General features: G+C 37.4%; 4 protein-coding genes and 1 long non-coding RNA gene across 5 annotated transcripts; all 5 read left to right on the forward strand.

Annotated features, from left to right (window-relative positions):
* Nucleotides 1-15,007: 15,007 nt before the first annotated feature.
* LOC102551947 (keratin-associated protein 20-2-like) lies at nt 15,008-15,392 on the forward strand. Its single transcript, XM_087577425.1, has one exon. It carries the CDS (start codon nt 15,058-15,060, stop codon nt 15,229-15,231), a length of 174 nt encoding a protein of 57 aa, XP_087433551.1. The 5' UTR covers nt 15,008-15,057; the 3' UTR covers nt 15,232-15,392.
* A 4,210-nt stretch (nt 15,393-19,602) lies between these two features.
* LOC102552046 (keratin-associated protein 20-2-like) lies at nt 19,603-20,091 on the forward strand. Its single transcript, XM_087577426.1, has one exon. The coding sequence runs from the start codon at nt 19,666-19,668 to the stop codon at nt 19,822-19,824; it is 159 nt and encodes a 52-aa protein (XP_087433552.1). The 5' UTR covers nt 19,603-19,665; the 3' UTR covers nt 19,825-20,091.
* Nucleotides 20,092-30,025: 9,934 nt separating this feature from the next.
* LOC102552137 (keratin-associated protein 20-2-like) lies at nt 30,026-30,489 on the forward strand. The gene has a single exon (XM_087577427.1). The coding sequence runs from the start codon at nt 30,101-30,103 to the stop codon at nt 30,269-30,271; it is 171 nt and encodes a 56-aa protein (XP_087433553.1). The 5' UTR covers nt 30,026-30,100; the 3' UTR covers nt 30,272-30,489.
* Nucleotides 30,490-32,465: 1,976 nt separating this feature from the next.
* LOC120095562 (keratin-associated protein 20-2-like) lies at nt 32,466-32,848 on the forward strand. Its single transcript, XM_087577428.1, has one exon. It carries the CDS (start codon nt 32,527-32,529, stop codon nt 32,671-32,673), a length of 147 nt encoding a protein of 48 aa, XP_087433554.1. The 5' UTR covers nt 32,466-32,526; the 3' UTR covers nt 32,674-32,848.
* Nucleotides 32,849-38,163: 5,315 nt separating this feature from the next.
* LOC102552244 (keratin-associated protein 20-2-like) lies at nt 38,164-38,482 on the forward strand. Its single transcript, XR_015633727.1, has one exon. It is a non-coding gene; the product is annotated as a keratin-associated protein 20-2-like (long non-coding RNA).
* Nucleotides 38,483-72,089: the final 33,607 nt, after the last annotated feature.

Consider the following 72,089-nt stretch of genomic DNA (forward strand, 5'->3'; position numbering starts at 1 on the left):
GATTGGTGTCTCTGGGTTATTAGCAGAATAGCACCTTATTATATCTTTTTGGCCATTTGTATCTTGTCTTTTGGTAAATATCTGTTCGAATTGTCTGCTCATTTTAGCATCAGTTTATTTCCTTTGGCTGTTTAGCTGTGTGTATCCCATACCAATTTTGTGTGTTAACACCCTGTCTGAAGCACATGTTCTCTCTCCTTGTGTACATGTAATTATTGTATTATAGAGAACACCCTGACTTGTGTACAGATGATTATTCTGTTGTACAGAGCATCCTTAGTTGGATACATAAAAGGTTGTCTATTTCTATGGATTTTCTTTCTCTTGGGTGTATGGCATGCCCTTTAATAACCAAGCCATCTGTCATCCCCTCTGAGGCGATGTTGTAATACAAATATTGGCTAAACCCAAAGACACAGTACTTAGCTGTGTGAAAAGAAAGTATATCCCCTGTAGTTGTATTTTGGCATTACCTAATTAATTTTGTTATTTCCCTGCCTCTGACCACTATTCTTAGTCTCAAGTGTAATAACATTTCGTGTATGAAAGATACTAATCACTGATCTGATGAGTAGATGCCAAAACCTTCTCCCACATTTCATTATTCTGGCACTGGCTGTGCAAGAGGCTTTTTGTTGTTGTTTTGCTTTGCTTTCATGCTGTTCTGTATTATCATGTCATCATGCAGATGCCACTGCAGTTCTGTCAGGAAAATTCATCTCAAAAATCTTACTTTTGTTTTCCACTAAATTTCTCAAATTTTAAGGATTAAAATTAAGATTTTTGGGTCCCTTTTGAGACCATATTTTAATTTCTTTTTTATACACATATGTATTGTGTTTTCCCACCACTATTTGCTCAAGAGACTTTTTGCTATGTAGCTTTTATTGATATTCTTGTCAAAAATTAAGTAACCATGGTGCTATGGATTTTGCCCTTAGGCTTCTTCTTTTCCACTAAACAATTTGTCTGTTTTTATGCCAGTGACATTTAGTGTCATTAACTATGGTTCTGAAGAATACTTTGAGATCAGATATTATGATGCCTTCAACATCATTCTCTCTCCTTGACATTCTTCTCAATATTAGAGAGCTCTTAGATTTCATGATTTTAGGGTTGTGTTGTCTAATTCTGCTAACATTATAATTAAAACTCTAATAAAGACTACATTAAATCTGTGCATTAATTTAGTACATATAGTTCTTCTTGAATCATTAATTCTATAACCCCTGATCATAGGATATCATTCAATTAGTTAGTGTTTTCAGTTTTTCTTCAGTTCTCTAAAGTTTTCATTATAGAGGTAATATACTTTGGTTTAGGACAAGATAATTTATAAACTTTATGAGTACAATTCTTCTGTTTCTTTTTTTAAGATTCATTTTTATTTTTTATTATTTAAAACAAATTTTAAAACTTAAATAGTTTAATATACCCTCCAAGTCCTCTTCCCCTTCCTACCCAACTTTTAGTCCTTTATCAAAAATCAGACAAAAGCACAACCGCCCAGAACAAACAACCCCCAAACAAAAAATAGCACCCAACTCTAACCAAATAAAAACGCATACTCCAAATACTATGGAATATAATTATATGTTTGTCAACAACTACTGAACATAAGGCCTGTCCTGGAGTAATGGACATACCCAGTGTAACTCTACTGGAGAAAAAAAAACAATTGTGCTACTCCTACAGGTATAAGTGACACTTCAGTTTTTAAAGTAACCATAGTGGTTAGAGTTGCATTCATTAAATTCATTCAATTTTAGAACTATAACAAAATAAAATATAATGAAATAAAAAACTATCACATAAAAATAGAACAAGACAAACTAAAAGAATGAAAAGGGACCAAGAGAAGACAGTCTACAAACTGACAACATGACCTCATTACTAATGAGAACGCCTACAGAACTCATTGAAGATATAGATGTCAAGCTGGTGCTCGTTGAACCTTCACTCATTCATTCCAGCATCTTTGATACAGGAACATACTCTGCATGATCTCAAAAGAGAAATGTGAATACCAGGCTAAACTCTTTACGTGCAATGGTATACTGCCTTCAAGGTATGCTTAGGGTGATAGTGGCACAAGGCTTGTGGGATTAACCAACAAAGACTGTTTGATTTAAGGCCCATTCTATAAGATGGAACTCATATTTGTCACTACTTGGGTGACCGAGAACCTGAGACTAGATAGCCCAGGGACTTAGGATAAAATAAAATAATACTGGTCTGAAAATACACATAGTGATAAAAATGACTCCTAAAGATATTTGATGTACTCCTAGACCAGTGTCTTGTTGAGGAATCCTCAGATGTTTCTTCCTGAAGCAGATGGGAACAAATACAAATACCCATGGGCTGACATTTTTCAGAATGAAAAACCTTGAAACACTCATCTCTAAATGGAATGTCTCCATCAAATTCTTCCTTCAAAAATCAGAGAACCCCATGAAAATAAGAGAAGGCAGAAAATGCATAAGATCCAGAGGGGATAGAGGATATTGGGAGAACAAGTCCCTCTAAATCAACTGAGTAAAGCTCACATGAACTCAGGGACTAAAGCAGCAAGCTCACAGCCTGCACAGGTCTTTATAAAGCCCTCTGAGGATATATTATGGCTTCCAGCTTGGTGTTTTTTTAAGGGATTCTTGAGTGTGCCCACAAGTGGGGTTCTGATCTTGCTCCTTCTTTGGTTTCTTGACAAGCTCATTAGTGATATGTGACTTTGCTGCTGATTCTTTGTATGTTGATTTTATAGCCTGATTTTTAAGGCTCAAAATGTTTACCAGTTTTCAGAGTTTCTCATGGAATCTCTGTGGTTCTTTACTTACAGCATTATGGCCTATAAAAGTGTGCTTCTTTGGGCTCTTCCTTCCATACTTAATATGGGGTTATTTATGGAGCCACGCTCTGTAAAGTAAAAGGGGAAGCCACACCTGAAATTCTTTAGTTTCTACATTTGAGCACTGGTATCTTACCTACAGATGTGTCTCTTTGACTATCAAAGAGAGATTTTATTTTTCAATAGTTGTTTTATTTTTTCTTTTACTGTTACTTGCAGTTTGAGATTAATATGATTATACCATTTTCCCTTCATCCCTACAAAACTTTCCATGTACCCATCCTTGGTCACCTTCAAATTTATAGCCTTTATTTCATGAATTGTGGTTATATGCATATATCTATATGTACATACATATGTTTTAATGCATTTAACTGGCTCAGACTATATAATGATACCTGTATGTATCTTAACTAGATTATTGTGTTTTATTTAAATATATGGGAATAAATGGGTATTATATATTTTTCATGATTTGATTTCATTGTTTACACCAAATCTTTGTTCAGCAGCTACAAACTGAAAGACAAAGAAAGAGTGCATAGCTCTCTTTTTTTATTCCCTTTTAAAGAATTCAGGTACATTTTAAGGGGAACAATGCTGTTGGTATCATCACTCATTCTATTCATACTAGACAAAGTCTTTACAATTGAAGTATAATCCCAGAATGTCTCCAAAAGTTATTCAAGAGACAAGTTACTGTTCGAGGTAGCTGTATAGCCATTTTAAAAGCCAATGTAAATATCAATTAAACTAAAGAAACTACACTTAAATGCTGATGCTGGATCACCGGACCCACCTGAGATATCTTTCAGTTACATCTAAAATGCTACCATATGAGACATGGGGCAAAGAGAAGCACACATCAAATTGTCTGACCATTACATGGTCATTGATATATTTCTAAAAATAGTTAAATCAAGATATGTAAAATTGCATCCAAAATAACTGAAAATATGTTTGATAAGATGTACTACAAGTCGCCAATTATATAACCAGTAACCAGATCATGCTTTATTAGCAAGGCCCTGGAAATGTATTCATAGTGATAAGATATATTGTATAATAACAAAACAAGCAAAAAGAAAGAAAACACAAGAAATTTTAAGTATGAAGTTGTGTAAAGGAAATAGATACTAAGAGTAGACAACTTATTTATTTGTATTGTGTAACAGGGTCAGATCACATGAACACAATAAACTAAATTTAGAATGAGATAGTCTTGAAAATAAAATCAAACCCTGATTTTGGCACCCATGTTTTGAATATGATTCTGACACAGAGCATAATTATGTCAGTTACACCTCCTTGTTTGCTCATCTAGTAAAACCTGGCACTTACTGTATTTTAAGAAGTACAGTAAATAGATGTGTGACTCTACAATGCCTGTGGTTTTCCCTGTTAAACAACCAGGTATATAAAAGGCAGTTAGCAGATTGTGACATCCAGATTAAAGAACCTGCTACCTGTCTTCCTCTGAACATCCCACTCCTGACAACATGTGTTACAATGGAGGATACTATGGAGGCCTAGGCTATGGCTATGGCTGTGGCTATGGCTGTGGCTATGGCTGTGGCTATGGCTGTGGCTATGGTAGCTATGGTTATGGCTGTTGCCGCCCACTGTGCTGTAGAAGATACTGGTCCTATGGCTTCTATTGAAGAATTTCTGTATCTACGTATCCTTGCTGACTGGAATTGCTTCCAAGAATTTTCACAAGATGCAATAGAAAGTGTTTTAAAAAACACTAACTTTCTAATAAAATATCTGAAAATATTTGAAACACAACACGACCATCTAATGTTTCACCTTAGGTTGGACAGTCATCAACAAAAGTGTATGCAAAAGCAAATATCTTCATATGGCTTTTAAAAATGTTTTCAACAACAACTCAACATTTGCATAAAATATTTGAATTATCAAATAAATAAATGCATAAATGGAACAAAACAATTTCTGTATGTTTTGTGTATTTGTATCTGCCTGATCACATTTGGGGTTGGAAAAGTGGGAGGGGAGTAAAAAGAAGAGAAATATATTTCGGAAGATGAACATGTAGAATGAACATGGAAAGAAAGAAGAATGGACGAGAGGTGGTTATGGAAAGAGAGAGAATGAAATAAGCATATCCTCATGGCATACATCTGTGGATGGACATTTCATGTTGTTATAGCTTGACTATTAAAAACATAGTGGCAATAAACTTTGTAGTGAACATTTTCCTTTGAAACAGGAAATGTGGTTAATTTAAAACTTTATATTAAGTAAAAATTAATTACAATGAATTTTGAACAAATTCATCTCAACAGTTCCCCTTGCCATACATCTTTGTCAAAATTCTATTTCTGTGAAGATTTTATTATGACCAGTTTAATTCATAAAAGAGAAAGCATTTAATTGGGATTTGTGTGCAGTTCACAGCTTTAGTCCTACTTCATGCACAGGGGAAGTAGGATGGCATGCAGGCAAACATAGTGATGGAGTTTTAGCTGAGAGTTCTAAATCTAGATCTGCAGGCAGCAGAGGAAGGGAGACTCTGGGTTTTGCATGGGCTATTGAAACCTCAAAGCCCATCGCCAGTGATGCACTTCCTTCAACTAGGCCACACCTCCTATTCCTTTCAAATAACGGCAAACACTACTGACCAAATATTCAATTATATGAGCACATATGACTATTGTCATTAAAAGTGTGACATTCCACTTCCTCATCTCCATAAGCTTATAGCCAAATAATAATGTAAAATACATTAGTTCCAAATTCAAAAGTCCCCAACGCCTATGGCAATTGCTGTTTAAAAGTCCAAAGTAATGTCTTTTTTGTGACTCAAGGCAATATCTTAAATGGAATACCTTTCATAGCAAAATAAAAAGCAAATCACATATTTTCAACATAAAATGGCACAAAATAGACATTACCATTCTAAAAGGGAGATAAGTGGGTATGTGGGAAAATTCTGTTCCAAAGGAAGTCAAACAACAGATGGGCAAATTCTAAATTATGCATACCATGTCTAAGATCATAGAACTCTCCAGATCTCCCATCTCCTACCACCTTTTTTTGACTTAAACACAATTCTTTCTCTTGGGCATGATCTATACCCAGTCTGGAGTTCTTTTTGGTAGGAAATACAAAACTCTGGCTTCACCTATACTTTGGGATGTCCCATACAATTCATGTTCACAGCTTCCAACAATGGACTTCCTAGACTTCAATTCAGGGACACCTCTATTACATGTATGGCCTTAGCAGCTTTTCTTAGCTGAGAAGAAAATATCCAAAATAACTTCCATACATCTTTGAACCAAAGAGACATAACTGCCTAGCCAACATTGCCCAACTATATACTGTTGCTGGGTTTGGACCTTGGCCCCCTCATTCAATTATATTACAAGTTTCTGTTTCTGATGATTTTCCCTTCACTGCTTAAGATTTTCTTTAATTGCATTTCACAAGTTAGAACCATGGCTGGTGGCATGTTTCTCGTAGGTTACCACTCATGTATTGCATTTAGCATCAGGTTTGGATTCAAATTTTTTATCACCCTCGGCACTTGCATACCTTTCTGGACATCTGTGTAAAAGTTTAAATAACCTTGTGACAATAATGAATAGACTATCTTGAAATCTCTCTGCCAAAACCAATTACCCAATAACCTTGAAATTAGGCTCAGGTAGATTTTCAGACAGAGGCAAAAGGCAGTCATAATATTTGCCAAAATATCACAAGAATAACCTCTAGGACATTTATGAATATTCTTCTTCTGGGAAATCTCTTGAGGTAGGCGGTCATAATCCATATTGCTCTTACCACAACTATCTTCCATACTTATACTATGAAGGGTTATTAACAGCCTCTTAAAGCAGTTACCTGCTTTGTGAATCCAAAGACTCTATTTTGTGAACAAGCACCATGGTTAGACCTGTCAAATCAATACCACAATGCTGATACCGACATTTTTCAGGGTGGGGGACTATGGATTTGCTAACTATTGGACAACCAGCAAGACCAGTAGAAGCAGTATAGTGAAGCCACCCAAGGATAAAAGACAAGCTGTGAGTGATGCAGAGAGCAGAGTGAGAGAGTTGATCCATAGAGAAGCTATGAAGAGTGAAAGTAGATTGCAAACATGGCACAATGTGTTATTTACACTATCAGTAGATTATTTTACTTTTTTTTTATTAACTTGAGTAATTCTTATATACATTTCGAGTGTTATTCCCTTTCCCGGTATCCAGGCAAACATCCCCCTCCCCCCTCCCCTTCCTTATGGGTGTTCCCCTCCCAACCCTCCCCCCATTGCCGCCCTCCCCCCACCAGTCTAGTTCACTGGGGGTTCAGTCTTAGCAGGACCCAGGACTTCCCCTTCCACTGGTGCTCTTACTAGGATATTCATTGCTACCTATGAGGTCAGAGTCCAGGGTCAGTCCATGTATAGTCTTTAGGTAGTGGCTTAGTCCCTGGAAGCTCTCGTTGTTTGGCATTGTTGTACATATGGGGTCTCGAGCCCCTTCAAGCTCTTCTCTGATTCCTTCAACGGGGGTCCTATTCTCAGTTCAGTGGTTTGCTGCTGGCATTCGCCTCTGTATTTGCTGTATTCTGGCTGTGTCTCTCAGGAGCGATCTACATCCGGCTCCTGTCGGTCTGCACTTCTTTGCTTCATCCATCTTGTCTAATTTGGGTGGCTGTATATGTATGGGCCACATGTGGGGCAGGCTCTGAATGAGTGTTCCATCAGTCTCTGTTTTAATCTTTGCCTCTCTCTTCCCTGCCAAGGGTATTCTTGTTCCCCTTTTAAAGAAGGAGTGAAGCATTCACATTTTGATCATCCGTCTTGAGTTTCATTTGTTCTAGGCATCTAGGGTCATTCAAGCATTTGGGCTAATAGCCACTTATCAATGAGTGCATACCATGTATGTCTTTCTGTGATTGGGTTAGCTCACTCAGGATGATATTTTCCAGTTCCAACCATTTGCCTACAAATTTCATAAAGTCTTTGTTTTTGATAGCTGAGTAATATTCCATTGTGTAGATGTACCACATTTTCTGTATCCATTCCTCTGTTGAAGGGCATCTGGGTTCTTTCCAGCTTCTGGCTATTATAAATAAGGCTGCAATGAACATAGTGGAGCACGTGTCTTTTTTATATGTTGGGGCATCTTTTGGGTATATGCCCAAGAGAGGTGTAGCTGGATCCTCAGGCAGTTCAATGTCCAATTTTCTGAGGATCCTCCAGACTGATTTCCAGAATGGTTGTACCAGTCTGCAATCCCACCAACAATGGAGGAGTGTTCCTCTTTCTCCACATCCTCGCCAGCATCTGCTGTCACCTGAGTTTTTGATCTTAGCCATTCTCACTGGTGTGAGGTGAAATCTCAGGATTGTTTTGATTTGCATTTCTCTTATGACTAAAGATGTTGAAATTTTTTCCAGTGCCCATGTGTTCCAGATGCTTCCCTAGTTTTTCTTCTATTAGTTTGAGTGTGTCTGGTTTGATGTGGAGGTCCTTGATCCACTTGGACTTAAGCTTTGTACAGGGTGATAAGCATGGATCGATCTGCATTCTTCTACATGTTGACCTCCAGTTGAACCAGCACCATTTGCTGAAAAGGCTATCTTTTTTCCATTGGATGGTTTTGGCTCCTTTGTCAAAAATCAAGTGACCATAGGTGTGTGGGTTCATTTCTGGGTCTTCAATTCTATTCCATTGGTCTATCTGTCTGTCTCTGTACCAATACCATGCAGTTTTTATCACTATTGCTCTGTAATACTGCTTGAGTTCAGGGATAGTGATTCCCCCTGAAGTCCTTTTATTGTTGAGGATAGCTTTAGCTATCCTGGGTTTTTTGTTATTCCACATGAATTTGCAAATTGTTCTGTCTAACTCTTTGAAGAACTGGATTGGTATTTTGATGGGGATTGCATTGAATCTGTAGATCGCTTTTTGTAAAATGGCCATTTTTACTATATTAATCCTGCCAATCCATGAGCATGGGAGATCTTTCCATCTTCTGAGGTCTTCTTCAATTTCCTTCTTCAGTGTCTTGAAGTTCTTATTGTACAGATCTTTTACTTGCTTTGTTAAAGTCACACCGAGGTACTTTATATTATTTGGGTCTATTATGAAGGGTGTCATTTCCCTAATTTCTTTCTCAACTTGTTTCTCTTTTGTATAGAGGAAGGCAACTGATTTCTTTGAGTTAATTTTATACCCAGCCACTTTGCTGAAGTTGTTTATCAGCTTTAGTAATTCTCTGGTGGAACTTTTGGGATCACTTAAATATACTATCATATCATCTGCAAATAGTGATATTTTGACTTCTTCTTTTCCGATCTGTATCCCCTTGACATCCTTTTGTTGTCTGATTGCTCTGGCTAGAACTTCAAGAACTATATTGAATAAGTAGGGAGAGAGTGGGCAGCCTGGTCTAGTCCCCGATTGTAGTGGGATTGCTTCAAGTTTCTCTCCATTTAGTTTAATGTTAGCAACTGGTTTGCTGTATATGGCTTTTACTATGTTCAGGTATGGGCCTTGAATTCCTATTCTTTCCAGGACTTTTATCATGAAGGGGTGTTGAATTTTGTCAAATGCTTTCTCAGCATCTAATAAATGATCATGTGGTTTTGTTCTTTAAGTTTGTTTATATAATGGATCACGTTGATTGTTTTCCATATATTAAACCATCCCTGCATGCCTGGGATGAAGCCTACTTGGTCATGGTGGATGACTGTTTTGATGTGCTCTTGGATTCGGTTTGCCAGAATTTTGTTGAGTATTTTTGCGTCGATATTCATAAGGGAAATTGGTCTGAAGTTCTCTTTCTTTGTTGTGTCTTTGTGTGGTTTAGGTATAAGAGTAATTGTGGCTTCGTAGAAGGTATTCGGTAGTGATCCATCTGTTTCAATTTTGTGGAATAGTTTGGACAATATTGGTATGAGGTATTCTATGAAGGTTTTATAGAATTCTGCACTAAACCTGTCTGGACCTGTGCTCTTTTTGGTTGGGAGACCTTTAATGACTGCTTCTATTTCCTTAGGAGTTATGGGGTTGTTTAACTGGTTTATCTGTTCCTGATTTAACTTCGGTACCTGGTATCTGTCTAGGAAATTGTCCATTTCCTGAAGATTTTCAAGTTTTGTTGAATATAGGTTTTTATAGTAAGATCTGATGATTTTTTGAATTTCCTCTGAATCTGTTGTTATGTCTCCCTTTTCATTTCTGATTTTGTTAATTTGGACGCACTCTCTGTGTCCTCTCGTTAGTCTGGCTAAGGGTTTATCTATCTTGTTGATTTTCTCAAAGAACCAACTTTTGGTTCTGCTGATTCTTTCTATGGTCCTTTTTGTTTCTACTTGGTTGATTTCTGCTCTGAGTTTGATTATTTCCTGCCTTCTACTCCTCCTGGGTGTATTTACTTCTTTTTGTTCTAGAGCTTTTAGGTGTGCTGTCAAGCTGCTGACATATGCTCTTTCCTCTTTCTTTCTGCAGGCACTCAGCGCTATGAGTTTTCCTCTTAGCACAGCTTTCATTGTGTCCCATAAGATTGAGTATGTTGTATCTTCATTTTCATTAAATTCTAAAAAGTTTTTAATTTCTTTCTTTATTTCTTCCTTGACCAGGTTATCATTGAGTAGAGCATTGTTCAATTTCCAAGTATATGTGGGCATTCTTCCCTTATTGTTATTGAAGACCAGTTTTAGGCCGTGGTGGTCCGATAGCACGCATGGGATTATTTCTATCTTTCTGTACCTGTTGAGGCCTGTTTTTTGACCAATTATATGGTCAATTTTGGAGAAAGTACCATGAGGAGCTGAGAAGGTATATCCTTTTGCTTTAGGATAGAATGTTCTATAAATATCCGTTAAGTCCATTTGGCTCATGACTTCTCTTAGTCTGTCTACATCTCTGTTTAATTTCTGCTTCCATGATCTGTCCATTGATGAGAGTGGGGTGTTGAAATCTCCCACTATTATTGTGTGAGGTGCAATGTGTGTTTTGAGCTTTAGTAAGGTTTCTTTTACATATGTAGGTGCCCTTGTATTTGGGGCATAGATATTTAGGATTGAGAGTTAATTTTGGTGGATTTTTCCTTTGATGAATATGAAGTGTCCTTCCTTATCTTTTTTGATGACTTTTAGTTGAAAATTGATTTTATTTGATATTAGAATGGCTACTCCAGCTTGCTTCTTCTGACCATTTGCTTGGAAAATTGTTTTCCAGCCTTTCCTCTGAGGTAATGTCTGTCTTTGTCTCTGAGGTGTGTTTCCTGTAGGCAGCAGAATGCAGGGTCCTCGTTGCGTATCCAGTTTGTTAATCTATGTCTTTTTATTGGGGAGTTGAGGCCATTGATGTTGAGAGATATTAAGGAATAGTGATTATTGCTTCCCGTTATATTCATATTTGGATGTGAGGTTATGTTTGTGTGCTTTCATTCTCTTTGTTTTGTTGCCAAGACGATTAGTTTCTTGCTTCTTCTAGGGTATAGCTTGCCTCCTTATGTTGGGCTTTACCATTTATTATCCTTTGTAGTGCTGGATTTGTAGAAAGATATTGTGTAAATTTGGTTTTGTCACAGAATATCTTGGTTTCTCCATCTATGTTAATTGAGAGTTTTGCAGGATACAGTAACCTGGGCTGGCATTTGTGTTCTCTTAGGGTCTGTATGACATCAGTCCAGGATCTTCTGGCCTTCATAGTTTCTGGCGAGAAGTCTGGTGTGATTCTGATTGGTCTGCCTTTATATGTTACTTGACCTTTTTCCCTTACTGCTTTTAATATTCTTTCTTTATTTTGTGCGTTTGGTGTTTTGACTATTATGTGACGGGAGGTGTTTCTTTTCTGGTCCAATCTATTTGGAGTTCTGTAGGCTTCTTGTATGCCTATGGGTATCTCTTTTTTTAGGTTAGGGAAGTTTTCTTCTATGATTTGGTTGAAGATATTTACTGGTCCTTTGAGCTGGGAGTCTTCACTCTCTTCTATACCTATTATCCTTAGGTTTGATCTTCTCATTGAGTCCTGGATTTCCTGTATGTTTTGGACCAGTAGCTTTTTCCGCTTTACATTATCTTTCACAGTTGAGTCAATGATTTCTATGGAATCTTCTGCTCAAGAGATTCCATCTCTTGTATTCTGTTGGTGAGGCTTGTATCTACAACTCCTTGTCTCTTCTTTTGGTTTTCTATATCCAGGTTTGTTTCCATGTGTTCTTTCTTGATTGCTTCTATTTCCATTTTTAATTCCTTCAACTGTTTGATTGTGTTTTCCTGGAATTCTTTCAGGGATTTTTGTGACTCCTCTCTATGGGCTTCTACTTGTTCATTTATGATTTCCTGATATTCTTTCAGGGATTTTTGTGTCTCCTCTCTATGGGCTTCTACTTGTTTATTAATGTTTTCCTGTGTTTCTCTAAGGGAGTTCTTCACGTCTTTCTTGAAGTCCTCCAGCATCATGATCAAATATGATTTTGAAACTAGATCTTGCTTTTCTGGTGTGTTTGGACATTCCATGTTTGTTTTGGTGGGAGAATTGGGCTCCGATGATGGCATGTAGTCTTGGTTTCTGTTGCTTGGGTTCCTGCGCTTGCCTCTCGCCATCAGATTATCTCTAGTGTTACTTTGTTCTGCTATTTCTGACAGTGGCTAGACTGTCCTATAAGCCTGTGTGTCAGGAGTGCTGTAGACCTGTTTTACTGTTTTCTTTCAGCCACTTATCGGGACAGAGTGTTCTGCTTTCGTGCGTGTAGTTTTTCCTCTGTACAGGTCTTCAGCTGTTCCTATGGGCCTGTGTCTTGAGTTCACCAGGCAGTCACTTGCAGCATACAAGTTGGTCTTACCTGTGGTCCCGAGGCTCAAGTTCGCTCGCGGGGTGCTGCCCACGGGCTCTCTGCGGTGGCAGCAACCAGGAAGACCTGTGCTGCCCCTTCTGGGAGCTTCAGTGCACCAGGGTTCCAGATGGCCTTTGGTGTTTTCCTCTGGCGTCCGAGATGTGTGTGCAGAGAGCAGTCTCTTCTGGTTTCCCAGGCTTGTCTGCCTCTCTGAAGGTTTAGCTCTCCCTCCCATGATATTTGGGTGCAGAGAACTGTTTATCCGGTCTGTTTCCTTCAGGTTCCGGTGGTGTCTCAGGCAGGGGTCCTGCCGCTCCTGGGCCCTCCCCCATGGGAGCCCAGAGGCCTTATACAGTTTCCTCTTGGGCCAGGGATGTGGGCAGGGGTGGGCAGTGTTGGTGGTCTCTTCCGCTCTGCAGCCTCAGGAGTGCCCACCTGACCAGGCGGTGAGGTCTCGATTATTTTACTTTTATCTTCCTGTGAGTATACCCTAATTCTCCCATCATCAAACAAGAATTTATTCAATTTTATTTACTTTTACAAAATCTCACAGTGGACAGATTTTCAGCACATCAAATAGATTCTAGAAGAACACAAACATTGTACATTTCAAGAAAATAAATTTTCTCTGTGTTTGAATATGTAAAAAGGTTAAGAGTTTTAAAGTTATCTGTTGGCTTTTGTTGAGATCTTAGGAATAAATAGGTGAGGAGAGTTTGTGGTTTAATAGGCATGTATTTGTTTTACAAGTTAACCTGGGCCCATTATACTGAAGGGTTCATAACAAATTCAGTTGACACAAACTGAATCCATAGGACAGGAGTGAGCCACTTCAGCACAGTTAGGAAAATGAATCCAAAAATAGGAAAGTAAGCAAGCCTTTAGGGCATTTTATTAGTTACTGCTGACGGAGAGTCATGGCCCACTGAGTAGTACCAACACTGAACTTGTAGTCCTGGGTGGTATAAAAAGTCAGGTTGAGTAATCCATGATGAGCAAGCCTGTAAGTATCCCAACCTGGCCTCTGAATAAATTCCTGCCTCTAGAATCCTTCCCTGTTTGAATGCCTATCCTGAATTCCTTCAATGATGAACACTGGTGGGCATGTTTAAACAAATAAACCCTTTCCTCCTCAACTTGCTTTGGGTCATGGTGTTTCCCATACCAATGAGGACTCTACAACACAATCTCTTTTCCAACTAAATATGAGATTAGTATTGTTGTCTAATGCCCTTCCCTCAGTCCAATTTTTATCGCCCATCTTACGTGCTAATTGAAGCCCACGTTACCTGTGCTCAGTCTAACAGAAGGGACATCATTAGGTAAAAATTGCTAAAGGCCTATTAGCTATAGGTGAACTACCTTCTTTAATTTGCCTTGCTTAGCTTAACATAATGATTGCTAGCATCTATTCTCTTTGAAGGAAATAAAGTGAAGAAGAAATTAGAATATAGAACCATATGTCCTGTTCAGGGATTGAAGAATTACTAAAAGGAAAAAATAGTTTATTTGCTAAAGCAAAGTACAGACTTCATGGAATCTCCAGGAAAATTCTAATTGTATTTTGAACATAATTACATAGACAATCCTAATGATCACATGAAGGCACAGGATCACTATAAGAACCTAAATAAACTATGCAGATAGGAAAATACTGGAACTACCATTGAATCTGGCCTCAAACTTTTCTACAGAATCATAGTAATAAAATAAAAATTAAATAATCATGGCAAAAATCAGACATACAAATGAGAAATTGAATAAAATTTAAGAAGGTGTAAAGATCTACTAGGATCATGGATTCGTAGAATTAACATACCATAATAAAAATATATGAAAAAATATGACTGAATAAAATAAATTTAGAATAAACCAAAATATGCTTATGCATATATTGTAATCAAGTCACTAATAACATAACGAATGACCAAATCTTTTTTCATCACATACATTTAGGAAATACAAAGCAAAGCATGAAAAACAAACAAACAAAATTGAAATATGGAGTACTACAAATAAGACATAAAAGGAGAGATTTCTATGATTTATATTGTGGCACAGTATAGATTCATGAGTATTAAATAAACTAAATATATAATGAGGCATTGTCTTAAAACTAGATCCAGGTTTTCACATTAAAGCTACATGATTTGACCTTGAAATATTTATATATGAGCACAATTATATCAGTTATACAACATTGTTTGGTCAGTAAACTTTGGAGCCCTGATGTTTTCTGAAGCACAAACATCATATGTGATGTCATAATGCCTGTGGTTTTTGTCACCAAACATCCAGGTATATAAAAGGCCCTTGGCAAATGGGAACATCCACACTCCAGAAACATACTGCTTATCTTCCTCTGAACACTCTACTCCTGATATCATGTGTTACTATGGAGGATACTATGGAGGCCTGGGCTATGGCTATGGTGGCCTAGGCTGTGGCTATGGTTATGGTGGCTATGGCTGTGGCTATGGCTGTGGCTATGGTGGCTATGGTTATGGCTGTTGCCGCCCACTGTGCTGTAGAAGATACTGGTCCTTTGGCTTCTATTGAAAAATTTCTGTATCTACCCAGCCTTGATGACTGGAAGTACTCCCAAGAATTATCACAGGATGCAATAGAGAATGTCTTCAAAAATACTAACTTTATACCAAATATCTGAAAATACTTGAAACACAACATGACCATTTATTGTTTCACCTTAGGTTGGATAGTCATCAGCAACAAAATTGTTTATAAAAACATTTATCTTCATAATGTTTAAAAATGTTTTCAACAATAACTCAGCATCTACATAACATATTTGAATTATCAAGTAAATAAATGCATAAGTGGAACAAAACAATTTCTCTATGTTTTGTGTATTTGTATCTGCCTGATAACATGGGAGATTGGAAAAGTGGGAGGGGAATAAGAGGAAGAAGATATTACAAAATATGGACATGGAGAATGAACAGGGAAAGAAGAATGATTTGAAGAAAGGTGGTAATGGAGAAATAGAGAAATGAGCACATCCTCTCAGAACACATCTGTGGATGGACATTTCATGTTGTTATAACTTGACTATTGAAAACATTGTGGCAAAAAAACTTTGTAGTGAACATTTTTCTTCGAAACAAGAAATGTGGTTATTTAAAATTTTTGCAATAAGCAAAAATTAATTACAATGAATTTTGTACACAATCATCTCAACAGTTACCTTTACCATACATCATTGTCAAAATTCTATTGCTGTGAAGGCATTATCATGACCACATCAATTCTTAAATAGAATGCATTTAATTGGAACTTATGTGCAGTTTCAAAGCTTTAGTCCTACTTCATCCTGAGGGGAAGTATGGTGGCACACAGGCAGACAAAGTAATGGAGAAGTAGCTGAGAGTTCTAAATCTGGATCTGCAGGCAGCAGGAAATGGGAGACTCTAGGTTTTGTATGGGCTCTTGAAACTTCAAAGCCTATCCCCAGTGATGCACTAACTCCAACTTGGCGATACCTCCTATTCCTTTCAAATAATGCCATGTCTTACAAAGTATTCAACTTTATTAGCACATGTGGGTCATTGAAACTTTCCCATTCCACGCCCTAGACCCCATAAGTTTGTAGCCAATTAATAATGTAAAATGCATTAAGTCAAAAACAAAAGTCCCATATTCTTATCAAAATTGAAACACTGATTAAATGTCCAAAGTTTAAAGTCTCTTTTGAAAATCAAAGCAATCTCTTAAAACTTTGAGAGCAAAGTAAAAAGCAGCCCACATATTTTCAAAATAAAATGGCAGAGAATATATCTTACCATTATAAAAGGTAGGTAAGTGAGTATGTGCATATGTGGCTTTCCCAAAGGAGTCAAATACCAGATAGGAAAATTGTAAGCTCTGCATACCCGTGTCTAAGGTCAAAGTACTCTCCAAGTTTCCATCTCCTTTCAGTTTTTTTTTTACTTAAACATGCTTCTTTCTCTTGGGCATGTTCTGTACCCAGTCTGGAGCTCTCTTTGATAATAATCACAAAACTCTGGCTTCACCTATACTTTAGGATCCCCCATACAATTCATCTTCACAGATTCCCACAATGGACTTCCTAGACTTCAATTCAGGGACACCTCTATTACATATATAGCCTTAGCAGCTTTTTTTGCTGAGAAGAAAATATCCAAAATATCTTTCATATATGTTGACCATAAGAGCCAGAACTACGTAGCCAATATTACCAAGTTATACTATTTGCTGGGTTTGGACCTTGGCCTCCTCATTCAATTATATTACAAGTTTTTGTTTCTGACAATTTTCCTTCACTGCTTAAGATTTTGTTTAATTTCATTTCACAAGTTAGATGCTTGGCCAGTGGCATCTCTCTCTGAGGTTACCACTCATGTATTACATTTAGCATTAGGTTTGGATTCAAACTTTTTATCACCTTCAGCACTCACATTATTTCTTCTACATGTGTATAAAATTAAAAATAATCATTTGATAGTAATAAGTAGATTATCTTGAAATCTCTTTGGCCAACACCAATTACACAAAACATTAAATTTAGCCTCAGGTAGATTTTCAGACAAAGGCAAAAAGCAGCCACAGTCTTTGTAAAAATATCACAAGAATAAATTCTAGTTCATCTATGAATATTCTTCTTCTGGGAAATCTCTTGAGGTAGGCAGTCATAATCCAAATTTCTCTCAGCAAAACTATCTTTTACACTCACACAAAGAAGGCCTATTAAGTGTTTCTTAAAGCATTTTCCTATTTTGTGAATCCAAGTTCTAATCTGTGAACAAGCACCATGGTTAGATCTATCATGTCAATATCCCAATTTTTTTCAGGGGTGGGGATGGGTGGATTCAATTACTATGTGAAAATCAGCAAGAACAGGAGAAGTAATATAGTGGAGTCACCCAAGCATAGAAGACAAACTGTGTGAGAGTTAGTGAGTGAGAGAAGTGATCCTGACGTAAAGGAGCTAAGAAGAATGAAAGTAGATTCTAGACATTCCACAATGTGTTATTTACACTATCAGTAGATTATTTTACTCTTACTTTCCTATGCATATCCACTAGTTCTTCCATTTTCAAACAAATTTATTCAATTTTATTTTATTTTAACACAATCTCACAGTTGACAGATTTTCAACACATCAACGAGATTCTGGAAGAATGCAAACATTGTACATTTTAAGAAACTAAATTTTTACTGTGTTTGAATATATAAAAAGGTTAAGAATTTTTAAAGTTATTTGTTGGTTTTTGGAGAGATCTTGGGGATAAATATGTAAGAGAATTTGTGGTTTAATAGGCATGAGTTTGTTTTGCAAGTTAACATGGGTCAATTATACGGAAGGGTTTGTATCAACTTGACGCAAACTGAACCCATATGATAAGAGTAAGCCACTTCAGCACAGTTAAGAAAATGACTCCATAAAATATGGAAATAGGTGGGCCTGTAGGGCAATTTATTAATTAGTTATTGCTGAGGGAGGGGCATGGTCCATTGAGTACTGCCCACTCTGGACTTGAGGTCCTCAGTGATATAAAAAACAAGGTTGAGTAATGCATGATGAGCAAGCCTGTAAGCAGTACCCCAACATGGCCTCTGAATAAATTCCTGCCTCTAGAATCCTGCCCTGTTTGAATTCCTATCCTGATTCCCTCCAATGATGAACAGGGATAGGGATAGTTAACCAAATAAACCCTTTCCTCCTCAACTTGGTCTGGGTCATGGTGTTTCCCATACCAATGAGGACTCTAAAATACCATATCTTTTTCCAACCAAATTTGAGATCAGTACTGTTGTATAATTCCCCTCCCTCAATCCAAGTTTTATTACCTATTTTCCCTGGTAATTGAATACGACTTTATGTGTGCTCAGCCTAACAAAGGGACATCATTAAGAAATAATGGTTTCCACAGGTAAAAAATGTGAAGGGCCTATTAACTACAAGCAATCCACCTTTAATTTGCCTTGCTTAGCTTAACATAATGGCTAGCATCCATTTTCTGTAAAGAAAATAATGTGAAGAAGAAATTAGGATATAGAATCGTATGTCCTGTTTGTGGATTGAAGAATTAATGAAAGGAAAAGAGTATGTTTTCTAAAGCAATATACAAATTACATGAAATCTCCAGAAAACTTCTAAATGTATTCTGAACAGAATAGGGTAGCACAATCATAATTATCAAATGAAGGCACAGGATCACTCTAAGAGCCCAAACAAACTAAATAGAAAGAAAAATGATGGAACTGTCTTAGAACTTCATCTCAAATTAGGGAACAGAATCATAGTAATAAAATAAAATCTAAATAATTGTGGCACAAAGCAGACATAAAAATGAGAAATTGAACAAAATTTAAGAAGATTAAAGATCTATTAGAATCATGGAACAGTAGAATTAACTTACCATAGTAAAAACATATGACAAAATATGTCTAAGTAGAATAAATTTAGAATAAATCCAAAATATGTTCATGCATATGTTGTTGTCAAGTCACTAGTAAAATAACCAATGACCAAAGCATTTTTCACTGAAAATACTTAGGAAATACATACTTATTTTACAATACAAATCAAACCAGGGGAAAAAAACAGTTTCAATATGTAATACTACAAAACAAACAGATATAACAAGAAGATAGATGGATTTCAATGATTTATACTGTGGCACAGTACAGAATCATGAGAATTAAATACACTAAATATATAATAAAGCATTGCCTTGAAATCAGATTAAGATTTTTCACATTAAAGCCTCATGGTCTGACCTTGGGATCCTAACATATGAGTATAACTATCTCAGTTATGCAGCGTTGTTTGGCCAGTAAACTATGCAATCTGATGTTTCTGAAGCACAGTAGGGACTTGTGTGATGTCATAATGCCTGTGGTTTTTGTCACCAAACATTCAGGTGTATAAAAGGCCCTTGGCAGATGTGTACATCCACACTCCAGAAACATACTGCTTATCTTCCTCTGAACACTCTACTCCTGACACCGATGTGCTACTATAGTGGATATTATGGAGGCCTGGGCTATGGCTATGGTGGCCTAGGCTGTGGCTATGGCTGTGGCTATGGCTATGGCTATGGTGGTTATGGTTATGGCTGCTGTCGCCCTCTGTGCTATAGAAGATACTGGTCTTATGGCTTCTACTGAGGACATTACTTCCAGCCTTTGTGACTGGAAGTGCTTCCAAGAATTTTCACAGGATACAGTAGAGAATGTCTTCAAAAATACTAACTTTATACTAAATATCTGAAATTAATTGAAACACAACTTGTCATCTAAGATTAGGTTGGACACTCATCATCAAAAAAATTATTTATAAAAACATTTATCTACATGATGCTTTTAAGAATGTTTTCAACAATAACTCAACATTTGCATAAAATATTTGAATTATCAATTAAATGCATAAATGGAACAAAACTATTTCTGTATGTTTTATGTATTTGTATCTGTCTGATCATATGGGGGTTGGAAAAGTGAGAGGGGAATAAGAAGAAGGTATTTCAGAATATGGACATGGAGAATGAATGATCAGGGAAAGAAGGAAGAATGGAAAAGAGGTGGTTATGAAGAGAGAGAGAAATAACCATATCCTCTCCTCTTGGGATACATCTATGAATGGGCATTTCATGTAGTTATAACTTGACTATTAAAATGTTGGGGGGAGGGTGGTAATATGGGGATGATGGGAAGGGGAAGCCATATAGAAGGGGGGGAGGGTCTAGGGGGATGTTGACCCGGAAACTGGGATGGGGAATAACAATCGAAATGTAAATAAGAAATACTCAAGTTAATAAAGATTAAAAAAAAAGATTGCAAAAAAAAATGTGACAATAAACTCCACAGTGGACATTTTCTTTTGAACCAAGAAATGTGTTTAATTTAAAATTTTTGTATTATCTGAGAATTAATTACAATGAGTTTTGAACACCTTTATCTCAACACTTCCCCTTACCATACATCTTAGTCAATATTCCATTGTTGTGAAGACATCATCATGACCACATCAATTCCTAAAGATAACGTCTCTAATTAGGACTTGTTTGTGCAGTTTCAGGGCTGTAGCTCTACTTCATCCTGAGGGGAAGCATGGTGGCACACAGACAGACATAATAGTGGAGTAGTAGCTGAGAGTTCTAAATCTCGATCTGCAGGCAGCAAGAGAAGGGATATTCTGGGTTTTGCATGAGCTGTTGATACTGCAAAGCCAATCCCCAGTGATGCAATTTCTCCAACTAGGTCACACCTCCTATTCTTTCAAAATAATGTCAGATACTACTAACCAAGTATTCAACTCTCTGAGGCTATGTGGGCATTGTCATTGAACCTATCAGATTGCACTTCCTCAACCCCATAAGCTTATAGACAAATAATAATGTAAAATACATTATGTCCAACTTCAAAAGTCCCCATTGTCTATCACGATTGCTGTTAAAATGTCCAAAGTTCAAAATATCTTTTGCGACTTAAGGCAATCTATTCATTGCAACAACTTTCACAGCAAAATAAAAGGCAGATCACATATTTTTGACAATGGCACGGAATATACCTTAACATTCTAAAATGGAGATAAGTGGGTATGTGGCTATGTAGCTATGTGGCTATGTGGCTATGTGACTATGTGGCTCTGTGGCTATGTAGCTCTAGCAAAGGAAGTCAAACACCAGATGGGCAAATTCAAAACTCTGCATACCCATGTCTGAAGTTAAAGAACTCTCTAGATCTACTTTCAGCTTTTTTGACTTAAACACACTTCTTTCTCTTGGGCATGATCTATACCCAGTCTGTAGCTCTCCTTGGTAGAAATCCCAAAACATTGACATTAACAACAATTTGGGGTCTCCCATTCAATTCATCTTCACAGATTCCCACAATGGACTTCCTAGACTTCAATTCAAGGACACTTCTATTAAATGTCTGGCCTTAGAAGCTTTTGTTAACTGAGAATAAAATATCCAAAATACCTTTCATATATCCTTGACCCTAAAGCTAGAACTACATAGCCAAAACTGCCAAGCTATATTGCTTCCTAGGTTTGGACCTTGGCCCCCTCATTCAACTATATACAACAAGTTTCTGTTTCTGATGACTTTCCTTCACTGCTTAAGATTTTCTTTAATTTCATTTCACAAGTTAAACCATGGCTGGTGGCATCTTTCTCTGAAGTTATCACTCATGTATTGCATTTAACATTAGGTTTGGATTTTGTTACCTTCAATGCTCGCATCCTTTCTTCTAAATCCCTATAAAAGTTAAAATAATCATGTGACAGTAATGACCTGACTATCTTCAAATCTCTTCTGCCAATACCAATTACCCAAAAATCTTGAATTTTGTCTCAGTTAGATTTTCAGACAAAGACAAAAAGCAGTCACAGTCTTTGCCAAGGAATAAACTCTAGGTCATTAATGAATATTCTTCTTCTGGAAAATCTCTTGATGTCATCTGTCATAATCCATATTGCTCTTAGCACCACTATCGCCTATACTCATACAAAGAAGGCCTATTAAGGGTCTCTTAAAACATTTGCCTCCTTTATGAATTCAAGGACTATATTCTGTGAACAAGCACCAAGGTCACATCAGTACCCCAATTATGAAACCAAAGTTTTTAGGGAAGAGTGGGGGATTTGATTACCATGGGACAAACAGCAAGAATAGCAGAAGTAGTATAGTAGAGCCTACCCAAGCAGAAAAGTCAAGCTCTGTGTGATGAAGAGAGCAGAGTGAAAGAGTTGATCCAGGACAATAGATGAGCCAAGAAGAATGAAAGTAGCTTCCAGATATTCAACAATGTGTTATTTCACTATCAGTAGATTATTTTATTTTTATCTTAATGTAACTATGCCCTAGTTCTTCCATGTTCAAACAATAATTTATTCAATTTTATTTTATTTTTATATATCTCATCATTGACAGATTTTCAACATTTCAAAGAGTTTCTGGAAATATACAAACTTTCTATATTTTATGGGTCTAAACTTTTACTGTGTTTGAATATGTAAAAAGGTCAAGAATTTTAATGTTATTTGTTGGGATTTTGTAATATCTTGAGGACAAATATGTAAGGAGAGTTTGTGGTCTAACTGGCATGTGTTGTTTTACAGGTTAGCATGGCCAATTATGCGGAAGGGTTCATAACAACTTGACACAAATTGAATCTAAAGGACAGGAGCGAGCCACTTCAGCACAGTTAAGAAAATGACACCAAAAATAGGAAAGTAGGCAAGCCTGTAGGGCATTTTATTAGTTATTGGTGAGGGAGGGGCATGCTCCATTGAGTAGTGCCAATTATGCACTTGTAATCCTGGGTGCTAATAAAAAATAAAGTTAAGTAATTCATAATGAACAAACCTATAAGCAGTACTCCAAACTGGTCTCCAAATCAAATCCTGCCTTTAGAATTCTGTCCTGGTTTGCTTCAATTATGAACAGTGATGGGAAAGTTTAACCAAATAAACTCTTTCCTCCTCCATGTGCTTTTGGTCATATTGTTTTCCATACCAATGAAAATTCTAAGACACCATCTATTTTCCCAATGAAATTTGAGATTAGTATTATTGTCTAATTCACCTCCCTCAGTCCAATTTTCATTGCCCAGCTTACCTACTAGTTGAAGCCCACTTTATGCATGTTCAGTCTAACAGAAGGGACATCATTAAGAAAGAATGGTTTACAAAGGTATAAAATACTGAAAGCCTATTAGCTCCAATTTATCCACCTTCTTGGATTTGCTTTGCTTAGCTTGACATAATGATCACTAGCATTTATTTTCTATAAAGAAAATAATGTGAAGAGGACACTGGGATATTGAATCATATGTCTTGTTCATGGATTAAAGAATAGCTAATATTAAAAATAGTATGTTTGCTAAAGCAATGTACAGATTTCATGAAATCTTCAGAAAATTTCTAATTGGATTCTGAACAGCATTAGACAGCAAATTTCTAATGACCAAATGAAGAGATAGGATCACTCTAAGAGCCCAAACTAACTAAGCAGAAAGGAAAATATTGGAACTACAATAAAATTTGGTCTCAAATCATTCCAGAGAATCATAGCAATAAAATAAAAACTAAATAATCCGGTCACAAATCAGAAATGCAAATGAGAAATTGAATAAAATGTAAGAATGCTTGACAGCACACCTAAAAGCTCTAGAAGTAAAAGAAGGCAGGAAATAACCAAATTCAGGGCTGAAATTAACCAAGTAGAAACAAAAAGAATCAACAAAACCAGGAGCGGTTCTTGAGAAAAATCAAAAAGATAAACTCTTAGCCAGACTAACCACACGGCACAAAGACGGTATCCAAATTAACAAAATATGAAATGAAAAGGGAGGCATAACAACAGAATCTGAGAAAATTAAAAAAAATCATTAGATCCTACTACAAAAGCCTATGTTCAATAAAACTGAAAAGTCTGGATTAAATGGACAATTTTCTAGACAAATAACAGATACCAAAGTTAAATCAGGATCAGATAAACCATCTAAACAACCCCTTAACTCCTAAAGAAATATAAAGTTATTAAAAGTCTCCCAACCCAAAACAGCCCTGAACAGACCTCATATAAACTATTCCACAAAATAGAAACAGAAGGAGCACTATCCAATTTCTTCTATGACGTTACAGTTACACTTATACCTAAACCATACAAAGAAAGAGAACTTCAGACTAATTTCCCTTATGAATATTGATATGAAAATATTCAATAAAATTCTCAAAAGCTCAATCCAAGAACACATCAAAAAAATCATCCATCATGATCAAGTAAGCTTCATCCCAGGGATGCAGGGATGATTCAACATAGGGAAATTCATCAATGCAATCCTCTATGTAAATAAACACTAAGAAAAAAAAACCACATGATCATGTCATTAGCTGCTGAAAAATCATTTGACAAAATTCAAAACCCTTCAAGATAAATGTCTTGAAAAATCAGGAATACAAGGCCCATACCTAAACATAGTAAACACAATATAAAGCAAACAAGTAGCCAACATTAAACTAAATGGAGAGAAACTTGAATCAATCCTACTAAAATCAGGGAATAAACAAGGCTGCCAACTCTCTCCCTACTTATCCAATATAGTTCTCAAAGTCCTAGCCAGAACAATCAGACAATGAAAGGGGGTCAAAGGGATACAAATTGGAAAGGAAGAAGTCAAAATAACACTATTTGTAGATGATATGATAGTATATTTAAGTGACCCCAAAAGTTCCACCAGAGAACTGCTAAGCCTGATAAACAACTTCAACAAAGTGGCTAGGTATTAAATTAACTCAAACAAATCAATAGCATTCCTCTACTCAAAGGATAAACAGGCTGAGAAAGAAATTAGGGAAATGACACCCTTCACAATAGTCTCAAATAATATACAATACCTCGGTGTGACTTTAACCAAGCAAGAGAAAGATCTGTATGACAAGAACTTCAAGTTTCTAGAAAAAGAAACTGATGATCTCAGATGAAAAGACCTTCCATGCTCATGGATTGGCAGGATTAAAATAGTATAATGTCCATTTTGTCAAAAGCAATCTACAGATTCAGTGCAATCCCCATCAAAATTCCAACTCAATTCTTCATAGAGATAGAAAGAGCAATTTGCAAATTCATTTGTAATAACAAAAAAAAAAAACCCAGGATAGTGAAAACTATACTCAACAATAAAATAACTTCTGGGGGAATCACCATCCCTGACCTCAAGTAGTATTACAGAGCAATAGTGATAAACACTGTATGGTATGGTACAGAGACAGGCAGGTCTATCAGTGGAATAGAATTAAAGACCCAGACATGAACCCACACACCTATGGTGACCTCTACATCAAACCAGATACACTCAAACTAGTAGAAGAATAAGTGGGGAAGAGCCTCAAACACATGGGCATGGAAGAAAATTTCCTGAACAAAATACCAATGACTTATTCTCTAAGATCAAGAATTGACATATGGGACCTCATAAAACTACAAAGCTTCTGTAAGGCAAGGGACACTCCCATTAGGAAAAAATGGCAATCAACAGATTGGGAAAAGATATTTACCAATCCTATATCCAATAGAGGACTAATATCCTGTCCCGCGCTATCGTCTCGCCAGCAAGAACGCACGTGGACACCAGGATCCTTCTGCAGCAAAGCGCTTATTGCATCTTGAAGAGGAGACACCCGGGGCCCAGAAAGGCGCTGCTTATAAAACCCTAGCATGGCGCGTCCACGCCTGATTAGTTGCTTACTCATGATCTCACTGGCACGCCCCTGGGTGGGCAAAGACTTGGCGCGAACACACCCTTGCGCATGTGCACACAGTTTGTTTGCAGGGAGGAGCCAGGCTGCCACAACGGAAGCCAGCGCCATCTTGTAACGGCAAAAGCTATTACGGCTTTCCACAATATCCAAAATATACAAAGAACTGAAGAAGTTAGACACCAGAGGGTCAAATAACCCTATTAAAAATGGAGTACAGAGCTAAACAAAGAATTCTCAACTGGGGAATATTGAATGGATGAAAAGTACCTAAAGCAATCTTCAACATCCTTAGTCATCAGGGAAATGCAAATCAAAACAGCCCTGAGATTCTACCTCACACCAGTTAGAATGACTAAGTCAAAAACTCAGGTGACAACAGATGATGGCAAGGATGTGGAAAAGAGGAGCACTCTTCCATTGTTGGTGGGATGGAAAACTGGCACAACCGCTGTGGAAATCAGTCTGGAGGTTCCTCAGAAAATTGGACATTGAACTCCCTAAGGACCCAGCTATACCTCTCCTAGTATTCTATAACACACACCAAAGTCACATGCTCTACTATGTTCATAGCAGCCTCATTTATTATTGCCAGAACCTGGAAAGAAGCTAGATGCCCTTCAACAGAGGAATTGATACAGAAAATGTGGTATATCTACAAAATTGAGTATTACTCACCTATTTCAAAGCAATGACTTCTTGAAATTCATAGACAAAATGGATTGAACTAGAAAATATTATCCTGAGTGAGGTAACCCAATCATAGAAAAACACACATGGTATGCACTCACTGATTAGTGGATATTAGCCCAAAAGCTTGAATTACCCATGATAAAACCCATAGACCACATGAAGCTCAAGAAGAAGGAAAACCAAAATGTGGATGTTTTAGTCCTTCTTAAAAACGGGAACAAATATATTCATAGGAGAGTATATGGTGACAGAATTTAGAGCAGAGACTGAATGAATGGCCATTCAGAACCTTCCCCAACTAGGTATACAGCCCATTTATATATAGCAACCAAAACAAGGTAATATTGATGAAGCCAAAAAATGCATACTGACAGTAGCCTCATATAGCTGTCTCCTGAAAGGCTCAGCCAAGCATGTCAAATACAGAGGCGAATGCTAGCAGCAAACTCTTGAAATGAGAACAGGGTTCCCATTGGAGGAATTGGAGAAAGGTTTAAAGGATTTTGGGATTAAAGGAGATCCCAAAATGTTGGCATCACCAACTCTTTGGGGTCTTCCATACAATTCACCTTCACAGCTTCCCACAATGGACTTCCTAGGCTTCAATTCAGTGTCTATTATATGTCTGACCTTAGCAACTTTTCTTAGCTGAGAAAATATCCAAAATACCTTTCACACATCCTTAACTCTAAAGTCATAACTACATAGCCAAAACTGCCAAGCTATACTGCTTACTGGGCTTGGAACTTGGCCCTCTCATACAATTATATTACAACAAGTTTCTGTTTCTGATGCTTTTCCTTCACTGCTTAAGAATTTCTTTAATTTCATTTCATAAGTTAGAACCATGCCTGGTGGCATCTTTCTCTGAGGTTACCACTCATTTATTGCATTTAGCATCAGGTTTGGATTAAAACTTTATATCACCTTCAACACTCATATCATTTGTTTGCAAATCTGCATAAAAGTTAAAATAATAATCATGTGACAGTAATGACTAGACTGTCTTTAAATCTCTTCTGCCAACACCATTTACCCAAAACACTTGAATTTAATCTGAGACAAAGGCAAAAATCAGTCATAGTCTTTGCCAAAATATCACAAGAATAAACTCTAGGCCATTTAAGAATATTCTTCTTCTGGGAAATCTCTTGAGGTAGGTGGTCATAATCCACATTGATTTTAGCAACACTATCTTCTATACTCATGCCTCTTAAAGCATTTGCCTCCTTTGTGAATCCAAGGACTATATTCTGTAAACAAGCACCATGGTTAGGCCTATCACATCAGTACCCATATCCTGATACCTTTTTTAAAGAGGTGAAGGTGTTCCATTACCATGGGACAACCAGCAAGAATGGCAGGAGCAGTGGAGCCTCCCAAAGCATAAAAAAAGACAGGCTGTATGGGGTGCAATGGGCAGAGAAAGAGAAGTAATCCAGGACCTTAGAGAAGCTGAGAAAACTAAAAGTAGATTCTAGACATTGTACAGTTTGTTATTTGCACCCTTGGTAGATTATTTTACTTTATCTTATTGAGACTATGTTCTAGTTCTTTCATCTTCAAATAAGACTTTATTCAATTTATTTTTATTTTTACAAAAGCTCACAGTTGACAGATTTTCAACACATCAAAGAGATTCTGGAAAAATACAAACATTGCATATTTTAAGGGACTGAACTTTTAAAGTGTTTGAATCTGTAAAAACTTAAAGAATTTTAAAGTTATTTGTGTGATTTTTGTGAGATCTTGGGGATAATTATATAAGGAAAGTTTGTGGCTTAGCATGCATGTGTTCGTTTGTCAATGTAACATGGGTCAATTATACTAAAGGTTTTGTATCAACTTGACACAAACTAAAGCCAGATGATAGGAATGAAGAATTCAGCACAGTTAAGAAAATTATTCCATAAAGTTGGGAGGTAGACAAACATGTAGGGCATTTTATTAATTAGTTCTTGATGATGTAGGCGTATGGCCCATTCAGAGTAATGCCAACTCTGGGATTGTGATCCTGGGTGCCAGAGGAAATCAGGTTGAGTAATCAGTGATGATCAAGCCTGTAAACAGTTCACCACCATGGCCTCTGAATCAATTCCTGCCTCCAGTATCCTCCTTTGTTTGAATTCCTTTCCTGATTTTTCTTCAGTGATGAAAAGTGATGGGGAAGTTTAACCAAATATACCCTTTCCTCTTCAACGTACTTTTGATCATGGTATTTCACATAAAAATGAGGACACTAAGACACCATCTATTTTTCCAACATAATTTGAGATTAGTATTGTTGCCTAATTCCCCTCCCTCAGTTCAATTTGTATTGTCCATCTTACCTGCTAATTGAAGCCCATTCTATCTATTGGTAGCCTAACAGAAGTGACATCATTAAAAACAAATGATTTCACAAGTAAAAAATGCTAAAGGCACTTTAGCTACAAGTGAACCACCTTTTCTGGTTTGCCTTGTTTAGCTTAACATAATGATCCATTTTCTATGAAGAAAACTATTTGATGAAGAAGTAAGGATATAGAATCAGACATCCTGTTCATGGATTGAAGAATTACTAAGAGTAAAAACAGTATGTTTGATAAAGCACTGTACAGATTTCATAAAATCTCCAGAAAAGTTCCAATTGTATTATGAACAGAACTACACAGCACAATCCTAATGGTCAAATGAAGGCACAAGATCACTCTAAGAGCCAAAACTAACTAGTCAGAAAGGAAAATCTGGAACTACCATAGAATCTGGTCTCAAAATATTCCATAGAATTGTAGTAATAAAATAAGAACTAAATAATTGTGGCACAAAACAGACATGCAAATGAGAAATTGAATAAGATTTTAAAAGGTGGAAAGATCTACTAGGATCATGGATCAGTAGAGTTAACATACCATAGTAAAAATATGTGACAGAATATGTCTGAATAGAACAAATTTAGAATAAATACAAAATATGCCTATGCATATATTGTCATCAAGTTACTAACAACATAACCAATGACAAATTCATTTTTCATCACAAATACTTAGGAAATACATACTGATTTTACAATACAAAGCAAAGCAAGGAAAACAAAAAGATATTTTCAGTATGGAATACTGCAAAACAAACAGACATAAAACGGAGAAAGATTTCAATGATTGGTATTTTGGCACAATGGAGATTCATGAGTATTAAATAAACTAAATATATAATGAGGTATTGTCTTAAAACAAGATCCATATTTTCACATTAAAGCCTCATGATCTGACCTTGGGATCCTAACATATGAGCACAATTATCTCAGTTATGAAGCGTTGTCTGGCCAGTAAGCTTTGACACTGAGATATTTTCTGAAGCACAATAGAGATATATGTGATGTCATAATGCCTGTGGCTTTTGTCACCAAACATCCAGGTGTATAAAAGGCCCTTGGCAGATGGTGACACCCAGACTCAAGAAACCCATTGCCTGTCTTCCTCTGAACACTCCACTCCTGACATCATGTGTTACTACGGAAGCTACTATGGAGGCCTAGGCTATGGCTATGGTGGCCTAGGATGTGGTTATGGCTGTGGCTATGGCTATGGCTGTGGCTGTGGCTGTGGTGGCTATGGCTATGGCTGCTGCCGTCCACTGTGCTGTAGAAGATACTGGTCCTGTGGCTTCTACTGAGGACATTATGCAGTTACCCAGCCTTTCTATCCAGAAGGTCTTCCAAGGCTTTCCGAACAGGAGCTCAATAATGTCTTCAAAGATTTGAACTTTAGGACAAAACATTCTGTTTTATATTATCTTCATAATACTCTGTAAAATGATTGTAATTTGGCTCTCAACCTATATTTTAATAGGTGTATCATCAAGTAACTAAATGAATAAACTGTACTAAATAATTTCTGTATATTCTCTGCTTTCTTTATCTGCTTGGTCACTTGTGGGGATGTGTTTGAGAAAGTGTGAGGGGAGTAAAAGAGAGGAAGGTATGTAAAAAGATGAAGAAGAGAAAAAAGGAGGGAATGAGGAAAAGGACAGGAAGTTGGAGAAAAAGATACTTCTTTTCAGCTTTCAGATAAAAATAGATATTTTGCTGCATTTATAACTTTTCCATCATAATCAATGTGACAATAAACTTAGTGGTGTACCTATTTCTTTAAAATTCAGTGATTTTCATCTCACTGTATAAGAAGCAGTGTGAATACTAGGTAGTCTGTTACCTCCCTATGTGTGCTTTTGATCATGGTATTTCACATAAAAATGAGGACACTAAGACACCATCTATTTTTCCAACATAATTTGAGATTAGTATTGTTGCCTAATTCCCTTCCCTCAGTTCAATTTGTATTGCCCATCTTACCTGCTAACTGAAGCCCAGTCTATCTATGGGAGTAAACCACTTCATCACAATTAATGAAATGACTACCATGGGGAATTAGGCAAGTCTGTTCAGCATTTTATTAATTTGTTATGGATGAGGTAGAACCTAGTCCTTTTAGGGTAGTGATAACTCTAGACTTGTGGTCCAGATCCTGGATGTTATAAGAAATCAGATTGAGTAATTCACGAAGTATGAGCCTGTAAGCTCCACCACAGATCTGCATCAGGTCCTGCCTCCAGGTTCTTGCTCTATTTGAATTTCTGTCTTGACATCCTTCAATAATGAACAAGGATAGGGAGGTGTTAGCCAAACAAACCCTTTCCTCCTCAACTTGCTTTTGGTCGTGATGTTTTACCATACGAATGAGGTCCCTTAAGATAACATCTCTCCTCCCAAACAAATTTGGGATTATTAATTTTGTCTAATTCACCTCAATCCAATTTGTATTGTCTAGCTTTCCTGATAATTGAAGCATAATCTACTATGTAGTTAGCCTAACAGAGGTAAAATTATTGACAAAGCCTAATATTTAAACATTATAAAATAATAAAGGTCCACCCTCTTTAGTTTGCCACAGGTTGCTTAAAAGAACAGTAACACCCATGTTCTGTGAAAAAAACGATTTGAAGAAAATATAGGATATTGAATATCACATCCTGCTTATAGATTGGTAGAATTACTAACACAAAAATGGGTTTATTTGATAAACCAATCTATAGATATCATGCAATTTCTATAAAAATTCCAATTTTGTTCTGAACAGAAATAGACAACACAATCCTAATGATCATATGAATGTAAAATATGACTTTAAAAGTAAACACAACACTAAACAGAAAGGAAAATAATAGATCTGCCACAGAATTCGATCTCAAAATACACCACAGAACCGAAGTAATAAAAACTAAAAAATAATGGCAAAAAACAGACATACAAATGAAAAAGTAAGGATATTACAAGATGGAAAGATCTACTATGCTCATAGATCAGTAGAATCAACATACCATAGTAAAAATATATGAGAAAATATGCTTATGTATATAATAAGTGTCCTCAACTTATCAATAACATAACCAGTATCCAGATCATTTTCATCACAAATACTTAGAAAATACATACTTATCTTATAATACAAAGCAAAGCAAGAAAAACAAAAAGACAATTTCAGGAGGGAATACTCTAAAACAGACATGAAAAGTAGAGAGATATGTTAATGATTTATGACAGAACAGTAGAGATTCATGAGTTTTAAATAAACTAAATACAGAATGAGGCATTGTCTTACCCTCTAGATCCAGATTTTTATGATAAAGCCTCATGATCTGACCTTGGAATCCTAACATGAGCACAATTATCTCAGTTATTCAGCATTGTTTGGTCAGTAAACTATGGCACCGTGATGTTTTCTGAAGCACAATAGAGACTTGTTTGATGTCATAATGCCTGTGGCTTTTGCCACCAAGCATCCAGGTATATAAAAGGCCCTTGGCAGATGGCTACATCCACACTCCAGAAACACTGCTTATCTTTCTCTGAACACTCTACTCCTGACACCATGTGCTACTATAGTGGATACTATGGAGGTCTGGGCTATGGCTATGGAGGCCTAGGCTGTGGCTATGGCTGTGGTTATGGTGGCTATGGTTATGGCTGCTGCCGCCCACTGTGCTGTACAAGATACTGGTCTTATGGCTTCTACTGAGGACATTATGCAGATACCCAGCCTTTCTAACCAGAAGGGCTTCCAAATATTTCAAAAGAGGAACTCAAAAATGTCTTCAAAACTTCTAACTTTAGGACAAAACATCGTGTTTTATGTTGTCTTCACAATACTCTGTGAGTGACATCAAGTTTGACTTTTGACCTTAAAAAAAAAGAAAGAAAAACAGGAACAAGAAAACCTATATAGTATCAAATAACTAAATGAATAAAGTTTGCAAAATAATTTCTGTATGTTCTGAGACTTTGTATCTGATTTGTCATATGTGTGGAGGTGGTTGTGGTAATGTGTGAGGGGAGTAAAAGAGAAGAAGCTATTTGAGGAAACAGACATGGAGAAGGAAAATAGAGGGAAATAAGGGACGGGAGAGGAAGAGAGAGAAAGAGGCAATTCTCGTCAGTTTCAAATACAGATGGTCATTTTCTTGTATTTATAACGTGACTATCATAAAGGATGTGACAATAGTCTTGGTAGGATAGGTACCTATTTCTTTAAGATTCAGTGATTTACATCTAATTATATAAAAAGCAGTATGATTTCTATAACACCTGTAACTTCCTTGTGTATTTGGAAACATGCTTCATGCAATTTTTTCATAAGTAAACCAAGTTATATTCACATCAACAAGAAGAGGTACCCTTTTCTCTACATGAGCTGTCACATTCATTTTTCTTCTCTCTAATATTAAATATCAAAAAGTTGAGACTAATCTCACCTTGATATTGATTTGCATATTTGAGATAATATTGTATGCGTCTGCCCATCTGTATCTATTTCTTTGAAAAATACCTATTATAAACCTCATTTTAGTGTCCACTAGTATTCTTTTGGCTTTTGCTTAACTGTGTCTATCACCTCACACTCATTTCTATATTACATCTCTTCCTGATATACTTAGGGTTTTTTTTTTATTTGTTGAAACTGTATTTTATGCACTGGTTTTGTGTTCAGAATTTTCTTACCTGAACTCCTTTCTATTCTCTGTCTTTTATTATTTTTTTATATTTGTGACATCCTGTGTGAGTGCTTGGCACATATTGATTTGTATGTGTATGTATACAGGGTCATGTGTATTAGTGTGTCCTTGTGACAGAGATTCAATTTGGGGACTTCTATCTTTTTCATTTGCTTTCCACCTTTCATATTGAGATAGAGCCATGCAAACTGATGTCCGTGATTCTTGTTAGTCTAGGCATGCATCTGATTCTACTTAATCTGCCAGGCTCAAAGGTGGTCTGACACACTCAAATAGTCTTTAAGAAGTCTGCTTTGGGCATTATGATATTATTTCATAGACACTGGTCATTATATTTAATACTTTCATCTCCATACTACCTTCCCTTACTCCTCCTCTACTTTCATTTCTCATACATGACATTGTTTTCTTGTTCATCTATTCCATTTATATCTTCTCCTTTCCTGGTGCCTGTTAGTTTTATGACCTATTATGCACACAAACACACACACACACACACACACACACACACACACACACCACAACATACACATGTATATTCAAAGATACACACACACAGTTCAAATGTTGATTCTACATATGACATAAGCCTTGAAACACTTGCTTTTCTTTAAATTATTTCTAAAACTGTTTTTAAATATAAGCATTCTGTAGTCAATGGAAATTAATTATAATGAATGTTAAATATATTCATCTCAATTCCTTCCTTTACCATATATCTTAGTCAATATTCTATTACTGTGAAAGCATTATCATGATCACATCAATTCCCAAAGAAGAAAGCATTTAACTGAGACTTATGTGCAGTTTCAGAGATGTAGTCCTATTTTATCATAAGAGGGAGGGAGCATGATGACATACAGGCAGACAAAGTGATGAATAAGTAGGTGAAAATTCTATATCTGAATCTGCAGGCAGAAGGAAATGGGAGACTCTGAGTTTTACATGGACTATTGAAACTTTAAAGCCCATCCTAACTGATATATTTCCTCCAAGTAGGCCATACCTCCTATTCCTTTCAAATAATGCCAGAACCTACTGTCCAAATAATCAACTTCACAACTTATGTGGCCATTATCATTAGAACCATAACATTTCACTTTCTTGCCCGCATAGGCTTATAACAAATTCTTAATGTAAATTATAATTAGTCAACTTCAAATGTCCCCATAGTCTATCACAGTCTCAACACTGTTTAAAAGTCTAAACTTCAAAGTCTCTTTTGAGACTCAAGAGAATCTCTTAACTGTAAATTCTTCAAAAGCAAAATAAAAAAGCAACTCACATATAGAAAAGCAACACACAACAGAGCAAAGACAATTCGAATAGGGAGAAAAGAAGATATAGTGAGGAAATACAGGACCAAAGGAAATAAAAAAAACCTTATATGCAAATTCTGAACTCTGCTTCCCCGTATCTGAGGTCAAAGGTCTCTCCAAATACCCATCTCCTTTCAGGTTTCTTGACTTAAACTCATTTCTTTCTCTTGGGCAGGTTCTATACCCAGTCTTGAGCTCTCCTTGGTATGAATCCCACAATTCTACCTTTACCAACATTATGCAGTCTCCAACACAAACCATCTTCACAGCTACTCACAATGGACTGTCTATGGCTCCATGGAGTGACACCTTTGATACATGCCAGGCCTCAGAGCTTTTGTTGGCTAAGAAGAAAACTTCCAAAACTCCTTTCTTGTATCCTTGACTCTAAGGCAGAAATACATAGTCAAAACTGCCATGCTCTGCAGCTCGTTGGGTTTGAAACATGGCCCCCTCATTCAATTCTATTTCATCAGCTTTCTGTTCTGATTATTTTTCTTCACTGTTCAAGAATCTTTCTAATTTCTTCTCATAAATTGGAAGCTTATCTCAGGGACCTCTTTCCCCAAGGTTACCACTTCCTAGTCTCTTTAGCATTAGACTTTTCTTTAGACATGTTATCACCTTAAACATTGGACTTGGATCCACTATACTTCCTGGTGTTCATTTCCTTCTCAAACTATATGTTTTGTATTTTTCTTGGTTAGTTTGCTCCTTTTGTGAATATATCTGCACAAAAGTTAACAATAATAACCATGTGACAGTAAAGACTAGGTTATCTTGAAATCTCTTCTGCCAATACCATTAATCCAAGAGACTGAAATTTAGCCTCAGGCAAATTTTCAGACTAAGGCACCAAGCAGCCACTTTCTTTTCCAAAATATTGCCAAAAATGTTTTCTAGGCCACTATATTCTTCTCTGAAATCTCTTGAGATAGGTGGTCATAAACTACATTGCTCATAGCTACATTATCTTTCATCTTCCTACTAAGAAGGTCTATGAAGCCATTCTTAAAGCATCCTCCTGCTTTGCTTATCCAAAGTCCACACTCTGTGAACAAGTACCATGTTTAGCCCTGTCACTTCAATACCCCAATACTTATATACAACATTTTGTTGGGAATCGGGATGACCACCAAGATAAGCAGTGTGTGCTGCATAGACTGAGTGATAGAAGTGGTCCAGGCACTTAATGGAGTTGAGAAGTAGGAATGTAGATTCCAGACATTGTGTGCTATTTACTATTGATAGATTAGTTTTGCTTTTATATTATTGTGACTGTGCCCTGATTCTTCCCTCATTAAGTAAGAATGTATAAAATGTAATTGAAATTTTTCAAAAGCCCCCAGTTGATATAATTTTAACTTTCCAAGGTATTCTAGATTTTTAAAAAGAATTGCTTATTTTAGAGAGACTGAATGTTTAATGTGTTTGGACCTGCAAAATTTTTGAGACTTTTAAAGTTATTTGTGCTTTTATTGTGAGACCCTGGGAATGAATGATAAAGAACAGTTGGTGACTTTACAGAGGGGTGCTTATGTGTCAAATTATCAAAGGATCAATTTTAATGAAGTTTGCATAAACTTGACATAAACTAAAGCCATACCATAGGAGTAAACCATGTCAGCACAGTTATGAAAATGACTCCATAAAATGGGGATGTAGACAAGCTATAATGCATTTTATTAATTAGATATTGATGAGGGAGGTATAGGCCCATCCCAAGTACTGCCAAATCTGGACTGTTGGTCATGGGTGCTATAAGAAATCAGGTTGACCATCCATGAAGAACAAGCATGTAAGCAGCACCCCACCATGGCCTGTGCATCAATTATTGCCTCCAGGTTTCTCCCTTGTTTGAATTATTCCTGACTTCCTTCCTACTGTTCATGATGAACAGTAATGTGGACTTCCTTCCATGATGAAGAGTAATGTGGAAGTGCAAACTAAATAAAGCCCCTTCCCCCAATTTGTTTTAGTTATGCTTTTTCAAGATAGCAAGAGGACTCTAAGACACCATCTCTCTTCCCAACCAACCTTGAGCTTATATTTTGTTGTCTAATTCCCCTCCGTCCAGTTTGTGTTGCCCAACTTCCTGCTAATTGATGCATGATCTAGTATGTGAAACCCATATCTAAGGTGACGTTGTTAACAAAAAAACTTGATCTTTAAACAGGATAAAGTGCTAAAGATACTTTAGCTACCTGTGGTCTTCCTTCTCCAGTCTGCTTCATTTTGTTTAATATAATTATCAATGCCATCCATTTTTCTGTGAAAAAATAATTTGAAGAAGAATCTAGGGTATGGAATGACACATGCTGTTCATGGATTCATAGAATTACTAAATGGAAGAAAGAATAGTATGTTCGCTAAAGCCATGTACGGATTTCATGCAATCCCCATAAAAGTTCCAATATTATTCCAACAGAACTAGACAGAATAATCCTAATAAATGTAGGAAGGCAAAGATGACTGGATGAGCAAAAACAGTAAGCAGAAAGGAGGATTCTAGATCTACCACAGAATCTGATCTCAAATTATTCCACAGAACCATAGTAATACAAACTAAAAAATAGTAGCACAAAAAGAGGCATATAAGGAAGACATTGAAGAAATCAGAAGATGGATAGATCTATTATGTTTATGGATCAGTAGAATTAACATACCATAGTAAAAATAGATGTCAAAATGTCTCAATAGAATAAATTTAAAATAAATGCAAAATATGCTTATGTATATTTTAAGTGTTATCAAGTTACCAATAACGTAACCAATGACAAGATCATTCATCATCCAAAATACTTAGGAAATACACATTAATTTTATAATACAATGCAAAGTACAGAAAACAAAAAGACATTTTCAATATGGAGCACTACAAAACATACATGAAAAAGGAGAGAGATTTCAATGATTTGTATTGTGGCACAGTAGAGATTCATGAGTATTAAATAAACTAAATATAGAATGAGGCATTGTTTGAAACTACATCCAGATTTTCACATTAAAGCCTCATGATCTGACCTTGGGATCCTAACATATGAGCGCAATTATCTCAGTTATGCAGCGTTGTTTGGCCAGTAAACTATGGCACCCTGATGATTTCTGAAGCATAGAAGAGACTTGTGTGATGTCATAATGCCTGTGGCTTTTGCCACCAAGCATCCAGGTATATAAAAGCCCTTGGCAGTTGGTTACATCCACACTCCAGAAACATACTGCTTATCTTCCTCTGAACAGTTCACTTCTGACAACATGTGTTACTATGGTGGATACTATGGAGGCCTGGGCTATGGCTATGGAGGCCTAGGCTGTGGCTATGGTTGTGGCTATGGCTGTGGCTATGGCTGTGGCTATGGTGGCTATGGTTATGGCTGCTGCCGCCCACTGTGCTGTAGAAGATACTGGTCCTATGGTTTCTACTGAGGATATTATACAGTTACACAGCCTTTCTAACCAGAAGACTTTCCAAGGGTTTTCATACCAGGAACTCAAATTGTCTTCAAAAATTTTAACTTTATGACAAAATATCTAAAATATAATTGAAATGCAACACAATCATCTAATTCCTCATCTGAATTTGGACTGTGATTATGTTTTTTGTTATCTTCACTATACTCTGTAAAATGATTTCATGTTTTACTCTCAATCTTTGTAACAAAAATATGTATCATCAAATAACTAAATGATTAAATTGTACAAAACAATTTCTGTGTGCTCTGTGCTTTTGTATCTGCTTAGTCACATAGTTGGACATGGTTGTGGGAAAGTGGAAGGGTACTGAAAGAGAGGAAGTTAGAGAGGGATGGGAAATCAGGAGGTAAATAAAGAAGGACATGAGGAAGTTAGATAAGTTAGAGATGTTTCAGCATTCATCTACAGATGGACATTTAGTCATTTAAAAAACAACTGTTATAAGTAATGTGACAATATGCATGGTAGTGTGCCTATTTTTTTAAGATGCAGTAATTTTCATCTGATTGTATAAGAAGCACTATGACTTCTAGATAACCTATCACTTCCCTATATATTTTCAAACATGTCACATGCTCTCTTCTGTCATGACTGTACCAAGTAATCGTCCCAGTAACAATGGAAGAGGGTGCACTTTTTTCTACATGCTCAGCAACATTCATCTTTCTTCTTTCTAATATTACTTATCTAACTGTTGTGGGCTAAAATATCATCTTTTTTATTTGAGTCTTTGAGATATTAGTGATGGAAAAGATTCTTCTGTCCACTTGTCTATCTGACTCTTTGAAAAACACCTGATTTAAAAATCAGCTCATGTTAACATTCATTTATATCATTTTGACTATTTAATTTAGCTGTGTACATCCCCCAAATGTGCATTAATCCTCCTCCTGATATATTTGTTTTCTTTATTTGTGTACAACATCTTTTTATACAATCGATGGTTCTGTTTTATAGATCTTCCTTAGTTTGATTAATGACAATTGGCTATTTTCATGTTTATGTTTGTAACACCTGTATTTGTATATGTGCAGCTACAATTTCAGTTGCTACTTCATAGACATTGGTCATTTTACAGTTATGCTTCTCATTACACACTTCTTTCCCCTTACCCCTCCCCTCCATTCATGTCCTATGTATTACATTAGTCTCTTGTTTTCCATTTCCATTAAGATTTTTGTTTCTCATAATGTCTATTCTAGTTTCATGAACTTTTATATAAACTCAGACACACATACAATTTAGACATTGATTATGTGTATGACATAAGCCTTGTAGTATCTTTCCTTTTGAAAAATTATGGTTAAAATGTTTTGTACTTTAAAATATTTGTATTGCTCACACAAATTTTGGGCCAGCATTACCCTAGCATATTTTGCAGACAGGACCAATTGTAGGTCAAAGGGTTGGAGGCTGGGTTCATGTTTATGGTTCTCTTTTTGTAGTTTGAATAATGCCTTCCTGTCTCAAAGATACTAAAACAAAGCAGGTTCCATGTAGTCACTAGCTCTGTTTCCCCATATTCAGTGAGTCGTGTGGGTGCTATTCTTGGCAATGAGGCCCAATTATTAGATTGAGAGTAACTCTTTGTCTTAGCAATAGTGTGTTTTATTTGGGGCACTTTCATGCCCCTCCTTGGCCAACAGTTCAAGTGAATGCAATCCAGACTCAGGACTAGAAGCCTCATTTGGTGATAAGTGGTGACCAGTTGAGAATTTGTATCCCCAATTTTGAGGAGGCCTCATTATAATCCCCTTTATATATTCTAGGAAGTTTCTAGTATAGTAATTTTCCACATTGTCTCTGAAATGCCCCTCAATTCCTCCTCCCCCTCTCTTTCTTTCTCTTTTTCTCCACATTAACTTCTTCTACCCTATCTCTCCTTCTACTCGCTACCTGATACTGCCCTGTCCACCCTTACCTGGCCCCATTCTGCTCATAAAATCTATTTTATTTTTCCCTCCCAGAGAAATCTTTGTTCTCCCCACCCTTGAAATTTTCTCTATAACTAACCTCTCTGGGTCTAAAGATTGTAGTTTGGTCATCATTACTTAAAAGTTAATATCCACATATAAGCAAATACATACCATATTGATATTTTTGGGTGTGAGTTCCATCAATAATTTCTGAGTTGGCTTGAGGCTCAGTCTATGAAACAGATCCTATAACTGTCACTGCTTGGGTAACCAAGGTATTCCAGAGACCTAGGGTGAAACCAAACACCACTGGTCTAAACATTTTTGCAATGTATCAAAAAATTACTCCTATTAATACTCAGATCAGTGCCTTATCCAGTCACCATCAGAGAGGCTTCCTTAGGCAGCAGATGGCAACAGATTCAGACAGATATAACATTGAGAAAGGGTCTAAATGAGATATCTCCATAAAATCCCTCTCTTCAGAATTCAGGGAACCACGTGGAAGAGAAGGCAGAAAGAATATAAGAGCCAGAGAAGATGATGATGACACCAGGAGAACCAAGCCCGCTGAATCAACTAAGCAAGGTACATATGAACTCACAGAGACTGAATCAGCAAGCTAAAGGTCTACACAGGTCTCCACTAGGACCTCTGTGGACATATTATAGCTATTAGCTTAGTATTTTTATGGGACTCCTAAGAAAGAGTGTGTCACTGATTATTTTTCTTAATTATTTTTGTTTGCTTGTTGTTGTTTGATTTATATCATTTTCTCAGATATTATATCCCAACTGCAATTTTCCTTCCCCTCAAGCCTTTTCCCCACTCCCCAGATACTCTTGCTCTCTCTCCTCTCAGAAAAGTGCATTATCCCATGGACATCAACCTAACATGGCAGAGCAAGCTACAATAAGACCAGTCACATACCATCTCATCAAGGCTGGACAAGGAAGCCCAGGAGGAGGCAAACAGTCTCACGAATAGGCAAAAGAGTCAGGTTCAGCCCCTTCCCACTGTTAGGATCTCAACAAGAACACCAAGCTACTCAGCCATAATATATTTGCAGAGAACCTAGGTCAGCTCCCTGTAGGCTCTCTGATCTCTACAAGTTCCCATGAGTCCTAGTCAGTTGAGTCTCCATGAGGGCCATGTTCTCCTCCCTGATTCCTCTGTTTCCTATGATGCTTCCTTTCCTTCTTTTGGTTTCCTATGATGCTTCCTTTCCTTCCTGTGGTCTCCTATGATGCTTCCTTTCCTTCATCTGGAAGATTCCCCAAGCTCTACCTACATGTTTGAATGTGCTCTGTATCTGCTCCTATCAGTTGCTGGATAAAGTCTTTCTGGTTTCTCTGATAATGATGATAGGCTATAGTCCCAGAATACCTGGCAGGAAGGACAAACTGAAAGTCAAAAGTCTCATGGCTGTGTTGGTGTCCTAATCCCTCCACTTGAGGCCTTGCCTGGTTATAGAAAATGACTAATTCAGGCTCTGTGGTCACTGATTCTTGTACCTGCTCTTGGGAATCTTTTCCTCTTTTTTGATTGCTATATTCAAATTATACACAGTGGCTTTTGCTTTGTCTTATCACATTTTATTTTGTCATGTTTGATTGTTATCTCTTAGAGAATTATTCTTTTAAAATGACAGAGAGAAATGGAATGAATTGAGAGCTGATGAAGGTGAAGAGGAACTTGGAGGTGTAGATGGAACAAACTCTACAATCAAGACATATTATGAGGGAAAAGAATAAATGAAAAATTGCATCAACTGGAAAGTACATGCAAGGAATTTTGAAACTAATCACTCCCTGGACCCCTAATCTTTCCATCACTCTTTCCATCCAACTTTGAGATTTCTATTTTTGTAACCCCACCCATAGAGTTCAATTTGTATTTTCCAGCTTGTCTTGGGATTGGAGCCTGCTCTGGTGTGTGTCTAGACTACCAAAAGTCATATCATTAACAAAAACTGATCCTTCAGCAGAGATCAAATGCTAAATGCATCTACTCCATCCATGCTAGAGTTTTCTTTTTTTTCTATTGGGAGTTTGCTCAGGTATTATGCATATTGTCACAATCACTGTGGGATAAAATGTCTGCTTACCATGTTGTGTCTTGAAAAATCTCCCTTGAGGTCATTCATCACCTCTAATATTTACACTCCTCCTGTTCCCCTTCTACAAAGGTCTGTGAGTCTGTGGAAGGTAGTATGGTGTGCATGTCCAATTTAGAATGAAGAACATCACCTACTTTTAAATGCACAGTTTGAACAGTATGTCACTTTGTTGACTGCCATTCACAGCAAAAGCTTCCTTGACTGGGTTTATGGGATATATTGATCTATTGGCATAAGGCAGTAGCAATCATTTAAATGGTATGCCCATTTCACAGGATAATTAGTACTTAGTTCTCCTCTTGGACATGTGACCCTTTGGGTTTTTTTTCTTTTTCTTTTCTTTTCTTTTTCTCGGAGCTGGGGACTGAACCCAGGGCCTTGTGCTTGCTAGGCAAGTGCTCTACCATTGAGCTAAATCTCCAACCCCCGACCCTGTGGTTTTTAAAATTTTTTAAATATACTTAGTCTTTTACTATTTCTGCAAGTGTTGGAATGGAAGACAGAAGAAAAGATATAAAACTGAATTTTCTCCTTCCACTATATGAGATGCTCTGATCAAACTCAGGTCCTCGGGTATAATGATGGTATGTGGCTTTATCAACTGAGCTATCTCATAAACCCAGCATTTTATTTTCTCAGTATGGCTTATTTTGCTTAACATAATTACAAGTAGTACCTATCTAGGGGCAGGGGTATAATTTTCATAAGAAACTTGGATATGGAATGACAATAATACACTATTCATGCATTTGCAGAATCCAATTCCATAACATGGAAATGGCTGTTTACTTAAGCAATACACAGATTTCATACAATCTCCATCAAACTTCCAACTAATTCCTTAACAAAATTTGACAACATAATACTAAGAGAACTATGAAAGCACAAAATGACATTAATACCCAAATAATACAAAGAAGAAAGGAAGAGGCTGGCCCTGTCACAGAACCTGATCTCAAATTATACCACAGAGCCATAGTAACAAAAATGAAATGACAATATCACAGAAAAAAACATACAGAAAATTTGAGAAATATGTGTAAATAAAATACTTTCAGATTAAAACCAAAATATGTTAATGTAAATGACAACTATCATCAGGTTACCAATAAGAACAAATAACCACACCATTCTTCATTAGAGAGGCTTAGTGAATGCATTCCTCCTGATAGAATTATTCTACAATAACAAAGCAAACAAAGAAAAGAGAACACAAAGACCCTTTATCTACAGGGTATTTCAAAACAGACATAAAATATCAGAGAGAGCTATTTTAATGATTTGTATCGTGATACAAAAAAGGTTTTATAAGTATTAAATAAAATACAAACACAATTGGGCAGCCTTAAAGGCAGTAGCAGAACTTCATGTTAAAGCCCTGTGATTTGACCATGAGATCCTGACATATGAGCACAATTATCTCCAGTTATGCAGCTTTGTTTGGCCGGTAAACTATGACACCCTGATGTTTTCTGAGGCACAGTGAAGACATGTGACATTATAATGACTGTGGTTTTCTCAACCAAACTCCCGGTTGTATAAATCAATGATGACACCAAGATGCAAAGGTCCTTCTCCTGGTCTTTTACAAACCCATCAAGTCCTGATACTACTGTGGCAGCTACTATGTCAGCCTGGGCTATGGCTATGGAGGCCTGGGCTGTGGCTATGGCTGTGGTTTTGATAGGTATGTTTATGGCTGCTGCTGCCCACTGTGCTATAGAAGATACTGGTCCTATGGTATCTACTGAGGAGTTTCTACAGCTACCTAGCCTGTACTCTGTCATCTGCTGTCTTACATATCTTCAAGTTTCTTCACATGAGGAATTTTTACATAACTTCATAATTTCAAGCTTTATGCTAAACTTTCTGAGAAAAATCAACAATGTTTGCCCATCTTTATCATTTTCTTCTAGACTCTGTGACAGCTTGCAGATAACTTTATCAGTGACTTTGTAAGGATCTGTAACATGATCAACTGGTGAACCTTCCACTTTATCAAACTGCATGCATTATTATTAGCGTATTTTATTGTAGATTTTGCTTTCTTGGAGTTTTTTAAAATAATCTCTCAATTTGTCACATGTATTTATGTTTGATTTTTCACATATGCATGGGTTATTTTTTAAGTGAGAGACAGAAGAAGGGAGGGAAACCAAGAGATATAGAGGGAGAAAGATTTTTAATATATTCAGTTGCCTAAAATTAATAGGGAAATATATCATTTTTTACCAAAGACTCATTTAAAACATTTTCACTCTCAGTACTCCTGAGTTGTCTATAGATCTTTGTATAGGATTGAAGCTTCATGAGCTTCCCCCTCTCACATTGGCATGTCCATTGTCCTTGTTCAACTTATATTTAGAAAGTCATGTTGCTGAGAGTTATGAGTATAGATTCTGGCATGCCTAGGCGACATAATTTCAAGTGAAGTGCTTGTTCCTCTGGCTTTTATAATCTTCCCATTCCTTCTTTTGCAGTGATCACTGAGCCTTGGGTGCAAGAATTGTTTTACATATACAGATAGGCATAGGTATAAAGAGATACATGCACACACATACACACACACACACACACACACACACACAGAGAGAGAGAGAGAGAGAGAGAGAGAGAGAGAGAGAGAGAGATGTGTTTGTTTATATTTTTGTATATACTAATCTTGTCCAAAATTTCTATCTTTATTTTATCTGTAACCCACAATTAAGATGATGAGACTAAAGGTAATGGCATGCTGGTATAAAATATGAGAAACTGAGGGACCCTTATTCTAGAGAATACTCTGGAAAATAAAAATGAGTTCTCTTTGAGGTTTGCTTGACTTTGCTTACCAGATCTAACAAACAATATTTAGAGACATAAGTGCACATGCCTGTGATATACTTGCTATGTGGTCCAGAGTAGAGCACAGAGCCAGTTTACTCTAGGGGTGTTATTTTTACTTGAATATTTATTTTTACCCTCTCATATATTCTATCTCAACTGCAGTTTTGCCTCCCAGGCCCTTCCCTACAACTTCCCTCTCCCCCAGATCTACTCCTTCATTTTAATGGAGAGACCTCACAGGAACTCCAATCAAATAAAGGATACCAAGCTACAATAACACTAAGTGCATCCCCTTAAGGATTGGGCAAGGCAATACAGTCTGAGGAAAGGGGCCACAAAAGCATGCAAAAACAGCCCTGCTCCCACCTTTAGAAGTCCCACAAGAAGACCAAGCTAGATTACCATAACATATATGAAGAGGACCTAGCTCAGACCCATGCAGACTCCCTGATTGTTGGTTCAGTTTCTGTGAGCCCCAGTGAGCCAAATTTAGTTGACTCTGTGGTATTTCTTGTGGTGCCCTTGACCCATATGGCTCCTACAATCTTCTCTACTCCTCTTCTTTGAAATCCCCTAATATCTGCCTAATGTTTGGATTTGAAGCTCTGAATCTGCTCCCATCAAAGAATGAAGCCTCAGCTGCTGGATGAAGTCTTTCTGATAACATTTATGTTAGGCTCCAATCTACAAGTATAGCAGAGTTATCATTAGGGATCACTTTATTGATTGTTTTTGTTCTTGCTTGGTTCTATCCTAGATGTCAAGGATATCTGGCTTCTGGTTCTTGATCCTCCAGTCAGGGTCAGGGTCAGAGGTGGGAATCCTCTCAGGGCATGAGTCTAAGCTGGACTAGTCATTGGTGGGCCACTCTCCAAAGTTCTGCACCACCTTTATCACAGCACATCTTGTAGAAAGGCCAAATTGTAGGAAAATATTTTAAAGTTGTGTTGGTGTCCCAGTTCCTCCATGGGGGAAAAGAAGAAATAAGTCCAAGGGGATCCAAGTCCTCTTTGGCAGAGGAGACAACTTTCTGGACTGAACACCAATAGTGCAGGTGCTAAGATTGGCAGTCATTAGATACAACCTCATGAAACTGAAAGTTACTGTAAGGCAAATCACCCAAGCAATGGGACAAAATGGGAATAGATTTTCACCAACTCCACATCTGACAGAGGACTAATTTCCAAAATACATAAACAACTCAAGAAACTAGTAATCAACAAGCCAAATGATACAGATATAAAGTGCAGATATAAAGAGAATTCTCAAGAAGCACTTAAAAGTGTTCAACATCCTTAGTTATCAAAGACTGCAAATCAAAACAGTTATGATGTAGATGCCATCCTAAACCTGTCAAAATGGCAAAGATAAAAACCACAAGTAATATTTTTAAAGTAGTTCATTCTGGTAAGGATGAGGAACAAGAGGAACATCCTCCATTAGTGGTGGAAGTGCAAGCTTGTACAGCCACTTTGGAAATAAATATGGTGGTTTCTCAGAAAATTGGAATTAATCTACCCAAAGACCTGGTCACATCACTTCTGGGCATATAATCAAAGGACACTGCATCTAACCAGAAGGATACTCTCAACTATGTTCATAATAGCTTTATTCACAATAGCCAGAAACTGGAAAAAAGCTAACATTTCTCAATTGAAGAATGATTAAAGAAAATGTGGTACATCTACGCAATGGAGTATTATTCAGCTATTAAAAAATAACATCATGAAATGTACAGGCAAATAATATAACTAGAGAAAATCAGAAAAGCATACATGGTATGTACTCACTTATAAGCTGATATAATAGCTTATAAGTGAGCTGTAAAATAAAGGATGACCATGCTACAATCTATAGACTTAGAAAGAATAAGTAACAAGGAAGGCTCAAGTGGAATACATGAATCGCTGAAGGAAGAGAGAATAGAAAAGATATAGCAGGTAGACTGGGGGTGGGTTGAGGACGGAAACAAGAGATCAGGTTGGGTGAAAATGGATGAAATGAGTACTGAGAGAGACAACTGGAATTGGGGGGAATTTCAGGGATGAGGGAGAAATCCAGCGCAAGAGAAACTCCCAGGAATATGTGATGGTGACCTTAGATAGGACTCTTCATAAGGGGGATACAGAGCAGGAACAGGCCATCTCATGTAACCAGGCAGGATTTTCAGTTAGGGTGTTAATTTTTCAATTCAGAAGTTGCCAGAATTAATTTTCTATGAGACAAAACTGAATAACTTAATAACTAGATAGAAAATATTTCCATATCAAGGTAGGAAGAAAATAATAACCAAAGTTCAAAACATACTAATAGGCATTTTGTAATTTTGAAAGATACAAGAGAATATCTACTCTCCACTGAGAAATGAAGGCAAATCCTGCCTGGAATACCAGAAATTGTATTTCATTTCATGTTAGTGTTTGTGGGATTTAAGGCAACATTCATTCTCTCTCCCTCTCTCCATCTCTCTGTCTCTCTGTCTCTGTCTCTCTCTGTCTCTCTGTCTCTCTCTCTCTATCTCTCTGTCTCTGTCTCTCTCTCTATGTGTGTGTGTGTATGTGTGTAATGTTGTTCTGAATCCTCCATAATTTAAATTCAAAACATTGAGCTTGTAAAAGTCTACAGAAAATTAGAAAAGATGGATTTTAAAAAACTAACAAATGAGGGTTGGGGATTTAGCTCAGCGGTAGAGCGCTTGCCTAGCAGGCGCAAGGCCCTGGGTTCGATCCCCAGCTCCGGAAAAAACTAAAAAAAAAAAAAAAACTAACAAATGTATCAGCCACGCATTGGAGTTTTCAGGTTAGAAATTCCAAATTAGCCTTGCAGAAAAATCAAGAGACTTTTCAAAGTCTGTAGAAACTCAACATAAAATAAAAGTTAGGTTCAAAATCACTGAAACAAGGGAAAAGTGGAGTTAGCAACCCGATAGACTGAGCTAAGTTAGAAACTTAAACTTGAGCAGATTAATTAAGTTGAAACAAAATGATTTCAAAATGGAATGTAAAACACTGACAGCATAAAGAAACTCTCAGAGCTCATGGATGGGAGGCAGGCATACAATCATAATTCATCAAGGACAAAAAAGACATGCAGTGGAGCTATTTGTCCAAATACTTTATATTTTTCAATATTGTTAAAAGATTTTCTGTGTACTGTTCAAGAAGAAAAATTACAATTAAAATCCATGCAAGCAAAATAGAATCACTGAAGATTAAATTCAAACCCCAAATCTTCATTTAGTCAGAGAAAACAAACTTGTTATCTGGAAAGAGCAAGGAAGAGGATGATGGTAAATACTTCAACAAAGAGAGCTGGAAGAACGTGAGTGTTAAGCTTGGATTATAAATAAATGCTAGTCTAGAATCAAAGTTTTCATATTAAAAAAAATTCATTGAATGGCTGAGAAACACCTAAAGAAGTGTTCAACATCTTTAGTCATAAGGGAAATGCAAATCAAAACAACCCTGAGATTTCACCTCACACCAGTGAGAATGGCTAAGATCAAAAACTCAGGTGACAGCAAATGCTGGCGAGGATGTGGAGAAAGAGGAACACTCCTCCATTGTTGGTGGGATTGCAGACTGGTACAACCATTCTGGAAATCAGTCTGGAGGTTCCTCAGAAAATTGGACATTGAACTACCTGAGGACCCAGCTATACCTCTCTTGGGCATATACCCAAAAGATGCCCCAACATATAACAAAGACACATGATCCACTATGTTCATAGAAGCCTTATTTATAATAGCCAGAAGCTGGAAAGAATCCAGATACCCTTCAATAGAGGAATGGATACAGAAAATGTGGTACATCTACACAATGGAATATTACTCAGCTATCAAAAACAACGACTTTATGAAATTCATAGGCAAATGGAGGGAACTGGAAAATATCATCCTGAGTGAGGTAAACCAATCACAGAAAAACAAACATGGTATGCACTCATTGATAAGTGAATATTAGCCCAAATTCTTGAATTACCCTAGATGCACAGAACACATGAAACTCAAGAAGGATGACCAAAATGCGAATGCTCCACTCCTTCTTTAAAAGGGGAACAAGGATTCCCTTGGGAGGGAATAGGGAGGCAAAGTTTAGAACAGAGGCAGAAGGAACACCCATTCAGAGCCTGCCCCACATGTGGCCCATACATATACAGCCACCAAACTAGATAAGATGGATGAAGCAAAGAAGTGCAGGCTGACAGGAACTGGATGTAGATCTCTCCTGAGAGACACACCAGAATACAGCAAATACATAGGCGAATGCCATCAGCAAACCACTGAACTAAGAATGGGACCCCCGTTGAAGGATTAGAGAAAGGACTGGAAGAGCTTGAAGGGGCTCGAGACCCCATATGAACAACAATGTCAACTAACCAGAGCTTCCAGGGACTAAGCCACTACCCAAAGACTATACATGGACTGACCCTGGGCTTCAACCTCATAGGTAGCAATGAATAGCCTAGTAAGAGCACCAGTGGAAGAGGAAGCCCTTGGCCCTGCCAAGACTGAACCCCCATTGAACGTGATTGTTGGGGGAAGGGAGGTAATGGGGGGAGGATGGGGAGGGGAAGCCCATATAGAAGGGGAGGGAGATGTTGGCTTGGAAACTGGGAAGGGGAATAAAAATCGAAATGTAAATAAGAGATACTCAAGTTAATAAAGATAAAATATATATATATATGTATATATATATATATATCACCAAAAAAAAAGAAAAAGAAAAACAAATAAGTATGTCAACAAAATCTAAACAGAGGAACAATAAAGATTTTTAAAATTTTCCAGCATATTGTTAAAAATAGTAAATTTATAGAGGGCATCTGAAAAATAGTTATACTTATTTTTAGGTTAAGAAAAAAGATCCAGTGAGGAACATAAAAGAGTCACAAAAGAAAATACTTGTAAATATTGATTATTCATAAATAGTAATGAAAACTTTGTTGAGATAAATACTTGAAAATGCTATATATGGCAAGCATACAAGAAAGGATAGAGTATAATGATAGCTGTGTCAAGGTCATAAACTTATTTTAAAAAGTGATATATGTTGAACCAGGCTGCAACCAGTCACTAAGTCTGAAGAAATCAGAAAATACAAAATGTAAAATTCATTGTCAAAGGGAAACTGAAATTTGGAAACTCACCCTGTTGTTTGCCACCTGGCAGTTCTGGTTCTGGTTTATATTCAACGTCCATGTCTCTTTTGATAGACCATTGCAAGAACACTTCCTTTTTGTAAGTGGCACAGAGGCAATACAACTCTACAGGCCTTGTAGTCTGACATCGATACTTAACTCCACCACCATAGAGTAGTGTGGACAGCCGCCTAAGACACAGGAATGAACAGCTGTGTATATTTTCTCAAATAAAAGTTTCCCGTTTAGGGACTAAGCCACTACCCAAAGACTATACATGGACTGACCCTGGGCTCCAACCTCATAGGTAGCAGTCAATAGCCTAGTAAGAGCACCAGTGGAAGGGAAAGCCCTTGGTCCTGCCAAGACTGAACCCCCAGTGAACGTGATTGTTGGGGGGAGGGCGGTAATGGAGGGAGGATGGGGAGGGAAAGACCCACATAGAAGGGAAGGGGGAGGGGTTAGGGGGATGTTGGCCTGGAAATGGGGAAAGGGAATAACAGTTGAAATGTAAATAAGAAATACCCAATTTAATAAAGATGGAGGAAAAAAGTTTCCTGTTAACTGTTCATTGAAGACAGTCTATTGTTTTTTTCCAGTTGTTTCTGTATATTTACTTTGAATAAGAAACAAAGACATTATAGCCTTAGATTACTATTCGCTTTTTTTTTAATTCCTTAATATAAGTATTAGCAAGTGCCTATTTAAATCTTCCTTTTATTTTAAATTCTTTGACAATTTAATGGCTTTTTTCATCTCCATCGCCCTCCCCCTCCCACTCTCCCCTCCTCTACCCCTCCCCCTCTCACTCCCTCTCCCTTTGTCCCATCCTCTCTCCAACCCTCTCCTTCTCCTCCTGAATCCCTTATTCCCAAGCATTCTTCTACTTCCACGTGTCTTTTTCTTGAACCCACAGGGCTTATTAGGGTTTATGGCACCAGCTTCAGTGGGAGTTTATTTACTAGGAAATAGGCAGTTTTTCAGTGGCTACACTACTGAGGAAAACAACAGCTTTCCTATCAACCACTAATTGCCCATAGAACCTGATGGTGAGATGGGTTCTTCTGAGCTCCTCCTACGTCTATGGCCTGAATCATGTGCAGGTCTTGTGTAAGCAGCCACAACCACTTTCTATTTGTTAGTGCAATGGCTATGTCACGTGACCATTATAACTCTCCTCCCCTCTTCTGGGTTGTATTGGCTGGTTGTGTGTGTCAACGTAACACAAGCTGCAGTTATCACAGAGAAAGGAGCCTCCCTTGAGAAAATGCCTCCATGAGACCCAGCTGTAAGGCATTTTCTAACTAGTCATCAAGGGTGGGAGGGCCCATTGTGAATGGTGCCATCCCTCGTCTAGTAGTTCTGGGTTTTATAAGAGAGCAAGCTGAGCAAGGCAGGGGAAGCAAACCAGTAAGAAACATCCCTCCATGGCCTCTGCATCAGCTCCTGTTTGTGGCCCTGCTTGAGTTGCAGTCCTGACTTCTTTGATAGTGAACAGCAATGTGGAAGTGTAATCTGAACAAACCCTTTCCTCCCCGGTTTGCTTCTTGGTCATTCTGTATGTGCAGGAATAGAAACCCTAACTAAGACTTGGGTCTTACATTTTCTTCCAGTCTCTCTTTTATAGTGTTCCCAGAGCTTAGTAGGTAATGACATTAGGATTGATCATATAGTATTGATCACTCAACAGTTTTCAGCACATTGACCAATAATGAGTCTGTACCGACTGCTGCTCTGTGGCAGAACACAATTTTCCCAAGGAAGGCTGAAGACTGTGCATAGCATATTCATATAGCAAAATGACAGCAGTATCTAGAGCAGTGGTTCTCAACCTTCCTAATGCTGACCCTAACTCTATAATCATGCTTGTAGCTATTTCTTAGCTATAATTTTGCTACAGTTATGAATCATAGTATAAACATCCTACATGTAGGATATCTGATATGCAACCCCTGTGAAAGGGTGGTTTCAATGCCAAAGGAATGTGCACAAATTGAGAATGCTTGATCTAGGGTCTACTGGTTGTCTTTCATCTATGGTAGAGAGCTCTGTGTACATTCAGGAATTGTGAAATGTGTGTATTTTAGTTAGTCTATGTTTTCTAGACAGAATCATTAAAAAAAATCTTAGTATGATTTTATTCTCCACGTTTTTGTTTTGTTGTTAGCAATCCTTATATTTTTGAGAAATTGAGTTTGTGGTTATTATTATGGTTTTTATACTTTGCTAAATTATTTATTAACCTTTTACAATAATATTTATAATCCATTTGAATTGTTCTTATGTGGTTTCATGTAGAGGTAACTTTTCATACATGTCTAATCAATCAACCCAAAACTATTTACTGAAAAGAGTGTCCAGCTAATACAAACTGAATTTCAATTTCTATTACATTTCTCTTAGCTTCTGAATGGAATCATACACCCATATCCATTGGGAACTAATTTAAGGACAATCTGCATATATAAAAAATTCATGAAGCTCCAATACTTCACAAAAGACCACATAACATATAACCTATACACATAACCCTTATACTATGAGTCATTTATACATAATTCTAACACCTAATGCTACCTGAGCACAGATGTGGTATTCTGATATTTGGCAAATAATGACAAGAAAGACATAAGCACATTCACTAAAATAAGGGTATTTTTTCCAGAAAATTTTCAATTCCAACACGGTTGAGTTCATCATATAGGTGCCTTCCACAGAAGGCAGACTACATATATAAAAATATATTTCTATGTAAACATTTCTGTTTACCCTGACAATTTCAATACATCATATCTCCAATATTACTTCCTCTCCAAACTTTCAGAACCTTCATTGTGATCTTTGTCTTTGATACTCAAAACCTATCTTGCTCAATTTTGACCCAGAGCATACATATCACTGAAATAGTTTCTCTAAAAATACGTCAAAGAAAAGATCCCTAGAACTTCAGTGTCCAATGCTTGTGATAAATGAAATGTGTACAAAGTAGAGAATGAATGTAAGCGAAGGGTGTTGGGGTGTACCTGGAAGAGAATGGGGGACAAGAGACACGAAGAAGGACACCAAAACAAGAGTCCGATAAAGGCAACAATTTTATTTTTACCCAAGGCTGAATTTACACCATAACATGGATAACAGGGGTAACAGAGGGAGGGGGGAAGTAAGAAACGTTTATGAAATCCAAGGACACAATATTCGTGTGGTCAGGGTGTAGGCTGATGTTGACAGGATGTCAGAAAGGTCACAGGTTTGTCATATCTATTAGTCAGCAGGATGTTGGTTTTTCAGAAAGGTTACAGGTCATCACATTGGGTATCTTTATCATATGATTATTCATCTTGACCACCAGATTTGTATTAGTCTTCTGCAGCTGGCTGGAGATTTTCCATGAACCCAGTCATACTTAACGTTAACCATAATAATAACATCAACAATGGAGGGCTTCAAGGGCATCACTTCGAACAAATAAAAGAGAGTGACTTTCAGAGAGGTCTATTTTTCTTTCTATTTGTTCATATACATATATTATGGTCCATATGAAGCCCTTTTCAGATTTCTGAGTTTAGACAGAAATACTTGCCTAATTATGACAAACAAGTTAAAATCATATGTAGATCTAAACTATAATAAGCCTCCATTCTAACTCTATACACATAAAGAATACCTTGTAAAGAAATAAATAAATAAGTCAGTTTTGGTATACAGGACTGAATCAAAAATCTCACCTAAAAAGTAAAACATGTATGTAAAAATTGGTAAAGCAAATTTAACTCTGTTTGAAGATGGCCTATAATAATGTATGCAGAAAACCCTCTGGAGATGAACAAACTTATAAAGGTTGCCTATCACATGGAAAAACATGGAAAAAATATAAGTAAACCAGTGACTTTTGTATGCATGAACAACATGGAAAACAAACCAAGAAAACCCCATTTACCACAAAGACAAAATTACATCATTTGGACAAAATATAATTCAAAAGATATAAGACTACACATGAAAACGGTAATATTAATGAAGGAAATTCATGAACAAGTAAAAGAAAAAATGGTTCCATTCATATATTAGAAACATCAGCTTTCTGTAGTCTTCAAAGTATCCTATGGAATCCTTATCAAAATTTCAAAGACATTCTTTAAAAACCCTAAAACTCAACCAGAACCCATAGAAGACCCTGAAAGACAATTGATCAAGAAAGCCAGAAGCACCTAATTGACTGTTTTTAAATTATGTTAGAAATATGGAGTGTCAAAGCACTATAGAAAAATAACAGGAAAGCAGACCTGTAAAGCAAAATATACAGCTCACAAAATTCCTGTCACATATTTCCATCTTTATTTTGGCAAGGGTGTCACAAACATACAATACTGAAAGAACAATAGCTTTAATATGCACTGTTGTAAAAACCAAACTACCCCATGCAAAACAATGACACAGAATCTCTGTGTGATAACATAGATGAAAATCAGCTGAGATATGAGACCTAATCATAGACCTGAAATTATAAATCTACTATCACAATTATGGATTAAAACTACTTGGCTGTGGTGTTAGAAATGATGCTTTTTATTAAAGCTACAGAATCCCTGGTAACAAAAGCTAAAAATAGACAATGGGATTATAGCCCAATGAAAAGCTTCCAAATAGCAAACAAAACAGCCAACATGGTTAGAAGATAATATACATTCTGGAAAAAACCATTTGCAAGGCATTTGGCTGACAAAGAGCTGATATCCAAGTTGCTGCTTCACCTCTGTTTATTTGTTCAAACAGCTGCAATGTACACTCAGCTGCTGTTCAGTCATGCTACATAAAGCTAGGTGAATGGTCTCCTACATTCCAAAATGGTCCAGGCCTCTGTGGCACCCTCCATTATGTCACTATTCCCTGCACAGTGAATGTTACTCTCAAAGAATTATATGCAACTGTGTCTCACCTTTCTTTGGCCCCCATAGCTTAGTGAATTCACATATTTCTTTTGAGACCTTGTTTCTACTGAGAAAACAAAGATTTTTTTTAGTATTTCTTAGGGGAGTTATAATGGACATATGGCCCTAAAAAAAGTTATTTGGTATTAAAATTGGAATGGTACCATCAGTGAATATAGAATTATAAGTTAGTGGGATTTTACTAACTGTAAGAATATCATGAAAGGCATTGTCCATTTTAAATCAAGAAAAATAAACATTGTAACACCAACTACATCATGTCACGTAACTGGAAATATATATACATACATATAATATATATATATATCTTCTACTTTATGTTAAAATGAAAAAATGTTTGAGACAATCTACCTACAAAAAGAAAAGATTATTTGGGCTTGTGTTTTTATAAATCTATTCTATAATTGTTGTACTAACCACTATTTTGGTGATTATGGTGGGAGTATTTGATAGCAAAAATGATCACTTCATAATCAACAAATTAAAGAGATAGGAAGAAAAGAGACCTAGATCTCATAATTCCACTCAATAAGATGTCTTAAAGACCTGAAGACCTACCCTAAGTTTGCCTTCTTAAAGTTACCCAACCATAGTACACCACGGAAAATGCATGTGAATCTCAGCTAAGTGACAGGCCTTTGATGTTTATGATATTTTTAAAGCAGCATTTATCAATGTGTGGGTCATAACCCTTGGAGTTGAATAACTTTTTCAAATGAGTCACATATCAGATAACCTCCATATTAGAGATTTACAATTCATAACAGTAGCAAAATTACAGTTATGAAGTAACAATAAGAATAATTTTAGGGTTTGGTGATCACCACAACATAAGGAACTGGTATCAAAAGACCACAGCCTTAGGAAGAGCAAGGACCACTGTTTTGTTTTGTTTTGTTTTTAATTGGATATTTATATTTACATTTCAAATGTTATTCCCTTTCCTGGTTTTTCATCCATAAGCTTCCTATCCCATTCCCTTTCCCCATTCTTCTATGAGGGTGTTTCCTCTCTCCCCACCACCTCCCCTTCCTACCTCCCTGCTCTGACATCCCTCTACACTGAGGGAATCCAGCCTTGGCAGGACCAAAATCTTCTCCCAAGGCCATCATCTGCTACATATGCAGCTGGAGCCATGGGTCTGTCCATGTGTACTCTTTGGGTAGTGGTTTAGTCCCTGGGAGCTCTGGTTGTTATTATTGTTGTTCTTATGGGGTTGCAAACCCCTTACTAGAAAATGTCATCCTAAGTGAGGAAACCCAATCACATAAAAATACACATGGTATGCACTCACTAATAAGTGGATATTAGCCCAAAAGCTAGAATCACCCAAGATACAATCCACAGACCACATGAAGTTCAAGAAGAAGGAAGACCAAAGTGTGGATGCTTCAGTCCTTCTTAAAAGGGGGAATAAAAATATTCATAGAAGGAGATATGGAGACAAAGTTTGGAGCAGAAACTGAAGGAATTGCCATTCAGAGCCTCCCCCACCTGGGGATCCAGTCCATATATACACAGCCACCAAACCTAGACAATATTAATGAAGCCAATAAGTGCATGCTGGCAGGAGCCTGATATAGCTGTCTCCTGAGAGGCTCAGACAGAGCATGACAAATACGGAGACAAATGCTAGCAGCAAACTATTAAACTGAGAACGAGAAGACCACTGTTCTTAAAGAAGGCCACTGCAGATTGCAGACTGGTACAACCATTCTGGAAATCGGTCTGGAGGTTCCTCAGAAAATTGGACATTGAACTACCTGAGGACCCAGCTATACCTCTCTTGGGCATATACCCAAAAGATGCCCCAACATATCACAATGACACATGCTTCACTATGTTCATAGAAGCCTTATTTATAATAGCCAGAAACTGGAAAGAACCCAGATGCCCTTCAACAGAGGAATGGATACAGAAAATGTGGTACATCTACACAATGGAATATTACTCAGCTATCAAATATGACTTTATGTAATTCATAGGCAAATGTATGGAACTGGAAAATATCATCCTGAGTGAGGTAACCCAATCACAGAAAAACACACATGGTATGCACTCATTGATAAGTGGCTATTAGCCCAAATGCTTGAATTGCCCTAGATGCGGCTGTGGCTGTGGCTGTGGCTGCAGCTGTGGCTGTGGCTATGGCAGGAAATTATATGGATACTGCTGCCCATATCGCTGTGGGAGATATTGGCCCTACGTATTCTACTGAGAAACACCTGAAGCTGCTCAGTCTGTAGAACTCTTTCGCCTCTATTCCTAATTTATCCATCTACTTTCCTTTCTATAAGGGACCTTTTTTTATTATTATTATTAACTTGAGTATTTCTTATATACATTTAGAGTGTTATTCCCTTTCCCAGTTTCCCGGCAAACATCCCCCTCCCCCTCCCCTTTCTTATCGGTGTTCCCCTCCCCACCCTCCCCCCATTGTCCCCCTCCCCCCAACAGTCTAGTTCACTGGGGGTTCAGTCTTAGCAGGACCCAGGGCTTCCCCTTCCACTGGTGCTCTTACTAGGTTATTCATTGCTACCTATGAGGTCAGAGTCCAGGGTCAGTCCATGTATAGTCTTTAGGTAGTGGCTTAGTCCCTGGAAGCTCTGGTTGCTTAGCATTGTTGTACATATGGGGTCTCGAGCCCCTTCAAGCTCTTCCAGTTATTTCTCTGATTCCTTCAACGGGGGACCTATTCTCAGTTCAGTGGTTTGCTGCTGGCATTCGCCTCTGTATTTGCTGTATTCTGACTGTGTCTCTCAGGAGCGATCTACATCCGGCTCCTGTCGGTCTGCACTTCTTTGCTTCATCCATCTTGTCTAATTGGATGGCTGTATATGCATGGGCCACATGTGGGGCAGACTCTGAATGGGTGTTCCTTCAGTCTCTGTTTTAATCTTTGCCTCTCTCTTCCCTGCCAAGGGTATTCTTGTTCCCCTTTTAAAGAAGGAGTGAACCATTCACATTTTGATCATCTGTCTTGAGTTTCATTTGTTCTAGGCATTTAGGGTAATTCAAGCATTTGGGCTAATAGCCACTTATCAGTGAGTGCATACCATGTATGTCTTTCTGTGTTTGGGTTAGCTCACTCAGGATGATATTTTCCAGTTCCAGCCATTTGCCTACGAATTTCATAAAGCCGTTGTTTTTGATAGCTGAGTAATATTCCATTGTGTAGATGTACCACATTTTCTGTATCCATTCCTCTGTTGAAGGGCATCTGGGTTCTTTCCAGCTTCTGGCTATTATAAATAAGGCTGCAATGAACATAGTGGAGCACGTGTCTTTTTTATATGTTGGGGCATCTTTTGGGTATATGCCCAAGAGAGGTATAGCTGGATCCTCAGGCAGTTCAATGTCCAATTTTCTGAGGATCCTCCAGACTGATTTCCAGAATGGTTGTACCAGTTTGCAATCCCACCAACAATGGAGGAGTGTTCCTCTTTCTCCATATCCTCGCCAGCATCTGCTGTCCCCTGAGTTTTTGATCTTAGCCATTCTCACTGGTGTGAGGTGAAATCTCAGGGTTGTTTTGATTTGCATTTCCCTTATGACTAAAGATGTTGAACATTTCTTTAGGTGTTTCTCCGCCATTCTGCATTCCTCAGCTGTGAATTCTTTGTTTAGCTCTGAGCCCCATTTTTTAATAGGGTTATTTGTTTCCCTGTGGTCTAACTTCTTGAGTTCTTTGTATATTTTGGATATAAGGCCTCTATCTGTTGTAGGATTGGTAAAGTTCATCCCAGGCATGCAGGGATGGTTTAATATACGGAAAACCATCAACGTGATCCATTATATAAACAAACTGAAAGAACAAAACCACATGATCATTTCATTAGATGCTGAGAAAGCATTTGACAAAATTCAACACCCCTTCATGATAAAAGTCCTGGAAAGAATAGGAATTCAAGGCCCATACCTGAACATGGTAAAAGCCATATACAGCAAACCAGTTGCTAACATTAAACTAAATGGAGAGAAACTTGAAGCAATCCCACTAAAATCAGGGACTAGACAAGGCTGCCCACTCTCTCCCTACTTATTCAATATAGTTCTTGAAGTTCTAGCCAGAGCAATCAGACAACAAAAGGAGGTCAAGGGGATACAGATCGGAAAAGAAGAAGTCAAAATATCACTATTTGCAGATGATATGATAGTATATTTAAGTGATCCCAAAAGTTCCACCAGAGAACTACTAAAGCTGATAAACAACTTCAGCAAAGTGGCTGGGTATAAAATTAACTCAAAGAAATCAGTTGCCTTCCTCTATACAAAAGAGAAACAAGCCGAGAAAGAAATTAGGGAAACGACACCCTTCATAATAGACCCAAATAATTTAAAGTACCTCGGAGTGACTTTAACAAAGCAAGTAAAAGATCTGTACAATAAGAAATTCAAGACAGTGAAGAAGGAAATTGAAGAAGACCTCAGAAGATGGAAAGATCTCCCATGCTCATGGATTGGCAGGATTAATATAGTAAAAATGGCCATTTTACCAAAAGCAATCTACAGATTCAATGCAATCCCCATCAAAATACCAATCCAATTCTTCAAAGAGTTAGACAGAACAATTTGCAAATTCATCTGGAATAACAAAAAACCCAGGATAGCTAAAGCTATCCTCAACAATGAAAGGACTTCAGGGGGAATCACTATCTCTGAACTCAAGCAGTATTACAGAGCAATAGTGATAAAAACTGCATGGTATTGGTACAGAGACAGACAGATAGACCAATGGAATAGAATTGAAGACCCAGAAATGAACCCACACACCTATGGTCACTTGATTTTTGACAAAGGAGCCAAAACCATCCAATGGAAAAAAGATAGCATTTTCAGCAAATGGTGCTGGTTCAACTGGAGGGCAACATGTAGAAGAATGCAGATCGATCCATGCTTATCACCCCGTACAAAGCTTAAGTCCAAGTGGATCAAGGACCTCCACATCAAAGCAGACACACTCAAACTAATAGAAGAAAAACTAGGGAAGCATCTGGAACACATGGGCACTGGAAAAAATTTCCTGAACAAAACACCAATGGCTTACGCTCTAAGATCAAGAATTGACAAATGGGATCTCATAAAACTGCAAAGCTTCTGTAAGGCAAAGTACACTGTGGTTAGGACAAAACGGCAACCAACAGATTGGGAAAAGATCTTATAAGGGACCTTTTGACCCTATTGAAAAATGTATTCTAAACTATTTCAGTCATTAGTTTGGTTTCAGCTTGCTTCAACTAGGGTTTTCTAAGGTCGCACGCAACTGCTCACCATTCAAGAACTTGTTTGTGGAGGTGATACTGCATTACTTCCCCATTTGCCATAGCTTAAGAGCTTTGATTTGTCATTTTATTCTCATTTGTTTCCAATAAAGCTTGTCTATCATTGGGGTATACTTTGTAATTATTTTGACTTTTCTCTGTTACTTTTTGTGAGTGTTGAAGTGTGCATATGGATGAAAAAGGAAACTTAACAGAAAAGAATTCACTTATGTAGAGTAGCTGCCAGGTCAGATGACAGTGTGAAGAGGCATTGTTGTCAAGGCAAAGAGTGGGAAATTTATTCAACCGTTATATAAAAGTCAAGGCAAGCATGTTCCATTCACCTAGTGTGTAGGTAATACAAAGAAAAGTAAACACGCCAATTAAGTGAGTCACTCTATCAGCAGGAAATTTCTTTTATTTAAAAGCTGTATTAATGAATAAAATTACTTATAAGAACAAATAAAAGTGCTAACGTGATTCTCTAGTGTGTGCACATAGAACAGATGGCTTGAGAAATGCTCTGTGCAGTTAGCTTCATGACCAAGCTTAATGCCAATTTCTCACTATGTTCTTCATGAGACCTACCAATGCATCACTTTGCCCCATGCTGACTCCTTGATGAATAGTCAATAGGATGCACAGTGTTACATTTGAATCGCAAGGAAAAATCTTAAGCCCAGCCATCCCTAACCAATGGTTTCGACTTTCCATAAATACAAAACATTATGCATTGCACAAAGCTCTTCTCTTCCCATCAGAAGGAAACAAAATGATAAAGTACCTCCATGCTTCTGCTGATGCTGTATTATCTGCAGGAACCCTAAGCAGTCACAGAACAAAAGGTGACTTTCAAAATGGATCAGGATGCTGTTTGGAAGGACCCTGTTCCTAGAAATGTGATCCCACAGCAATACCTCTGGGAATTATTCAGGATATATAGAATTTACAGGTCTCACACACATTAAGCAATACATCAGACATAAATGTCTCAAGGCAAGATGGTGGAGGTTGAAAAGAAAGATGAGGAGGAAGAAGGTAGAAAGAGGTAAAATTCAAATGTATTGAAATAGCAACGATGAGATCAGTGGCCAGATACTTGCCCACATGCTATAGCCTTTGTGCCTCCCAGGTGGTCTGCAGTAACCAAACACACATGTGAGACTCTCCTCCAAATACCCAAGACTGCTGGGACAACCACAGGTCCCAGCTGACATGGGACCCTCCCTCCCACTACACCCCTCCCTCTCACCCCACCCCCAGCTTCACATTTCTTCTGACCCTCTTCCTACCCAGGCCAGTTGAGCAGCCTAATAACTGTCCATAGGCTATACTCTGCATGTTACCAAGTAGGTTCACAATAACCAAAGACAGAGACCACAGCTGACATGGGGCCCACCTGCCCTGCTAAGCTCCACCTTTCTTCCAGTCCAATTCTCCACCCAAGCCAGATCAGATACTCTTCCACACCCAACAGCCTATCTGCTTCCCAAGAGGTACTCAGGAACCAAGGACATAGGAGGCCTGTGCTAACCAGAGACACAAATGACTCACCCTAAAAAGATATAGCACTGCCTGAGTCCAAAGAACCTAGATCTAGCCAGAGACAGGACACCCACATCAGTTAACTCTAGAGATAACCAGATGGCCAGAGGCAAGCAAAAGATTATAAGCTACAGAGCCCAAAGCAATTAGCACCACTAGAACTCAGTTCTCCCACCACATCAATCCCTAGATAACCAAACACACATGAAAAAGGAAACGATGACCTAAAATACAATCTCATAAAGATGATATAGGCCTTTAAAGAGGATCCAAATAATTTCCTTAGAGAAATACAGGAAAACACAGACAAACAGTAGAAGCCCTTAAAGAGGAAACAAATAAATCCCTTAAAGAAATACAGGGAAATACAGTCAAGCTGGTAAAGAAATTGAAAAACAAAACAGTCCAAGGAGTAAAAATGAAAATAGAAACAATAAAGAAAACAGAAAAGGAGGCAATCCTACAGATGGACATATTAGGAAAGAGATCAGGACCTACAGATGCAAGTAATACCAACAGACTACAAGAGATAGAGGAAAAAACTTAGGCATATAAGACACCATAGAAAATCTTGACAAATTTGTCAAAAGAAATACAAAGTGCAAAAAAAAAATACTAACCCAAAACATTGAGGAAATTCAAGATACAATGAAAAGATCAAATCTAAGAATAATAGGAATAGAAGAGGGTGACAAATCCCAGTTCAAAGTACCAGAAAACATCTTCAACAAAATCACAGAAGAAAACTTCCCTAATCTAAAGAAAGTTATGGTCATAAATGTACAAGAAGCCTACAGAACACCAAATAAATTGCACCAGAAAAGAAAATCCTCTCATCACATTATAAGAAAAATATTAAATGTATCAGAACTAAGAAAGAATATTAATAGCTCTAAGGGGAAAAGGCCAAGTAACATATAAAGACAGACCTATCAGAGTTACACCAAACTTCTCAACACTCTAAAAGCCATAATATCCTGAACAGATGTCATCCAGACCCTAAGAGAATACAAATGCCAGCCGAAAATACTATACCCAGCAAAACTCTCAATCACCATAGATGGAGAAACCAAAATACCCCATGACAAAACCAAATTTAAACAATATGTTTCTACTAATCCAGCCCTAGAGAGGAGACTGGAATGAAATCGCCAATAGAAGGAGGTTAACTACACCCAAGAAAACATAAGAAATTAAACATTTTAAAACAAACTCAAAAGAAGAGAATCATATACACATAATACCACCTCCAGGAACAAAAATAAGAGGAACTAGCAATCATCTGTCTTTAATATCTCTCAATATCAATGGACTCAATTTCCAAATGAAAAAACATAAGCTAACAGACTAGATACACAAACAGGATCCAGCATTTTGCTGCATGTAAGAAACACACCTCAGTGACAAAAAGATATTACCTCAGATAAAAGGCTAGAAAAAAGTTTCCCAAGCAAATAGTCCCAAGAAACAAGATGAAGTTGTCATTCTAAATTCAATAAAATAGACTTCCAATTAAAAGTTATCAAATGAGATAAGGAAGGACATTTCATATTCATCAAAGAAAAAAACCCACCAAGAAGAAGGGTCAATTCTGAACATCTATGCCCCGAATACAAAGGCATCCACATTTGTAAAGAAACTTTACTGAATCTTAAAACACAGTTTGAACCTTCACACAGTAAGAGTGGGAGACTTCAACACCCCACTCTCAACAATTGACAGGTCATTGCAACAGAAACTGAACAGAGACAGTGAAAGGAACAGAAGTTATGAACCAAAAGGTTATAACAAATACCTACAGAACATTTCACCCCAAAACAAAAGAATATACAATCTTCTCAGCACCTCATGTAACCTTCTCCAAAACTGACCATATAATCAGACATAAAACAAGCTTCAATAGACACAAGAAGATAGAAATAATCTCATGCATTCTAACAGATCTCCATGGACTAATACTACACTTCAATATCAACAAAAACAACAGAAAGCCCACATATTCATGGAAGCTGAACAACTCTCTGCTCAATGATAACCTGGTCAAGGAAGAAATAAAGAAATCAATGACTTTAAAGAACTCAGTGAAAATGAAGACACATCATATCCAAACTTATGTCACACAATGAAAGCAGTGTTAAGAGGAAAGTTCATACCATTAAGTGCCTTCATAAAGAAATTGGAAAGATCCCATACAAGCAACTTAACAGCACACCTGAAAGCTCTAGAACAGGAAGAAGCAAACACACCAACTAGGAGTAGGAAATAGTCAAACTCAGGGCAGAAACCAACCAGTTATAGGAAGGGGTGGGTGGTTGGGTAGTGGGACACCCTCATACAAGGAGAAGGGGAGATGGGATGGGTGTTTATCTACAGGAAATCAGGAAAGAGGATAACATTTGAAATGTAAATTTAAAAAATCCAATTAAAAAAAAGAATGTCACAATAAAAAAAAGAAACAAAGAACAATTCAAAGAATCAACAAAACAAAGATGTGGGGTTTTGTGGTTTTTTTGTTTGTTTGGTTTGTTGGTTTGGTTTTTTGTGGGTTTTGGGGAGGTTGGTTTTTTGTTTGTTTGTTTGAGAAAATCAATAATAGATAAACCTTTAGCCAAACTAACTAAAGGGCACAAAGATAGTATCCTAATTAATACAATCAGAAATTAAAAGGGATACATAACAACAGAAACTGAAGAAATTCAAAAAAATCATCAAAATCTACTCCAAAAGCCTGTACTCCACAAAACTGGAAAAAAAAGCCTTCAACAAAATATAACACCCCTTTATGTTAAAAGTCTTGGAGAGATCAGGAATTCATGGCACATGACTAAGCACAATAAAAGCAATATACAACAAACCAACAGCCAACATCAAATTAAATGGGGATAATCTCGAAGCAATCCCACTAAAATCTAGGACAAGACAAGGTTGCCCATGCTTTCTGTACCTATTCAGTAGAGTACTTGAAGTTCTAGCTAGAGCAATTAGACAACGAAGCATATCAAGGGGATAAGAATTGGAAAGCAAAAAGTCAAAGTATCACTATTAGCAGATGATATGATAGTATACATAAACAACCTCCAAAGTTCCACCAGAAAATTCCTAGAGCTGATAAACAATTTCAGCAAAGTGGTAGGATATAAAACTAACTCAAACATATCAGTGGCTTCCCTTTATACAAATGATAAACAGGATGACAAGGAAATTATGAAAACAACATGCTGTAGGAGATCCACAAAAAGTATAAAATACCTTGGTGTGTGTCGTCTTACAAACCAAGTGAAAAATCTGTAAGACAAGAATTTCAAAACCCTGAAAAAAAATGAAGACCTCAGAAGACGGAAAGATCTCCCATGCTCCAGGTTTAGTAGGATTAACATAGTAAAAATGGCTACAGTACCAAAAGGCAATCTATAGACTCAATGCAATCACCATCAAAATTCCACCAAAATTTGTCACAGACATGGAAAGTGCAATTCTCAACTTCATATGGAAAAACGAAAATCCAGGAGAGCCAAAACAATTCTCAACAATAAAAGAATTTCTGGGGAACCACTGTCTCTAACTTCAAGATGTACTACAAAACAATAGTGATTAAAAACTGCATGGTAATGGTCCAGAAGCAGACAGGTAGATCAATGGAATAAAATCAAAGACCCAGGAGTAATCCCACACACCTGTGTATACTTGATCTTTGACAAAGAAGCCAAAACATACAGTGGAAAAAAGAAAGCATCTTCAATGTATGGTGCTGGTCCAACTGGCAGTCTGTATGTAGGAGAATGAAAATAGATTCATATCCATTTATGTCACCTTGCACAAAGATCAAGTCCAAGTGGATCAGGGACCTCAACATAAAAGCAGATATGCTGAATCTAGTAGAAGAGAAAGTGGGAATGAACTTCAAACTCATTGGTACAGGGGGAAATTTCCTGAACAAAATACCAATGGCTCGGGCTCTAAGATAAATCATTGGTAAATGGGACCTCATGAAAATCTTCACTAACACTATATCCAACAGAGGACTAATATCCAAAATATATAAATAACTCAAGAAGGTAACCAAAAAAAAAATAACTCAATTAAAAATGGGATACAGAACTAAACAGAGAATTCACAATGAAGAATCTCAAATGGCTGAGAACCACTTAAAGAAATGCTCAGCATCCTTAATCATCAGGCAGATTCAAATTAAAATGACCCTGAGATTCCATCTCATACCAATCAGAATAGCTAAGATCAAAAACTCAAGTGGCAGCACACACTGGTGAGGATTTGGAGTAAGAGGAACACTCCTCCATTACTGGTAGGACTGCAAACTGGTATAAACACTCTGGAAATCAATCTTAGGTTCCTCAGAAAATTGGAAATTTCTCTACCTGAAGACCCAGCTATACCACTCTTGGGCATACACCCAAAAGATGTCCCTCCACACCACAAGGACGCATGTTCCATCATGTAAATAGCAGCCTTATTTGTAATAGCAAGAAAAAGGAACAACATAGTTGTCCATCAGCTGAAGAATGGAAGGAACAAATGTGGTCCATTTACACAATGGAATACTGTTTGGCTATTAAAAACAAGGACATCAAAAAAAAAATACCAAGGGAAAAAAAAAAAAACAGACAGCATGGATTTGCAGGCAAATGAATGAAACTAGAAATTATCATCCTAAGTGAGGTAACTGGACCCAAAAGGACATGCATGGTATGTACTCACTGATTAGTGTATATTAGCCAAAAAGTACAGAATTGCTCCAATACGACCAACAGACTGTAAGAAATGTAACAAGCAGAAAAGCCCAAGGATGCTTCAGTCCCACTTAGAATCAGGAAGGGAATAATCAGGGAACAGGAAGGGAGGGAGAGACCTGGTTGGGAAAGAGGAGGGGGAGGGGTAAAAGGGGAACAGGATCAGGTATGGGTAGGAGGGGCAGGAGAGACGCCCAGAGAACAAGGAGAGTGACTGGAAATATGCAGCCTTGGGGGTGGGAGATAGAATGACCCTCTAGAAAGTACCAGAGATCTGGGAGGTGAGTGACTCAAAGGACTCAATTGGGGTGACCTTAGACAAAATGCCCAACATTGGGGAGAGGGAACTCAAAGAGTCCACCTCCAGCATATAGACAGAGCCTCAGGCAGGGTTACTTACCCTCAGTCAAAATTTCTGACCCACAACTGTTCCTGTTTAAAAGAACTGCAGGGACAAAAATGGAGAAGAGACTGAAGGAAAGATGGTCCAAGGACCATCTTGGGAACCATCTTATGGGGAGTTCCAAGGTCTGACGCTATTACTGATGTGCTTAGAGACAGGAACCTGGCATGGCTGTCCTCCTAGAGGCTCCACCAGCAGCTGACTGAGACAGAGACAGATACTTATGCCCAGCCACTGGCCTGAAGTCTAGGACCCCTATGGTTGATTTGGGGGAAGGATTGAAGAAGCTGAAGGAGAAACAACCCCACAGGAATACCAGCATTCTCAATTAACCCAGACCACAGGGAACTCCCAGAGACTGAGCCAACAATCCGGAGCATGCAAAGGCAGGACGAAGGTCCCTGGCACAAATACAGCAGAGGACTGCCTGGTCAGGTCTCAGTGGGAGAAATGTGCTTAATCCTTGAGAGACCTGAGGCACCAGGGAAGGGGGAGGCCTGCGAGTGGGAGGGCATCCTCTTGGTAAGAGGGGAGTGAAGGAATTGGATGAGGAACTGTGCAAGGTGGGTGCAGGGGGAACAACTAGAATGTAAGTAAATAAAATAATAATTTTTAAAATGATTAATGATTAAGTGATGAGTATAGAGAACTCTTTCTCTCTCTCTCTCTCTCTCTCTCTCTCTCTCTCTCTGTGTGTGTGTGTGTGTGTGTGTGTGTGTGTGTGTGTGTGTGTGTGTGTGTGTACTGGTCTGATATTTTTATCTTTAAATTCTTTTAATAAAAGTTATTCTAAACATTTTAGAAATAAAGTACAATGGCAAATGCCTAGTGGACAATTCTTTTTAAATGGCTCATATAAAACGTTTTTATCTGCTTTTGTATAACTCATTATCTGGGACTGATCTAGCAGCCTGTTACTCTCATATATTAAAATGTAAGTGATGTATTGCCAACATAAAAAGCACTTACTCCCCGGTCCAAACTGTCTTAATTTCCTGACACTGCTGTGCTTCTGCATGATAGCAATTCGTTTCTTCACATCGCACCCTTGTGATAATTCCCTCACAATTCAAGGAGATAACGAAAGAGAAGGAAGCTTGCAATGTCTGCCCACTGCTGGTTCCATCTCTGTCGGTTTTATATAAAATTCCTACAACAGGACTGAGCTAACTTAGCTAATGTAAGGTATGCATGAGTTAGAAAATAAAAATAAACGCGTCCAAGTGTAGGAAGGTGTTGTGTTTGGGCTGGGAGCACCCCACTCTGTGCTTAGAGTAGATGCTGAGCTTTTCTTAGGCCACTCATTCAAGCACTAAAAGTGAAAACAAAACACAAAGCAAACAAGGATTGCCACCAAGGACCTGTCTCCAGCGCTATGCATGTAGCTGCGGGAGCTACTCTTGTCTCACTGATTGGTATAGAACCAGCGATGCGAACTTGGTCTTAGATGTCACAGCACTCTGCTTGGTTCGGGAACTTCTCCATCTCCACTAACACACAACACAGAACTGCTGCAAAATAGAACTTCATCTAAGCAATGGCCATTCCTGGGATGGGTGGGGGCCAAGAAGGTGTGGGAAATTGAAATGGCAAATGGCAGTCAAAGAAAATAAATTTCTTACAGAAACTCAAGCAAAATAACCTCGGGCCCGGGTGTTTTCACTGATGAATTATTTAAAACGCATAATTAAGGTGACACTACAAATCACATTAACGTCCTTCTGTAGGAATAATATCTCAAAGTTGTAGGATTTCCAGCTGGTTTAACTTCTGGTCATTCAAATGGTGAAAATCCACAACGTTGATAGCAAGAAGCAAGCTATACACCTGAGGACATCAGTACAACATGTGGGAATGTGTGTGCTCACTTGTCGGATTTTACCATGTAAATGAAATGCACATTAATGGTGTGCAATGCACTATTTCACTGGATATACACAGTGCTTGCTAGTAAAAACCTTTCATAACATTTTTAGACAGTTTCCCTTCTCCATGTGTTGATTTAGACTCGCCAAGCATAAAATTGTCCATTGACATCTAAGGCATTCTTCATCTTGTCTGAAGAATCAAACGTTAAAAATGCTCTCGCACCTTTTAACTCTGGAGAAAAATGTCTCTCCTAAGTTTTGGTAATCTCAGGATCACAGATGACTCCAAAAAAATTAGTCAAAACTGTCGAGATTGTGTTTGGAGTTGCCCCGATTCTGCAATTGATGTGTCAAAACATTATTCTACAGGACCCAGATTAGGGACAGTGGCTTTTGTGATATAAGTGCATGTATTTCAGATGGAGAATGGGTGAGACAGCAGAGAGTCAGGTGTGAAAAATAACAGTAAAGGTACATGTACAGACACTTCAACATATAAAAGTTTTGTTAAGAAGAGAGATTGTTTGTATTAATATTAAATGCTCTCCAAAATACCTCATCCATTTACAAAAACGATTTAAAGAAAAGAAATAAAACATCCACAGTTTTATTCACTCATATAAAGTTACATAAAGACAACCCCACAAACACCAGCCATCATTTTATAGCTATGAAAACATTAGAGCAGGAAAATGCAAATTATTACCGCAAGGAAGCCGCATTACACACCCATCAGAGTGGATAAAATTAGAGACTGAAAATACCAAGTAATTTTGAAAATGCTCAGAGCCTGGAACTTATGACAGACTCCTGGTGGCATGTGTTTTTTGTTTTTGTTTTTCTTTTTGTGAAATCTCATCTTGCTACTTCCGTAGGATATTCTTTAAACGTTCCTCCACAGTTTAAACAAAGAGAGGAAAATACCTGGCAAGCATCACAGTTGAAATTTCATGGGCTCGGGCCTTCATCTGAGAAGTGTCCTTGTGAAGAGCTCTGAATATCTGGCTCAGGGGGTTCCACATACTCAAGGATGCTATCCTTTGTGGACCCCATCAATACCACAGAACTATTTGTTTATTAATAATTTGTCTCCTTCAACTTCTTCTTACCAAAGACACAACAGGAAAATTAAATTTATCTGAGAAAATCACGTTTTAGTAATGTCATTAAGAACAAGAAATAAGCCTAAATATGTTGACACTTATCAAAAGAAAATATGTACATTTTAATATCTTTGTCCAACCCAAACCTTAAGCCTGGATGCTTTCACTGAGGAAATCGTTAAGCCCCAGAAGCAGAACGTACTAACAATCCATACAAGCTTCCAGAGTGGGAAAATAGCAGAACTATTCATAAAATTGAGATTGTGTGATGGAGTCCCGCACACGCAAAGAGAGATACGATTATAAAACTCTCCATTTAAATATATACATCAACACATCAAATCAAAGGGGTTATAGATACACTTCATGATTTCAACATCCCAGAAAGGTTTAATACTTAGAAATTTAGCCTATGCAATCCATCACATCAACAGTAAAAGAAATAAATCGATGCAGATAACTAAATAGAACAAGATAAAGAATGAGGATCCCTGATACTTGGTCATGAATTTTCAAAATTCGGTAAAGCGTAACAAGGAATAACTTCCCCGTTCGGCAAATGGCATCTGCATAGAACTCACAGCTTGTGTACCACAGCTGATACTGAAACATAGGGTGATTTCTCCTTGAAACAATAGAGGAGGTAAGTATGAGTATCACTGAATATGGATTCAGCATTGTGCCACAGATCATAGCTACTGAAATTAACACATACTCTTTACAACATTTATTACACAAGAAAGTAAAAAAAACTCATAAGCCTGCATTATAGGAAAATAGTGTGATCATGGGGAAGATAGGTGGGCCCATCTCCAAGGGAGAGTAGAGATCAAGGGAAAGAGGAACATGCTGAACTCAGGCTCATGTAAATAGCATACTGTAAAAACAAACTGATAATGCAAACAAAAGAACTGTATGCAGTGCTGTATTAATAATATGATGACCACGTAAGAACAATCTTTATTATATCATGCACCAAAACAAGATATGAGGTCTTTAATACTTGAAGTAACAATTTCCTTTAAGTAGGAAAAAAGAGCAGAATCCATGAAAGACACAAATAGTATTGAAATGAAATTAAGTTTCATTTTGAACACAGAAAAGGTCACCTCTAAAGAGAAGATATTTATGATGTATGTATCTAAACAAGAATTAAGGCACTAATAAGACACTGAAAAAGGACACAAAACACAATTAAGGAGAGCCAAAAACACCAACAATCATTTTCACAGGTATGGAAACAAAGGTGGCCAATCTCATTAGAGAAAGAAAATGCAAATTATTGCCCCCAGGGAAACAGCACTGCATACCCATCAGAGTGGATAAAATTAGTGACTGAAAATACCAGGTAATTTCGAGAATGTTCAGAACCTGGAACTTATAACAAGGATTCCTGGGGAGCCTGTAATTAACACAACCCCCATGGAATCTATGCAGCAGTATCTGCAGATCCCAAACACAAATACATCATTAAAATCAGAAATTCCACTCTGAAGAAGTAAGCATTTCTGTCCAGTCCCATTTTCTTTGTCCGGTCCATGTATTCACAAAGGTATGTAGGTAAACGGTGTTCTGGCACTGTATTCTGAGAAGTTGAAGCTATTTGGAGAAAACAGTTCAACAAACCAAAACTTGGAGAATCCACTGTCCGTCTTACACCACAACAAATAATGAGGACCTGTTAGTTCAGTTAATAAATATGTGCTAGCATGGACAGAAAGGGAAATAAAAGTCTATAAAATCATGTAATTT

The sequence above is a fragment of the Rattus norvegicus genome, chromosome 11 (assembly GCF_021556685.1).
Source record: "Rattus norvegicus strain SHRSP/BbbUtx chromosome 11, alternate assembly SHRSP_T2T, whole genome shotgun sequence".
In the NCBI taxonomy this organism is placed as follows: Eukaryota; Metazoa; Chordata; class Mammalia; order Rodentia; family Muridae; genus Rattus; species Rattus norvegicus.

Excerpts from the sequence above, each read along its gene's own strand:
- LOC102551947 (XM_087577425.1), top strand. The coding sequence starts at position 15,058 with ATGTGTTACTATGGAGGATACTATGGAGGCCTGGGCTATGGCTATGGT.
- LOC102552046 (XM_087577426.1), top strand. The coding sequence starts at position 19,666 with ATGTGCTACTATAGTGGATATTATGGAGGCCTGGGCTATGGCTATGGT.
- LOC102552137 (XM_087577427.1), top strand. The coding sequence starts at position 30,101 with ATGTGTTACTACGGAAGCTACTATGGAGGCCTAGGCTATGGCTATGGT.
- LOC120095562 (XM_087577428.1), top strand. The coding sequence starts at position 32,527 with ATGTGCTACTATAGTGGATACTATGGAGGTCTGGGCTATGGCTATGGA.